The sequence below is a fragment of the Oryctolagus cuniculus genome, chromosome 19 (assembly GCF_051225735.1).
Source record: "Oryctolagus cuniculus isolate XC-2025 breed Fujian yellow rabbit chromosome 19, ASM5122573v1, whole genome shotgun sequence".
Classification (NCBI taxonomy): Eukaryota; Metazoa; Chordata; class Mammalia; order Lagomorpha; family Leporidae; genus Oryctolagus; species Oryctolagus cuniculus.
Genome location: NC_142885.1, coordinates 19814472 through 19882769, shown reverse-complemented (window position 1 = coordinate 19882769; position 68298 = coordinate 19814472). Strand labels below are relative to the sequence as shown.

The window sequence follows — 68298 nt, the reverse complement described above, 5'->3', positions numbered from 1 at the left end:
AAAAAAAAAACTAAATGAAAGATCTCCGCGAGTGAGATCCCAGTGGAAAGAACGGGTCATCAAAGAAGGAGGTACCTTTCTCTGAAGGAGGAGAGAACTTCCACTTTGACCATGGCCTTGTCTAAAAATTATCAGAGTCAGTGAACTCAGGGGGCTTCCATAGCCTTGGCAGCTCATGACAAGAGCCTAGGGTGATTACTGAGGCCATAAACAAGAGTGTCAATTTGTTAAGTCAACAATAGGAGTCACTGTGCACTTACTCCTCATGTAGGATCTTTGTCCTTAGTGTGCTGTACATTGAGATTTAATGCTATAACCAGTACTCAAACAGTATATTTCACTTTGTGTTTCTATGTGGGAGCAAACTGTTGAAATCTTTACTTAATGTATGCTAAACTGATCTTCTGTATATAAAGATAATTGAAAATGAATCTTGATGTGAATGGAAGGAGAGAGGGAGTGGGAAAGGGGAGGGTTGCAGGTGGGAGGGACGTTATGGGTGGGAAGCCATTGTAATCCATAAGCTGTACTTTGGAAATTTATATTCATTAAATAAAAGTTTAAAAAAAAAACATAGATCCTGGGATGCCACTGTGGTAGCTTCAGTCAATGAGTTCTTTACTACACACAAGGGAGACCTGGATTGGATTCTTGGCTCCCAGCTTCAGCCCCCAGCCGAGGATCATTATGTACATTTGGGGTATGAGCAAGCAATAGTTGTATCCCCTCTCTCTCTCACTCTCTGCTCTCAAATAAGTAAATAAATAATAAATTTTTAGAAATTAAAAAACAATAAAACAAATGCCCCCTCTCTTTCTCTCTGCCTCTCAAATAAGTATATAAATTTTTAAGTAAACAATTTTTTAGAAATGAAAACATAGTGAAACTATTGTCTGATGATGTAGATTTTGGAACAGGCTTTCTTGCATGCCAGAAGCTGTACATTTATAGATGGAACTTTGTGAAGTTCAAGGGAAGGAAATGTTATGCTCCATAAGATAGGTACTAGTCATGATTAATAAAACACAAACTGACAATGTATAAAAACACATGAAAGTGTTCCTGTATGCGTTTTCCCCACCCAGAAATAACCTAACAGGGTTGAGATGTAAAATTAACAGAGGAAAGAAGATGATTTAAGAAATTAGATGAACAGTTTGCTCGCCTAAGATATGCATTCATATGTCTGCACTCTGTTGATATTTCCTTGGTTCCAGTGGGATCCCGGAGGAGGTGTATACAGTGAAAGAAGAAATGAGACTCCAGCCCTCACAGTGGCAATCATAACTGCACTGTCCATAAAGATCTTTGCATTTGACTTTCAGGAATGTTTTTCTAAAGCTTAACAACTTGTAACCATCAGTCGGCTAGATTCTCCCAGGGCAAGTCACAGCCCTTACAAAGAGTGTGCTGGGAGCACTATAAGAGGAGACCATTTGTCATCCAAATAAAATTCAAGAAGGGGATCTAAGAAGTAATTAATACAAAATTAATGTAATAGTACTTTTTAGGTCTTACTATTTGAGATCTGCAAATTTTTAATAATTCCAAAGTGTTCTCTGAGTTAGTAGCAGAAATTTGCATTACCAAGACCAGCACAATTTCAAAAATATTTGGAGTAATGGGACAAAAATATTCATGAATGGTCTATGTGCCCTTGTATTCCATCATTTCCTCTACACTGCACCATTTGATGATTTCTGAACCTGAAACACTAATGCAGGACATGGCCCATGCAAACATTCAAGGGCCAATGCATGAACTTGCAATGTCTTCTCACCTTCCGCGGTTCCCAATGACATTGTATGTGGAGATGCCAGAGAGCCACCATGCTGGGAGTGTTTATTTGGAAGCCTGGACTTAGGAGACTCAGTATGGAGAGTGAGCAAATGAGCATTTTTGTATCATGCCATTGAGGCTCGGAAGCTAATGTGTTAGTGCAACATAACATACCCTATTCTGACCAATACAGGAAACTACTCAGGGGTTGTCAACTTTCTAATGTGCCAAATAGGAGATTTTAAAAGGATACAAAATTCCTCACCACATTCCATCATTATGTCAAATAAATATTTTCAAACACATCTCCCCACCACCAACAAATACAGAAAGAACGTTATTGCAGAACACAGAATTCTTCATTAAACTCAATAAATATAGGGTATTTTCCCCATAAAATCACTCACTGATTTTTAATTTTTTCATTTTGCTGGATAAAAATACTTAATCATGAAATAGCACACCTCTCTTCCTTTTGATAATTAAGTACAATGATTCCAGATATTTAAAAAAATGGTACAAGAGGGTTATTGAACCAAAGCAATGAAAACAATCCCTGGTAATGCCCAGCTTTACCTGTCTTGGTGAGATCCAGATTTCTCTGCTATCTTGTATCTCCTCAGTCTAGTCACATAGTTGTGATGGGCAAATTCTGCTTCTAGTCCTCAGATTTGCTCTTGGTAAATGCTCTTCTTTCCTTCCTGGGTTTGCTGTTGACTTCAGACTTGTAATTTCCTTCTTGAGAATCTGAAAAAAAAAATAGTACCAACTCATTCATTCAAATATATGTAATCATGTGATTTACTGTATTCATCATGGCTGAGTTACTGCTTTCCCAAGTGCTGTGCTAGTCTTGGGATGAATGGAGAGCAGAAGCAGTAAAATACTCTCACCTCCATCATGCACAACACATTCCTTGGTTTTCCAATCTGCCTTCAAGCAACTTATGACCTAATTGGAGATGTGTCAAGTTTTCTCCTTACAAAACATGAACTGTATATAACCACTCATCATATGATATTATAATAAGATGGATGAAATCCTCTCTAGAAGACAATTTTAGATATGAAATTTAGTAAGTTCTTAACACACAGGCTTTGGGTCTAAGTATGTACAGAATGATTCTCCATTTTTTAAGCATTATTTATTTATTTGAAAGGCAGAGCAAGTGACAAAGTGAGAGGGAAAGGGAGAGGGAGAGGGAGAGGGAGAGAGAGAGAGATCTTCCATCCACTGGTTCACTCCCTAAATGACCACAAAGGTCTTGGGCTGGCTCAACCAAAGCCAAGAGCCAGGAACTCCATCTGGATTCTTCTGCTACTTTCCCAAGAGCATTAGCAGGGAGCTTGTTGGGAAGCAGAAGAGCCAAGAATTGAGCTGTTTCTCCAAGATGACATGCCTATGATACAAGCTGAGGCTTGACTGGTTGTATAGTAACAACAGCCCCTTGAACAGAATCATTCTAAACAAAAAAAAGACAATTTGGTATATGAACCTTTGCACAACCCAAGTATTTAACAAATGGACCATGGAAGTCCAAGCTCAAACTGAACATAAGTAAATGTTTATGTGGACTTATTTGCTTTTTTATTTCTAATTAGATATGATCTCCTTGAGGGCAATAGCAATGTTTTTATCCATTTTATATCATACTTACTACAATATGGAAACATAAGTAAAAATGTGAATGTATGTCTTAAAATATGAACATAATTTTAAAATATTTTTCATCACATATAAACATAAGATGGACAATGTCCAAAACTAGCTAGCTAACAATACCAAATCTTATAAAATATCATGTAAAAAATAAAAAAAATAGGGGCTGGAGCTATGGTGCAGCAGGTTAGACTGCTGCCTGCAGTGCTGGCATCCCATATAGGCACCAGTTCAAGCCCTGGCTGCTCCACTTCTGATCCAGCTCCCTGTTAATGCTTCTGGGAAGGCAGCAGAAGATGCTTCAAATCCTTTGGACCCTGACCCATGTGGGAGCTCTGGATGAAGTTCCTGGCTCCTGTCTTTGCCCTGACTAAGCCCTGGCCAAAGAGGCCACTTGGAAAGTGAACTCATGGACTGAAGATTCTCTCTATATATGTATAGATATAGATATAGATATAGATATAGATATAGATATAGATATAGGAATTGCTGACTGATGTGTTCAGGTAGACTCAGCAGCCCCCTGGGTGTCCCACCTTGAGCAGTCCAAGACTATGCTAATGGACAGTTTTACTTCCAGTCTATTCTTAGCGGAGTTCATTTATTTGTAAATAATGGGAGTTTAAACATGAATTTTGTTTTAATTTCATTATCTTGCCCTTTGTAAGATTAATTTACTATGTAATTCTTTCAGATAGACAGAGGTGTCCAACCCAATGGTCCTTCATCCATGATATAAATACATGCAAAATTCACAAAAGTTTAAAAAGTTAATGAAATTAATCCCACAATTAATTTAAAGTACATTGAATACAAAAGTGCTTTGTCAAACATTTAAAAACAGGCCAAAGACACATAATGGGAGAATGTAATGAAATTCACTTCACTCAAATTATCATAAATTTAATTCTTCTCACTAGGAGCTGCAGAACATTTAACCTGGAAATGCAAGCAGTGCATATTTTCTGGGTAAATCTAAACTTTGTGGACCTTGCTACACATTTCTAGGTTGGGGAACTGACTACAGATGCCCACAGTGAACTTATGTCTCTTGCTATGTTACAGAAGGAAAGCATTAGTTGCAGATATATCATGGCTGTGCATCCAACTACACAACGCATATGTGCATGGATTGTGCTTGCTAACCAATTACTTCTCCAGGGTATTCTTTTGTAATTCCAGTGGCGCTGGGAATTTCCAGTGAAGGCTTTTTGATATGAAGCATTCTGTTCTATTTCCCTGGATTACAATAGTTTAAGAGCATACCTCTCCCATGGGTTTCCAGCAAATTCTTTCTGTTCCTTCCTTAAGTGCTTACCACATGGCACTACTACATGGAGGTTTCTTCCTCTGTTTTCCCAGGTGCAGTAGCAGGGTGTTGCTGCATTGGAAGTGGAGCAGCCTGGATTCAGTGGGCACCCATATGGGAAGCCAGCTATGCAGATGGAGGCTTTACCACTACACCACAACACCAGCCCTGATTCCATTGTTATAACTTGTTCAGGCATTAGAAGTGGATAAAGATGATACTGACAATCACACCTACATTTAATCCAGGCAGAAGCATCAGGCAAGGTCATGAAATAGATTCTAACCTCCTCACATACTCACCATTCACCCTATATACTGCCCTTAGTTAACAGTTAGATTGGAGTTGTGTGATGCCACTGCCTCTCTGGGGACATGGGGAGGAAAAGAAACTCTTCTCACTAATTAACAAAAATAAGTAACTTGACAGGATCCAGAGAAATTGTGATACTTCTGACTGACTGCTGTCAACAGGGCAAAAAAGGCTCTCACACAACACCGTACAACATACAGAGTTGCAGTGAGGTGCCAGGGAATTCAGTCCCAGTTGTGCCAGCAGCATTGTAAATGCCTAGGTCACAGAACAGGTGAGTTGCCATAGAGTTTTCTTTTTATTGTGGAAAATGAGTCTTTTCAGAGTGCAAGTTTTGAATTTATGCGCTGATTCTGAGCCCAATTTGGGGGTAAGTTATTATACTGATGAACATACTTTTGTAGTAGTAACATATACTACTGAGTTTGTCATTTAACTTCATGTCTGGTGTGCTTCTCTGGACTCAAAAGTCTAGGTAATTGAAGATTCTGAATTTTTCCTTATTCATCTTTGCACTCATTGTGCTAAGCACCTAATTCTGAAACTGTTGGATTTTTGGTCATGATTATGATTTTAAGGATGACCCTAAGACAGCTTGTTCTGTTATAGGAATTTAAGTGAATTTCAACTTGAAAAGGGGGATGAGAGACTTGTTCTTCAATATTGCTTTCTAGAAACTTTTCAATGTGCTTTTGTAGATCTCTCATAAAACCAACAGAAGATGGGACAGGTAAGATTACCTCCACCTTTTACCTACAATGATGTCTCTAAACATGATCAGACTGAAGCATATAAAATTAGAATATGGAAGGAGTGAACAATATTTTAATGTATATTTCCAAATAGCCAGAAGAGAGGATTTTCCATGATCCACTGTGAAGAGAAGGTATGCTTGAAGTGAGATATGCATTATTGCTCATTAAACAATGTATACACAAATTGAAACATCACACTGCACCCAACAAATGTGTACAATTATGTCAAAAATGTTTGAAAAAAATTCAGAACATTCCTTCCCACAACCACTACAAAAAGTAAAATACACCAAACCAGTGTCACTACCGTAACATGTAAAACCCTAGAGATTGGATGTTACACTAACTGAATGAGCAGACTTCACAAAGGTCTTAATTTCTGACCCCAGCGCTTCAGACATTTGGTGTTGGACAATTCTTGCTACATCCATAATCAGTGAAATGTAAACACATTCAAGATAATGGTGGCCTGGCAAATGGCAGGAGGGTTAGCAGCATCCCTGGTTTCTATAAGTAAGATGCCTGTAGCAACCCCCAATCCTTCCTTTTGTTGTCAGATACCATACAGGACTCCCAAATGAACTTGAATTTCATAGAGTAAATAATATTTTAGTGCATTAGAAATATATCATGAAACACACTTTTTTTTTTGACAGGCAGAGTGGACAGTGAAAGAGAGAGACAGAGAGAAAGGTCTTTCTTTGCCGTTGGTTCACCCTCCAATGGCCGCCACGGTTGGCGCGCTGCGGCCGGCGCACCATGCTGATCCGATGGCAGGAGCCAGGTACTTATCCTGGTCTCCCATGGGGTGCACGGACCAAGTACTTGGACCATCTTCCACTGCACTCCCTGGCCACAGCAGAGAGCTGGCCTGGAAGAGGGGCAACCGGGACAGAATCTGGCACCCCGACCGGGACTAGAACCCAGTGTGCCAGCACTGCAAGGTAGAGGATTAGCCTAGTGAGCTGTGGCATCGGCATGAAACACACATTAAAAATATTGAGGGTTGAGGAAAAATCAAATTCAACCAAACATCTATATTTGAACTGGCTAAGTCTAGCAAGTACAATCCTAGATTGTACTCCAGACATTACAGTCTAAGGAGGAAATATCACTCCCAGTTGAAGTCTGCCTCTTACAGATAATGTTGGGTATATGAAAGCAATGACTAAGTTACACAACTATCTCTAGGATGACCAACCTGTATTAGTGTGAATTTCCTATCTGAGTAATATCACCATAAACCTAAAGTCAAGCCTTAGTGATCTCCTCCAAGCCTCTCTCTATTTTATAGGTAAAACTGCTCAAGAAGTGATTTTGTCAATTAAGTACCTTTTATAACTTCACAGAATTATCCACACTGAGCAGCAAATTGGTTCATTTGGCACAGCTGTAGAATTGGTTTTGCCATTTCCTTAAGAAGTCCCTTTAGTGCTTTGATAGATTCAATAGATTTCAGAGGGAAGTATCACATGTCTACAACACATCAAAGCACAGACGAACTAGAAACAAGTCAACCATTTCACTAAACATATTTAATTAGGAAATATGGATTGAATTGAAAAACATTAATTTGATATGCAACAAATTTAAAAACTGAGGAAGTGCTTATAAATTATTTATTTCTACCTGCTCTAGTTATAAATGGAAAAATGATGCATAGTGTGGCAGGATTTTTCAGAAGTCTCAAAAAGTCCACACAATTCTAGGTCTTAAGGCAATTCTAAAGCTTTGTCATTTGGTTACAGAAACTTATATATTACATTTGATTAACTCCTTTAACATCTACTATCTATCCATGATCTTTTTACAGGAACAACATTTCCCTGGACATTGTGGTCATCTGGGTAGTGAACCTGCAGATGGAAGATATGTCTGTCTACTTGTCTGTCTGTATGTTTATCTATCTACCTACTTACCTATCTCCTCTCTCTGTAACTCTGAAGTTCAAATAAATAAATAAATCTTTGGGGAAGGGGAAGGAAAAAGTGGAGCAGATATTGTGGCAAAATGGGTTGAACAGCTGACTGCAACACCAGCATCCCAAATGAGCACTGGTTTGAGTTCCAGTTGCTCCACTTCTGATCCAGCTGCTTGCTAATGTGCCTGAGAGGGCAGCTGAGGATGGCCCAAGGACTTGGGTCCCTGCTGCCATGTGGGAGACCCAGATGGAGATCGGGGTTATTGATTCAGCCTGGCTCAGCCCTGGCCATTGTAGCCACTCGAGGATTGAACCTGTGAATGGAAGATCCTTTTTCTAGTTTCTCTCCCTCTCTATATAGCTCTGTCTTCCACATAAATAAATAAATATTTGAAATTAAAAATAGAAGAATTAGAAAATACCTCTATTTAATTATGATACTAAGTATTGCTATGAAAACTAAGACACACAAGCAGACTATTTGTTACCCAAGAAGCCACATTCATCTGATGTTAAGAGCACAACCTCTGCCACTCACCTGCTTATTCAATCCTACTTCCTTCGTTTCCTGACCTTTAACCCAGAATCCATGTGAAGATGGTTAAATTAAGTAAATAATTTAGATAAATGCCCGCATATTGTAGGGATTCAATGATTAATTGTAAACTATAACCTTTAAGATAGGACTGTAGCCTAAGGCCTTAGTATTTGGAAATAATACATTTGATACAATGAAGAATTAAAAACTTTTAAAAAATGGGAAAAGTTTGTTCTTAAAATGAAACTCAGTCTAAAATATAAGAAATTTAGAATTCACACAATGGATAACTGTGTTCTAATTCACAGTGAAAAATAGATGAGCTCCTACAAGGACCTGTATGTTATTTTCTGCCAGCCCACAATGAAACAGAAGGTGTAGCTATGATTTCCAAGGTCCAGTGGCATCCAGAGATGATTTTTTTCCCTCTGAAAGGTTTTTTTGGAAAGATTGATGAAATATAACTAATCCTAGTCTGCCCAATTAACTGGAATCAGTATAATTGTTTGTGTGTGAGTGACTAAGTATGAGTGAGTGTGTGTATGGGTGAGTGTGTGTATGAATAAATGTGTATGTGTGACTGTGAGAGTATGTGTGTGTGTGTGAGGATGTGTTTGTGACTGTGTAAGTATGGGTGACTGTATATGAGTGTGTATGAGTGTGAGAGTATGTGTGTCAGGATGTGTGTGTGTTTCTTCTCAAAGATTCCCAGTAAACAGATACATGGATTTACTAAGAAGAATCACATCATGCCTAAATGTTAGAACATACAAAATACTATAACTTGTACTCTTAAATGATTTTTAATCAAGACAAATTTACTAAAAACACTCCTTAGCCCATTCTTTAAAATATTATGCCTTTATTATTTACTAGGATGTATAACTTTCTTCATATGGAGGGTTTGAGAAGCAAATAGCTCAGGTATTTCTTTTTTATTTCTGGACGATTAAAAGTCAATAATCTACCTATTTATTTCACTTGCCTTCACAGTAGAAACTGTAAATTATAAAAATAAATAATACATAAAAGTAATGATATAAAAATAATCTTAAAATCTGAGACAACCAGAGTTTCCAGCTCAAGTATTAAACAGCAGTTTGCTTGCATCTGCTGCTGGAAAGAAATGCCTTGTGATCATTCCCTATTGCAGTGGCACTGGCAAGAAAGATCATAGTCTTTGGGTGAGTCTTCTGCAACAGATTTCTGATTGCCTTTCTAAAAGGACTTCCCCAATATAAGAAGTCAAAAATCACAGAAGTTCCATTTGTAGGACACTGCTTAGATACCCTTCACAGATAGAATTCTGTTCACATTGAAAGTAGTACTTGCTTTCCAAAAAAAGTAAAATCAGCCAAAGAAAAAAAAATCAGTGCTCTTCAATAAAGTCAACTTGTGTACAACTTAATGATTTCCTCAAATAACAGGGAAGCTCTGATGTAAACATGTTTGAGCAAAATAACATGCAAATGACAAAGAAAAGCTTCATTTCCCAAACTGTGTAAATCATATCTCCATTGTCTTCTTCATCATTATTACTATTACTTTATATAGGGAGAGGCTGTGTGCAGGATGGAGGAGAGAGAGAGAGAAGAAAACATTAAGTGACATTTACTTAGAAAACATACTGAGGCTGGCGCCACAGTGCACTAGGCTAATCCTCCACCTGTGGCGCCGGCACCCTGGGTTCTAGTCCCAGTTGGGGTGCCAGATTCTGTCCTGGTTGCTCCTCTTCCAGTCCAGCTCTCTGCTGTGGCCTAGGAGTGCAGTGGAGGATGGCCCAAGTCCTTGGGCCCTGTACCCACATGGGAGACTAGGAGGAAGTACCTGGCTCCTGGCTTCAGATCAGTGCAGCGTGCCGTAGCGTCCATTTGGGGGGTGAACCAATGGAAGGAAGACCTTTCTCTTTCTCTCTCTCTCTCTCTCTCTCTCTCTCTGTGTCTAACTCTGCCTATAAAAAAAAATGATACTGAATGTGAGATCCTATGAGAGGAATGAAATGATCATAAAAAAAAATTTCTGAGTGTAAAATGTGAAGAATTGCTGGCCTAGCCTGTGCAGAGTACACAAGCAAAGAAAGTTGGTAACAAGACTGGTGAAGGCAGAATGGATACAGTAGCAATGATTATGAATAACAGCAGAAGAGGCTTGCATGTGGTGCATAAATGCCTTTCTAGAAGAGAAAGAAGAAGGTGAGGTCAGAGGCGCTGATCCTAGTGCATTTCTTGAACAAAGGAGGCTATGACAGGCAGTGAGTGTAGGATTGGCTTATGTGTGTGGAAAAGTGGGAATGGGGGATTGACTATCTTGCTGAAATAGGAAACTCAAAAATAAAGTATCTTTTTTTTTTTGACAGGCAGAGTGGACAGTGAGAGAGAGATACGGAGAGAAAGGTCTTCCTTTGCCGTTGGTTCACCCTCCAATGGCCGCCGCGGCTGGCGCGCTGCGGCCGGCGCACTGCGCTGATCCGATGGCAGGAGCCAGGAGCCAGGTGCTTTTCCTGGTTTCCCATGGGGTGCAGGGCCCAAGCACCTGGGCCATCCTCCACTGCACTCCCTGGCCACAGCAGAAGGCTGGCCTGGAAGAGGGGCAACCGGGACAGAATCCGGCGCCCTGACCGGGACTAGAACCCGGTGTGCCGGCGCCGCTAGGTGGAGGATTAGCCTAGTGAGCCACGGCGCCGGCTAAAAATAAAGTATCTTTTAAATACCATTTGATACTATCGTCCCTTTTAGAAATGTGTACACATAGTATATACCCTATGGAGAAAGTGTGATGTGTGACGTATGTGACATGTGACAATCACAAGTAGTTTGCTTTACAATGTGCTATGAAATACACTAATTAATATGATATACTACCTATCCAGAAGTACCTTACAATCAAGTTTTGGATAGAAGTGACTTAAAATTAACCATAAATAATTATAAATAGTAGTCCTTGGGGTACTATCAAGCTATCATGCGTTAAGGGTTAATACTTTGGGATACATAACCTTTTTCTTTGCTAGACCAATTTATGGGAAATAGCAATGATAATACCATGAAGTGGGTATTTTGTTAAGCAGTTAAGAAGCTGCTTGGGACACCCACATTGCATATTGGAGGGCTTGAGTTCAAGACCTGGCGCTGCCTCCAATTTCAGCTTCTTCTGACTCCTATGCTGGGAGGCAGCCCCATGTGCTTGGGGCCCTGTCTCCTACATGGGAGATGGAGTTTAAATTCCTAGCTTGAGGCTTTGGTTTGATCCAGCCATGCCTACTGTAGGCATTTGTAAGTGTATCAACAAATGGTAAGTCTTTTTCTCTTTACCTTTCAAATAAACAAATAAATAAAAATTTTAAACAGGAATTTTAATTCTGTTATTATGTATGCATTTCAGAGACTAACCTGAATATTATGTTAAACAAATTTTCCTAGGACAGTAGCTTTAACTGAAATCTGATATATTTTTTAAAAGCCAAATTTTAGATTAGATACAAAAAAATTTCTACACCTACTTCTAATTTCTCCCAAATGGCATATGAGTAAGTTTATGTGAATGTAAGTAAGTTTATGTGAATCTGAAGATTTCACCTTGCAGATAATCCAAGGGTACTGATTGTGTATTGGATCAAGGCACTCCATCCAAATCCATACTTTGATATTTTTTCATATGTCATATATCATGGCTCATAACTTTTGAAATATCTAATAAGTTTTTAGAATTCTATACTAGATAGAAGATAGCATTTCATTACACTGAGGGGGGAAATGAACTGGGATTGTACATTTTTCTTGTACTTAACATGTAAGCTGCCACTCTCAAAAAGGGACATGATTTGTTCCTAAATGTTATTTACCAGCATCGCTACCCTTGCATACACACAGCACACAGAAACACGAGTAAAGCACATCATTTGTTTCATATGGCAATAACTGTCAGAGTAGAAAATAAATCTTAGTAGCCGTACATGTTTTTAAAGTTTTGCACTGATTAACCAGAACTCTGGTTAAAATTGGTTTGTAATGGGCATATTTTTGCTTAAAACATTTACAGATTCAGAAAAGAAGAATGACTTGGGGGAAATAGCAGAAGGTTTGACACCTGAAGACTTGAGTTGAAAATCATTGCAATTTACCACTTCCATGGTCTTCTAAGCCAATTCTCTTTTCAAGTTCAGATTCCTAATCTATAGAATCCATGCATGATTGTTGCAAACAGAAAATTGAGAGAATTTAAAGTACAGATGTGGGAGAGAGAAAATAAGTTTAGTAATAACACTTACTATTGACAATATCAAATAAAATGTACCATGAGTGAGATTTAATTAACTGAAAACAATTTTTAAGGATTTACCTTAGTTTTTTTGATAGGTAGAATGACATAGAGAGAGGGAAAGACAAGGAAAAAGACATCTTCCATCTGCTGATTCACTCAGTAAATGGTTCACTCCCCTCAATGGTTGGGCCAGGCCTAAGCTAAGAGCCTGGAACTCCATCCAAGTTTCCCATGTGGGGAGCAGGCAGGACCCAAGGACTTGGACCATCTTCTGCTGTTTTCTAAGGCACATTAGCAGGGAGCTGGACTGGAAGAAGAGCAGCCATGACTCGAACTGGGCTTCAAATGGAATGCAGGCTTTGCAGGTGGCAGCCTAACCGGTCACACCAAAATGCCGGCCCCTCAACTGAAATTTTTACTGACACATTTACTGGTATTTTAATTCCACTTAAATCACTTCACTGTCACTTGACATGTAGCATTTAGTAAAATGCATCTTTCTTTTCTTAAAAAATGAAATTCATTTTATAAAGGAGGTGATGCTCTTTCTACTAATACATATTTTTAAAAATTTGGCTGTGCTCACAATTCCTTTGGCCTGTCAGTTAGGGTTAGGTATGCTTGCTTTTAAGAAATAAAAGTGTTTTAGCAGTTCTGAGTGTTTTTATTTCTCTCATACTATCTTTTTATAGCTCTGTTACTAAAAACTCCTCAAACTGAAGTATAAGTCAGTTTTTAAACATAATTTAATGACATTGTCATCTACTTTCAAAGTAAGTCAAACTAAAAATGTTTATATATATTTTATGTATGTGTGCAAATAATTCAGGGAAAATGAAATTAAAAGATAAGTTTCTGGGTTGTGACACAGTCTCCTTCTGCAGCACCAGCATCCCAAAACACCAGTTCGTGTCCCAGCTGCTCCACTTCTGATCAAGCTCTCTGTGGCCTGGGAAGGCAGCAGAAGATGGCCCAAGTGCTTGGGCCTCTGCACTTGCATGGGAGACCTGGAAGAATCTCCTGGCTTCGGATCTGCCCATCTCCAGCCATTGCAGGCATTTGGGGAGTGAACCAGCAATGGAAGACCTCTCTCTCTGTCTGTAACTCTGCTTCTCAAGTAAATGTATAAATCTTTAAAAAAAGTAAAAGTATAATCTGAAAAAGTACTTTTTCTATGTAATTTATTTTCAATAGCATTTATTTTAAATGCATGATAACTTCCTAATCTGAAGAAAGTAAGCCTACATTTGGAATATCTTTCTGAGCAGCCTTAGCTATAGAGAAATATGAAGAGAAATTTTGTTGTTAATCATTGTATACAAAATAAACTTGAATGTTTATAATTGCTACCTAGTGTAATTTAAATATATTGATATAATCACCTCTACCTCTCAAATAAATGTTTTTAAAAAAGATAAGTTTATGTCAGTGTGAAGAACGTTTAAAACTATATACACTTTTTAAATAATATGCAATTTTCATGAACTTTAAAGATTTCCAACATGCATAGCTCCAAATCTTTTGTACCCCAAAATAAAATTACACTTTAATTCCATTTTCCATGAACCTTTTGAAATCCTCTCAGATTTATAGTTTACATATTTTAAATGTTTTAAATTGAATCATCATTTATCACAGATGAATTTAGTCAAATGTATGCAAGTTTTTTGGTACATATATAAAAACACTTCTAGAATTTTGATCATCACTCACTAAAGAAATTTCAGAATCCTCTTTATTTAAAACTAATTTGTGTGGTGCGGAATGGGGAAATTGCTCTGACTTGTACAATTGGCCACGTTCCATGGGACATGTTCCCTGCACACAGGAAATTTCAAAGCTGAAAGCTAAGATGACGTCAAACAGCTCTTGAACTTCTGGAAAATTTAACAGCTGGCTACCTGAAGCCCCTATTAACCTGTTCCAGCACACTCAAGACTGCCACACTTTACTATTTAAAAAACAAAATCCTGGTGTTCAAAAGCTGTCATACAATAGTTCATAGTGAGAACACGTTAAGAGAGAAGTTTGATGAGTCTAAGAGGATAGGATTACTTCTTTCACAAGTGATGCTAATGATCAGACACTAGTATTTAGAGTGGTATTCTTTTTTTTTTACATTTTAAGCTTTTATTTAGTGTGAAAGATGCATAGGAGAGTGAGGGCTTTATTTATAGGAGAGAGAGAGATCTGCATTCATACCAAGTACCAGGAACCAGCCACGTGGAAGATCATCCAGGCCAGGAAGCATAGTGCAGGTTGGCCCAAAGGCCATGTGCCCTGAAGGCACAGGGCTACAGCCAGCCCCCTACTGGCAAGAGGCCAGGGTGACAAAAAGGAATAAAAGGGGGGATAGACACACTGTGTCACAGATTTTTAATCCATTATCAAAGGGGAGTGGCTAATTAACCTGATTGGCCAGTGGGTGCTCAGATGTGGCCAGGTAGGGGCATGAGGTCACACAGGGGCATGGCAAAGGCATGGTCTTCCAGCTCACAAGCCTAATCAATTTTAACCTGTATGCCTGTCTACTTCATTTCCCCCTCAGAGACTTCATCCTTAATCCTAAGGGAAGTTGATAGGTGTGGAATCATCTCTTCTGTAAATGCTTCCTGCTTATGGGGGCATAGTGCAGGCCCTGCCTATCCAGGGTCTGGAATTCTCTGCATAGCCTATCTAAGAAATTCGCTTTGTGAGCTGGAGCAGTCTTGGTCATTGCCAACGTCTATGTCCTCTGCATGGTCAGTTACTCCCAGAAGTTGAGTTCTGAAACATATATAAGTTTGCTGATTAGCATAAACAAAACTGGAACAAAACCAATTATAAGTGGGGTGCCCCTTAAGATGAAAACAATGTATTTTTCAGATTCCCAGATAGTGGGTAGTGATAGGTTACCCTTATGTAGATTATAACCCATTTAGCTTGAGTATAGAGAATTATAATAGAATAACTCATTAGGTAGCTTTATCATCAATAACAGTTCCTAGAGATAATGAAGAAATCCAGGTACAGCATTTTTGCCTTAAGGTACAGCAGTCTTGATGTGACAAAGGCAAAACTTTACTTATCCTTATTGCTTTGAAGAGGTACTAAGGTCTCTGATTGTCTTACAGGAATAATCAGGCATGTCTTTCGCATTCACCTGTGAATATTTAAGAGGCAGAAGTTTAATCCTAATTTAATGGAGGCAGTCATGCTCAGTATCACCTGGTAAGATCCCTTTCATTTAAGATGAAACTGATCTGAAGAGAATCTTCTTATGAATGGTTTGCTCAGGAATTGTTAATGTTGGAGTTTTTGTTAAAAAACTTCTTGATTCCTTGGAACAGCTTTTGTAGCTCCCATGCCCAGCACATTGTGTCTATGTCAGAGGCTTTTTAAGCAAGCACAAGGCTTAGAATCCAATTCCTGGAATCCATAACAACTTTTGTAGCTACACGTTTCAGTACAGAGTCTGCATCAGGGCCTCTTTAAAGCTGTATACAAAAGCTTAGAATCCAAATCTTGGAATCCAAATTCCATAGAATCCTGTCATCAGCAATTCCCAATACCTGAGCTTTTAGTTAGATGCTCCTTAATTCTCTGGAACAACTTTAGCAGCTACACTTTTCAGTACAGAGTCTGCATCAGGGCCTCTTTAAAGCTATATACAAAAGCTTGGAATTCAAATCTTGGAATCCAAATTTCACAGAATTTTGTCATTCTCAGAAATTTCCTCAGCTGCCTTTAAATAGCTGACCCTATGTTAAAACATATGAGATAGAAATTTCACAGAGAGACATGTATACAAGATTTTCCATTTGAGGTACTTAATAAACTTTAAATAAATACCTAAGAATACAGGCAAAGGAGCTTGACACTTAGCCACAACTAGAACTTATTGATGCATAATATCACACAATAGCACAAAGTAAATCTTTGGAATTTTTTACCATTAATGTTAATACTGTAGCTCTTTTGAGAATAGAGGTAATAGAGGTCCTACATGGGAAGTTAGTACACAGTGACTCCTGTTGTTAATTTAACAATTAACACTCTTATGTGTGACATCAGTGATCACCTGAGGCTCTTGACATAACTTGCCTAGGCCATGGAAGCCTTTTGAGTTCCACAAACTCCATCAGTATTCAGACAAGGCCATAAGCAAAGTGGAAGTCCTCTCCTCCCTCTGGAGAAAAGTACATTCTACTTTGATGAACACTCCTTTCCACTGGGGTCTCACCCAGGGAGGTTCTCCACATAGGGACACTTTTTCCACGAGTGCCCTGGATTTCCTTGCCTGAAATGCTCTTGTGGGCTTTCTAGCCAGACTAGAATGCCTTTAGGGGTGATTTTGAGGTCACTTAAGGAGATTGCCACTCTGTGAGTCTGCTGTAAGGACTCCCTCCCATGTTGGAGCATTCACTCCTTTTTAATTTTATTTACTATTAGCAGTTAACACTTAATCCTATAGACATGATCACTTTAAAACTTAAGATGTTAACATTACCATCTAGCCCAAGGGGATTTGCAATCCCATATCAAGTTTTAAACTGTACACTTAGACATGCTCAAGCTGACTTACCTCAAACGGTAGAGTTAGAAACATACCAGGGGATTCCAATTCAATCCCATCAAGGTGGCATGTACCAATGCCATCTCACTAGTCCAAGTGATCAGTTTCAGTTCACAATTGATCATAATGATAGGACTAAGAGCCAAAGGGAGCACATAAACAAGACTAGTGTCTGCAAATACTAGCTGATAGAATAAAAAAGGGAGAGAACGATCCAACATGGGAAGCAAGATACACAGCAGACCCATAGAATGGCAGATGTCCTAAACAGCACTCTGGCCTCAGAATCAGCCCTTAAGGCACGCGGATCTGGCTGAAAAGCCCATGAAGAGTATTTCAGGCATGGAAAGCCAAAACACTCTGGAAAAAAAAAAAAAAAAACCCTAAATGAAAGATCTCCGCGAGTGAGATCCCAGGGAAAAGAACAGGTCATCAAAGAAGGAGGTACCTTTCTCTGAAGGGAGGAGAGAACTTCCACTTTGACTACAACCTTGTCTAAAAATTATCAGAGTCAGTGAACTCAGGGGGCTTCCATAGCCTTGGCAACTCATGACAAGAGCCTAGGGTGATTACTGAGGCCATAAACAAGAGTGTCAATTTGTTAAGTCAACAACAGGAGTCACTGTGCACTTACTCCTCATGTAGGATCTTTGTCCTTAGTGTGCTGTACATTGTGATTTAATGCTATAACTAGTACTGAAACAGTATATTTCACTTTGTGTTTCTATGTGGGAGCAAACTGTTGAAATCTTTACTTAATGTATGCCGGATGCTTGCCCGCGAGAGTCCAGCATAGTAAAGACACGATCGCTGCTTACTCGGTTCTCATGGAACTTTATTCATCCAGATGCAAGGCAAAAGAAAAGTAGCCAAGCCCCCTCCCACTATACAATCCTATCCCCATTATATACCCTAGGTTCCCCTAGCAGGACGCTCCCAGCCAATGGCAAGTCTGTTCACATGCAGTCCATGCAGGCACAGTCCAATCAAGTCAAAGGGCACATAGTGTCTCAGGTCGAAAGTTCATCTTGCTCCATCGGGGTTGTTTGTGTGTCTTCAGGACATCCTGTGGTTAGCACTTCCTTGACTTGTTTTTCTCAGCAGCCAGCACTTCCTTAACTTGTTTTGCACAAGTTGTTACAACAGGCCATGCAAACAGCAAAGTGAGGAAGTTCCCACAGGTGGCCAGCCTGCGGTTCCCCACAATGTATGCTAAACTGATCTTCTGTATATAAAGAGAGTTGAAAATGAATCTTGATGTGAATGGAAGGGGAGAGGGAGAGGAAAAGGGGAGGGTTGCGGGTGGGGAGGGAAGTTATAGGGGGGGAAACCATTGTAATCCATAACCTGTACTTTGGAAATTTATATTCATTAAATAAAAGTTAAAAAAAAACTGTACCCTTAGAAGTAAGTCTATAGGAATGTATGCAGAGCTATACAGCTTTACAGTCTTTGTAGAACCTGAGAAAATAAAAACAGACACAGGTCTTCATGAGCTTAATTATTCTTAGGCATTTTACATGGATACATTGCATTAGCTATAATTTCTTAATCCCATCTAGTCGAAGGGCTTCCCAATTATTAAGTGTGGATCTGTCATGGAGTCTCCAAAGGAGCAGATGTAGAACTATCCATAGTTAAATCACCTTGTTGGGCCAGTGCCATGGTACACGGAGCCGGCATCCCATGTGGTTGCCGGGTTCTAGTCCTGGTTGCTCGTCTTCCAGTACAGCTCTCTGCTGTGGCCCAGAAAAAGCAGTGGAGGATGGCCCGGGTGCTTGGGCCCTTGCTCCACATGGGAGACCAGGAGGAGGCACCTGACTCCTGGCTTTGGATCAGTGTAGCTCTGGCTGTTGCGGCCATTTGGGAGGTGAACCATCAGATGGAAGACCATTCTATCTGTCTCTCTCTCTCACTGTCTGTAACTCTATCTGTCAAATAAATAAATAAATTCTTTTAAAATCACCTTGTAACCTGGGGAGACAGGAGGTAAATAGGGCTAAGCTTTGGCCCAGTTATATCTCTGATCATCTACCTTAATAGGTAATCTGACATCTCAGAGCTACTATACCTATTATAGAGCTTAATGTATAAAATCACACTCAGAGGGAAAAATAAAGAAATAACGTAGTAAAATCTCATTCAGAGGTGAAAATAACAAACTAACATAATAAAATCCAGCTCAGAGGTGAAAGTAACAAGCTAACATAATAAAACATGATTTAATATACATTGCTCTATTAATCAGGCATGTAGCATGTGGTTGGTCATGGGGGCCACCACCTTGGGGCAGTCTGTTGCCCATCTTACTATGAGGGTGGAAGTTCCCATGGTGGGTCACCATCTTGGGGCATAAGTCCCACCCTCCACATACAGTGGTATTCTAAAGTTCATCTGTAGTACTCAGAACATTTTTCTGAGTCATTATTTATACTTCTTGCTGTGTTGATCTGACAAAGAATCCATTGAAATATATAAATTGCTCTTATGAAGCCATGGTGTACAAAGAAAATCCTCAGCACTGTTGTACATAGTGAAACATATTTATTTTTAATCATATGTAACACAAGTGTACATGCGTTAACAATTGCTACTCATAGATTATTGGGATATCCAGCAATGATCACCACATCCAAATGTTTTGTTCTTCAAATTAAATAATAGATATGTCCATCCCAAAGCACAGAAAAAAATTACAGCACAAAGAACTTCCCTTTGAGATCTCAATATTAGAATGTAAAAGTAGAGAAATGGTTTCACACCAGTGGGAAGAAACTACACATTTCTCCTGATTGTAAGAACATGTTTCTTTCAGGATAGATATTGGAATCATTTATAATAATTCTACACTGGTGTTACTTGAGGGATTGGCAACTCAGCTTTGGAAGTAATAGAGAATCCAAATTGACAAGACTCAACTCAAAAGAAGCCTTGCTCAAATCTCACTTGACCACACTTTGAAGCACTGTACAATGTAGCTGAAGCGTACAAGTACCTGCTCTCTAGAAAAGAGCTGTCTTACAAGGGGTGAACAGAAGGGAAGTTGCCACAGGAATACACAAACACATCTCATCTTCTGGGTAGTGTGCATGGGTATTTTTGAGTAGTCAAGTTTTGTGTGTTTCTACGCATGTACTGTGGCATTCCTAAAGATAAGTTTTCCTGCTTTATACCTAATATTAATTACAATATCAAGGGGAATCTTCCCTACTGCAAAACACTAAACATGAATAAGAATGTTTTTATGATTAAACTCCCTGTTAGTAGCCACACAGCATAATTAATCTGCCCTGCAGCTCTATTGTGTGGTGATAGCTATGGGAATGAAAATGGCAACAGCCTTGTCATTTTGTTTGCTACCTAACAGTTGTAATCCCTCTATTTTCTATATATTGCCAGCTGCATAGATTCCTTAAATGGCCAATGTGATAATATCCAGGGAATCACTTTATAAGTTGTCCCATAAATAAATATGGAACTTCATCTGAGAAGTGTCTATGGCATATTGGAAACATATTTTCACAACACAGTTGTACTTTATTCCAATTCTTATATCAGATTAAGTGACATCCATTCTCTATTTTCATCTCTCTCACATACTTACACAACCAACTCCTTCTACTCTGGAATATACTATCCCTCAATTGAGGGAGAGGCTCCTCTACAACACAGAAGAATTAAGTGTGAGGAGGTATGTCAAACTTGGTAAAGTTCAAGCCACTGAAGGCCTGGAGTGTTAGAGATACTGTTCCTTACTTGATTATATTTTAATGCCTTTATTTTGAAAGAGCTCTGTTATATACTTAGCTATAAAACAATGGCACATGAAAAAAGTACTGCATGGAACATGATAAGGTTTCTAAAATGAAGAGTTGTATTATTCAAAATTGTATCTAATAACAAATTTGGCAAGATTGCTAGGATTTTTCACTGAAAAAATCACACAGACATACAACTACAGTCCAGAGTATGAAAAAATGATGAACGAATTAGCAAATCTGTGTCCATCCTTCCTTTTGAAGGTAGTAATTTATTTCAATGGCATTTTTTCTTTATATTCCATTATTCTCAATTACTATATTCACTGTGTTCAAGTGCTTACTTCAAAATGTATTTGCCACATTAAATGAAATTCTTAGATAGTATACCCGTGTATCCAGTGGGTTTAAATGCATATGCATTGAAAAATAAATATGGCATATGTATTTGTCACAATAAATAAATCATAGGTAAAGCTTACACTTTCATATTCACAAATAAAACTCAACATTTTGGGGGAAAGCTTTAATATAGGTATTTAATTTGTTCTAAGAAAAAAGTTTTTTTCAAATTAGGAGAAACATTGAGATTTCTGTTCAGAAAAATGAATAATCATGCAATTCTCATAAATCTTTAACACTCAATCATACACAGAGTGGGTGTTAGAAGAACATTCTCAATGATAATATTTACTTATAATGTAAGTTTGCCTCATGAGCTCATCAGGACAGTGTCTCAAAGACATCCCGTACTTTCAAGATTAAATGGTAAGGCTGGCACCGTGCCTCAATAGGCTAATCCTCCTGTGGTGCCAGCACCCCAGGTTCTAGTCCCGGTTGGGGCACCGGGTTCTATTCCCAGCTGCTCCTCTTCCAGTCCAGCTCTCTGCTGTGGCCCGGGAACACAGTGGAGGATGGCCCAAGTGCTCGGGCGCTGCACCTGCATGGGAGACCAGGAGGAAGCACCTGGCTCCAGGCTTTGGATCAGTGCAGTGTGCCAGCCGGAGCAGCCATTTGAGGGGGGTGAACCAACGGAAGTTAGACCTTTCTCTCTGTCTCTCTCTCACTTTCTAACTCTGCCTGTCAAAAAATTTTTAAAAAAGATTGAATGGTAAAATTGTCCAGACATGCAGTTCAAGAACAGATTTTAGTAAATTCTACAGCTAAGCTCAAAAGGCAAGGGTCTACTTTGATGGTACTATTTCTTTGTCTTCTCATGTTACACTATTTCCTTTCCTTAGCAATCTTACGTATTCATGGAAATCCTCAAGGATCATATTCTAGGTTCCAAAAGGTAAAGAGAGGAAGCTCAATTTTATGGAACATGAAGCTAAAGCTGCTGTGAACAGTCCCTACATAGTAGCGGAACTTTCTAACTGTAGGAGCCAACAACAACAAGTTATGAAAAATTTCATTACTGCAACTTTCCCAAAATGTCTAGAATGTAAATTTCTCATTTTAAGAGATAACCATTTAATACAACATAAGACTTTGAAATTTTAATCAACTTTAAGAAAATAATCAATTTTCCTAGGATTACCATGAGTGCATTAGCTCGTCTTATAAAGAAATGACTTCAGAATTATTTTATTTTTGATCTTCTCATTTTACAAACTGTTTTGAAGGGCTCATAAGACAAACTCAACTAATGGAAGCAGAATAATATCATAAGAATGTCTTTTACTCACTTGTTGAAGTAAGGGAATCTAGTCTTCAAAATTGTGACTATTAATTTGTTGATTGCATCAGGCTAGAGATACTCCCATGGCATTCAAATCCTTCCTTAATGATGTCTGCTATTTATTTTAAAAATCAATTAATATTAATTATGTCATGATATAATATCATTATATTTATATATCAATATGATTGTAATATTTAAGAAGCCATTAGGACTAGGTGTAATACTTGCTCTGCTGAATTATTAACAGCATAACTAATGAGTATTCATATAAAAAACAGCTACTTTGAAAAAGAAAGCTGTATTAGCATTCTTTAGTTGAATAAAAAGACAAGTTTGAGCCATGCACTCCAGATGTGGGGATCGTTTTGTTTCTTTAAAATGGAGCCAGCTACACATGGACAATAATTGGAGAAAGAAGGAGAAATCACATTACCAGCCTTTGCAGGAGGGACTGTGCCCCCCTTTTTTTGGAAGCTGCATCATCCTTACTGGGACAGAGGCAGACATGTCAGGCCAGAGAACTGATCTGGGTCCTTCATTGTCACTCTTAGTCTTACATAAAATTGTCTCCACATTCCATAGAAATGCCACAGTTTTTCAGGAAAAATACAGACCCGAGACAATAGTTTATTTTGGCTGGAACTACAGTTCCCAAACTGAAGAGTTACTGCCAGAAATAGAAACGAGTTTGGAAAAAAAAAAGTTTCTCTAAACTGAGATGCAGGAAAGTGCTCCTGCATTAATTCCCTGGTGCTCTGGGACCCCAATCAAGGGTCCCTTGTTAAGAACCTCTCAAAGTGATGAGTCACTCAGGGGAAGCGGGAAGCTTTGGGTCTGCAGTCTACTTACCAAGGGAATTCCCTTTTCCTCAGGCACCCCCTTGCCAGCAGAGGTATAAAAAGGCAGCAGCAAGGCCTACCTGGTGATGATGAGGCATTGCCCAAGTGTGGGCAGCCAGGTCATTCACTCACTAAGGCACAACCGCCCTGGGCTCTGGGCAGGGCTCTCACAACTCCTTGAGTCCCCCAGGCACCTGCTACTCCTGGGCTTCCCCATCTTTGTTTCCCTGTACTCTTTCCTTAAGCATGGAACTGCTCCCCAGGCTGATCTCTAGGATTCATCCCCATGTCTTCCACAATTCGCCATTGTCAACATGTTACTTACCATATGACTTCCACTCAACCCATGTTTATTGAATATTTGCAGTGGGAGGTATTCTGTTCCTCACTAGGAAACTGATGAGTAAATAATATACCATGTGACTTAATTAAGTAGCTTATGGAAGTAGTGGGCTTGTGTTGGGTAGAGGGTGGGGTGTTGGGGGTATGGGGAGTGGGGGTGGTACAGGAGGGCAAATCATGAACAAGGATAAAAATAAGTTCATATATATCTAGTAACATCAAAGTACTGATTGAGTGACTGAAGAGAGATGCAAACATCCATTGGTCATCAAAGAAGAAAAAGGCACATACAACTGGGGAATCATGAAAAGCTTTCATGAGCAGATCAGGTGTACCACGGCTCTTAAAGAAAGGACAGAGCCTCTACAGTGGCAGAAAAGGGCTTTCCAGGTGACAAGAAAAATAAAAGCAAAAAAACATGAGCAGGAGGCATAAAACAGTATCTGGAGTACAAAATACAGATGGGAGCTATGAGAAACAGATTCCGGAATGATAGGTTAAGGCCATGCAGGGCCTTGAATGAATGGCAAGCTGAGAGAGGCAGTTGTTTGTGAGCTAAAAAAGTGTTGTCACAACAGAGAGGAAAGGGGATGGCAAAAGTACAGGTGTCCAATCTAGGGAACCATGGGCCCTGAAGACTAGACAGGGAATGGTGATGCTGACAAGCCATCATGAAGTCAGGAATGAGCTGAAGTCCAGCAGAGATTCCAAAATTCCGGAAAGAGCAGGGCAGAATCTCTCCGAAGGGTTTGCATTCTTTCCACTATTCTCCATACCCAGTGGTTGATCAATCACAATAGTCTGTGTAAGTCTCCTTTGAGATGGCAAATACTGAAGTCAGAGTTAGCTTCTTGTGCTGAGATCACTGCAATAGCCTCTTAGCCCAATTCACACTTTTAAAACCTGTCATCTAGGAACTTCCCAATTTGCTTTTAATCTATCATTTTAAAAAGATTACTTGCAAAGCAGAAAGAGAGAGAAAGAAAGAGTGACAGCAAGAGCTCCCAGCTGCCTCCTTAAATGCTTATGATGCCCAGACTGGGCCAGGCCAAACCCAAGCAACTCAATTACCTGAGTCATCATCATTGCCTCCAAGAGTCTATGCATTAGCAGAAAGCTGAAGACAGAAGCCAGGTGTAGAACCCAGGTACCCTGAAATGAGGCCTGGGTCTATTAACCAGTAGGCTAAATGCCCACCCCTACTCTACCTTTTAAAAAATGTCTTATTGTCTCATGGTAAGTGCCATATGTACAAACAATAGTGATCTCATTACTATAATTCAAGTACATTCCAAACCAATTTCATCTCCTGTGAATGTATTATTCCTAAAATTCATAAAGAGCATATCCAATGTTCAGTAATGGGGTGGGGGCCACTGAGGGGCTACAAAGATGAATAAGAAATATTCCTTCCACTATAAGCTCAAGGAATTTTGGGGGAGGACAAGGAGACAGAGAGAGAGAGAGAGAAATAGTGGGAGAAATGTGAATGGAATGAGAGAGGGATTGGGAGATGGGAGGGGTGGGGGTGGGAGGGAAGTTATGGGGGAGGAAAAGCCATTGTAATCCATAAACTGTACTTTGGAAATTTATATTTACTAAATAAAAGTTAAAAAAATAAAGTGAAAAAAGAAATGTGAATACCTATGATTCTCTTGTTTGCATTTTTCCATGCCATGAAAATTTTGAAACTGTAGTTGTTTTGAAAGCAATCGAAGTGGAAAGATAAGTAAACCTGTAGTGGAAGGACTTGCACTGTAGTCTGAGAAGAGGATACAGGCTCCAAGGGAAGGGGCTTGGGAACCAGGACTTGGGACAGAGAAACCAGGATTGAGGGTACATCCAAGTGAACAGAGGGTGGAGATGCAGCAGGTGGAAGGCACTGGGACACTCACTTGCTCAGCTGTGAGAAATAAGGATGAGGAAGAAAGAGCAGAGATGAGGCTGGGCCAGCCTGGGAGGATTCTTTAATTCCCATGCTGGGTGTTTGCTCTTCATAACGGGAAGCCTGAGGTGATTTTAAAATAAGTGGGGCAGAAAATTGGCTTGAATCGCTAATTCTGGTATCTGTAAATGAAACATGATATACTTCCCCTCAAGACTGCTATGAGAATCTTCCTGCTTCTGTGACATTCTGAGAATTGCTTCCTGTTCAGAGCAATTAAAGTCAGCAATGGATTTATATATTGTGACTCTTGTATGGCAGGCATGGAACAAAAATGCTATCAGTTCATTGTGGCACAATCTTGATGGCCAAAAGATAGCAATATATCGTCTCTGATAAAGTGGCAATAAGGGCATCATTTCCATTCCTCACTAAAGTGAATTCTGTAATAGTGTATCATTTCTGCAGTGCTGTTGATGTTGACACAGGAATAATATCTCATCCCTGCACAGTTCTTTTTTATGTACCAGGTTGTGGTTGGTTCTCTCAATCCTTCATATGTGGTGTAAGGGAATTAAGGCCCAGGGGATTCAGTAATACATGCAGGGTTACACAGCCAGCAAGGGCTTGTTTTAATCCTGAGGAATCTTGTACCAGATTCTGTTTTTAATCCACACCAAGACACACTATTGAAAGAGACACAGAAAAAGAATAGAGCCCCGAGCAGCATTCAATAGCTTGTCCCTTCCCAATCTAAAAACATCTAACATTATGTGATTTCAAAATTCTCAATGTTTTTAACTACACAAGTGGCCACATAATTAATAGAGCTACATCATTACCTAGCAATTTTCAGTCCCTTGTAGGATAATTGAATATTGACAAGCATCTCTTGGGAAGTGGAATTGTCTGGAACTCACTCAATGATTCATTCAACTTCTTCCCAGTCTTAGATTCTTTACCAACAAGGGATCTAAACATCTGGCAAAATTCCAAAAGTAACAGAAGGTATCTTTCAATATGACAGGGCATTAGGGCAGAAATGTTTTAAGCCTGTAGGTTTCTCATTAATTACTTTTTTTTGTTTTTACTTTCCTGAAAATGTGTTTTTGAATAAAGGTGTGCCTTCTTATGGTTCAAAAGAAACTGTTTGGTGCCCCAGGTGTGACTGCACTAAGCTACCTTTAGGATGCCCCTTTAGAATTGAGTGTCAAAGTATGAAATTCCAATGTAATTACTCATGCATTCTGAACACTCTCATTAAGTAATTTAGAATATTTTCAATAAACCTATACAACACAAAGCCATGACATATATGGTGCAATATCTTTTGAAAGCACAAGTCATGGGAGCTGATCTCTTCTCAGCCAGAAAAAGTATTTACCATTTTGAAAACATCAGAGACACTCCAGATTGGAAAAGAAAGTATTTACTAAGAGAGTAAAGAGTACCACAGTCCATCTAGTTAAATAAACACATGTGATTTTTATATGTACGAATACTTTTATTTGGAGATAATCATTGATTCACGTGCAAGCTTCATTTTTGCAAGTTCTCGATTTCTGTCATTGTAATCCTTTTAATAATGTTATTTAAAAGGAATCACATGGCATCATCCTTCTGGAGCTGGCTTTTCTCACTCACTGCAGTTCTCTAGAGATTCATCCAACTTGTGTCTGCATCAACAGCCAGCTCCTCTTTAATTGCTGAATTTGTTTAACCAATTGTCTGCTGGAGAACATTTGTACTGTTTAAAGTTTTTGGTTATTATGATTAAAGCCACAACTTCTTAAACAAATGTATTTTAAATATAATTTTCATTTCTGAAGTGAATGTAGGTTTTTGAGTCATAGGATAGTTGTACATTTAGTTTTGAATTTTTTTGTGATTATTTTTTGAAAGGCTGAGAAACAGAAGAAAGAGTTGACTACCCAAATTCCTCCAGTAACCAGAGCATTGAGAGTTGGGAACTCAATCCTGGTTCTCTATGTGGGTGGCTGGAATCCAACAATTTGATCAAACACTGCTGCCTCCACATTCCACCTTAGTAAGTATTTATAAGATACATGCAAATAAATAAACAACAAAAATCTATTACAACAATAACAACAACAAAAAGCTGGATTCATCCTTCTAGCAAGGTATTTTGCAAAGCAAACACTTTTAGATTTGAGAAGTCTGATATCTCCTTCCTTCTTTACTTCCTTCCTTCCTTCCTTCCTACCCTCCCTCCCTCCCTCCTTCCTTCCTTTCTTCCTTTGAAAGAGAGTTACAGAAAGAGGCAGAGATGCAGAGACAGAGAGAGAGAGAGAGAGAGGTCTTCCATCTTCTGGTTTATTCCCCAAATAGCTGCAATGGCCAGAGCTTAGCCAGGCTGAAGCCAGAAGCCTGGAGCTTCTTCCAGGTCTCCCACCTGAGTGCAGGGGCCAAAGCACTTGGCCTCTCTCCCACTGCTTTCCCAGGCACATCAGCAGGACTCAAACTGGCACCTATAGGGGATGCCAGCACTGCAGGCTACAGCTTTAGCTTGCTGAGCCACAGCACTGGCCTTTCCATTGTTTCTTTTACAGATCATGTTTTTGGTGTAAAGTCTGAAAACTCTTTACCTACCTTTATAAATCTAAAATATATTTTCATATTTTATTATACATTTCAAAATTTATGTTCTGACTCATTTTGAGCTATTTTATTTATTTTATTTTTTATTAGAGAGGCAGAAAGGCAGAGACAGGCAGGCAGACAGAGCTTCCACCTAGTCATTCATTCTCCATCATGTCTGCAACAACTGAGGCTGGTCAGGCTGAAGCTTGGAGCTAGCAATTTTTCCAAGTCTTCCAAGTGGCTGGAAGGAATCCAATTAGTAAGAAATCACTGCTATTTCCAGAGTGTGTATTAGCAGGAATCTGAAATTGGGAGAACTGGGACTTGAACCTTTATTATGCTATTCACTCTGATAAGGGATGTTAGTATGCCCAGTGACATTTTAACTACTACAACAAATGTCTACAACTAGAACTAATTTTTGCATGACATGAGAAATGCTTTTTTGTTCATGGTTGTCCACTTGCCCTAGATCACTTGTTGAAAAGATTGTGTTTTTTATTGCTTTTACATCTTTGTGAAAAATCAGATGGGCTGTGGCATAGTAAGTAAAGCCACCACCCACAGTGCTGGCATCCCATATGGGCATCAGTTCAAGTCCCTGCTGCTCCACTTCCAATCCAGCTCTCTGCTACAGCCTGAGAAAGCAGTGGAAGATGGCCCAAGTCCTTGGGCCCCTGCACTCACATGGGAGACCCAAAAGAAGCTCCTGGCTCCTGGCTTTGGATCAGTGCAGCTCCAGCCATTGCGGCCAAATGGGGAGTGAACCAGTGGATGGAAGACCTCTCTCTCTCTCTCTCTTTCTGCCTCTCCTTCTCTCTCTGTGTAACCTGCCACCATTGCAGGAGACCTGGTTGGAGTCCTGAGTCCTGTGTTTTGTTGTGGCCATTTGGGGAAGGAGCCACAGTATGGAAGATTCTCTCTCTCTCTCTGCAACCCTGCCTTTCAAATAAATATATAAACATCTTTTAAAAAGACAAATCTATTTGATGAATTTTAAACTGTTCATTTTCTTTTTTATTTAACAGACAGCAAGATTAGAGAGAGAGAGAGAGAGGGAGACAGACAGACAGACAGACAGACTCTTCCATATACTGTTTCACTCCTAAGATGCTCACTGTGGCTGGGGTGGACCAGGCTGAAGCCAGGAGTCACAGGTGCAAATGAGATCTCTCCCATGAGTGGCACAGACCCAGCTATGTTGAGCCATCATCTGCTGCCCCCTAGAGTGCACATTAGCAGGAAGCTGGAATTAGGAGCAGAGCCAGGACTGGAATGTATTCACTCTGCTATGAAATGTGGGCACCTCAACTGATATAAAAGCCAATAGGCCAAATACTCACCACTTAGTGCAAAAAATGTAAAATGTGTGCGAACACACGATTCTCCAAAACTTACGTACAAATTTCAAAAAGTTTTTACACCCAAATAAACTTATCATTTAATCTGCTTTTCTACAAAGTATTCTCATGCATCTCACCATTTACAATATTTTGGTCTTCTTTAATTTTTATCAGAATTTTGTAATTTCAGCCTTCAATTTTTTTGCGTTTTGTATTTTTTTCAAGCTATAATAAATGGAATTGTGTTTTAGTTTTAGAGTTCATTGCTCTAATTGCTTGCAAATAATAACATAATTTTTGCATGTTTATCTTGTAGTATTTTTTTGGTAAATGGTTTGTCATTCATCTGCAAATAGGGAGAAGTTTTTTTCTTCCCTTTTTTGTTCCAAAAATATTTATTTCCTTTTCTTGCCTTATTGCACAAGCTATAACTTTTATTTTATTTGACAGGTAGAGTTATAGACAGTGAGAGAGAGACAGAAAGGTCTTCCTTCCGTTGGTTCACTCTCAAAATGGCCACTACGGCAGGAGTCAGGTACTTCTTCTTGGTCTCCCATGTGGGTGCAAGGGCCCAAGCACTTGGGCCATTCTCCACTGCCCTCCCGGGCCACAGCAGAGAGCTAGACTGGAAGAGGAGCAACTGGGACTAGAACCCGGTGCCTGTATGGGATGCCGGTGCCACAGGTGGAGGATTAACCAAGTGAGCCACGGTGCCAGCCCCACAGCTATAACTTTTAGTATTATGCCAAGTAAGAGTGATGAAAGACGGCATCTTTGCCTTATGCATGGTTTCCATGGAAAGCATTAAGTATTTCATGATCAAGTGTGTCAGCTCTGAACTTACATTTCTTACCAGGTTGAGGAAGTTCCCCTCCACTCCAGGAATATGCCTTGAAATTTGTCAAGTAATTTTTCAGCATCAGTTGGTGTGATCATGACAAGTTTTGTTTTTGCTTTTACATAGTGAATTTTTAAGTATTGATTCAGTCTTGTGGCCCTAAAATAAACACTGCTTGAGTACAGTGCACAATTGCTTTATATTATGAATTTTATTTGGCAATATTTTGTCAAGAATATTTTTTTTGACAGGCAGAGTGGACAGTGAGAGAGAGAGACAGAGAGAAAGGTCTTCCTTTGCCGTTAGTTCACCTTCCAATGGCTGCCGTGGCCAGCACACTGCGCTGATCCAACGCAGGAGCCAGGTACTTCTCCTGGTCTCCCACGGGGTGCAGGGCCCAAGTACTTGGGCCATCCTCCACTGCACTCCCTGGCCACAGCAGAGAGCTGGCCTGGAAGAGGGGCAACTGGGAAAGAATCCGGCCCCCCGACCAGGACTAGAACCCGGTGTGCCGGCGCCGCAAGGCGGAGGATTAGCCTAGTGAGTTGTGGCGCCGGCCAATATTTTGTCAAGAATATTTTAAGTGTTCTTGGTATATATCTTCTCATATTTTAGCTTTCAGCCTACATTTATCTTCATATTTAAGGGGAGACTCTCATAGAAAACAAAAAGTTGGTTCATGTTTTGTTACCTATTCTGCCAACTTCTTTTTTTTCAATATTGTAACTATTTTTTCTATTTATTTGAAGCACAGTAAAAAAATTGGTACACTTTGGAAATTCAGTGGCACAGGTACACTGTTGTAACTTGAGGGACATTACACAGTTAAAAAAAAAAACATTAAGAAAGGAAATAGAAAGGAAAAAATTTTTTCTCCTGTTTCAAACACTGCATTACATAATTTTACCTGCCCAAACAGACCATTTACAAATATTTGGTCAATAAACTGCTAACATCCATAAAAAAGGTAGCTTTCTTACTAAAATGCTAGAATTTAAAAGATCGGTATCTAAACAAGAAGACAAAAACAAATGGAATAAAAGCCTAAATATCCCATCTAAAATTGGGGCTTTTTGTTGGGGCCTTCATACTCTTCTCTCCCTCTACCATATCCTGCTGGAGTTCCAGGCCCCATTCCTCTAGGACCCTGTCCACCCACAGGCCCTGCACCTCCCTGTCCAAAGCACTCAGTACGCATGTCGCTTCCCATCATGGAACCACTCATGGTTGCTCGTGGAACTCCAGGGTTAGCTTCATAACCTATGCCACCACCACCACCTAGAGGTGAAAATTTCTGGCCTCCTGAACCATAGGGGTCTCCCATCATCATCGCTCCTCCACCTCCCATTCTCATGTCTCTTTCTCTTGGATCCAGGTAGCCCATAGGACTGTAACTTTCCTCCCTTTGGCGTCTCATTTGTTCTTCCATCTCATGTTGATGAATCATCACCTCTTCCTCCTTTCTATATCGTTCTTCCTCATGCCTCAATTACATTTCTTTACATTTCTGCATTTCTTGATTGTGAAGTTCTTCCATGTCTTAATTCTTCCTGATGTCTCATTAGATCTTGGCGCAAAAGATTTGCCTGATGCTCAAGATAGGCATCTTCCATTTCACTTTCCAATTTATCTTTTGCATCCTTCATATTTTTTTCAACTTGTTCCCTCTGCTGTTTCTCCATTTCATCCAAAGACTTCCATCGCTGAGAGTATTCATATTCAAACGTGCCATGCTGAGCAAAGTGTGGAGGAGTTTCTCTCTCCTTCTGATACATCGGATTCTTCTGTGCAAACTTCTCAGGAAGACCATCTTTGTCATCTAACTGTTTGAGTGGTTCCACAATGACTGGAAGAGGAGCTGCTGTCAGTAAGAAAACACCTTCACGAGGTACCTTTCTCTGAAGGGAGGAGAGAACCTCCACTTTGACTATGACCTTGTCTAAATAAGATAAGAGTCGGTGAACTCAAAAGGCTTCCATAGCCTTGGAAACTCATGACTGGAGCACAGGGAGATTACTGATGCCATAAACAGGAGTGTCAATTTGTAAAGTCAACAACAGGAGTCACTGTGCACTTACTCCTCATGTAGGATCTCTGTCCTTAATGTGCTGCGCATTGAGATTTAATGCTATAATGAGTACTCAAACAGTATTTTTCACTTTGTGTTTCTATGTGGGTGCAACTGTTGAAATCTTTACTTAATGTAGGCTAAACTGATCTTCTGTATATAAAGAAAATTGAAAATGAATCTTGATGTGAATGGAAGGGGAGAGAGAGCGGGAAAGGGGAGGGTTGTGGGTGGGAGGGAAGTCATGGGGGGGGGCCAATGTAATCCATAAGCTGTACTTTGGAAATCTATATTCATTAAATAAAAGTTAAAAAAAAAAAACACCTTCACTACATCATTCAAATGCTTTTCTTGCTGTTGGTTTTGAAGCAAATTCAACAATGCCTTTCCCTGTAGATCTTCCTCTATCATCCACAATTACAACGGCCCTTTCAATAGGGCCAAACTGGCTAAAGGCTTCTTCGAACAGTTCATTGGAAACATAAGGTGAAAGATTAGGAACGGACAGGGCGGCAGTGTGGGTGGCAAAGCTAACTCGAAGATGTCTACCCCTCATGGGCGTATCATCAAGTTCAGCTTTGGCGATTTCAGCCAAAGCTCTAGATTCAAGTTTAATAAATCCGAATCCTTTGCCTCTGTTGATAAAAACTTCTCCTGGTTCTCCGTATTTAGCAAATAACCCTTTGAATTCATCTTCTGTGATATCAGCAGGTAGATTTCCCACAAACAACCGACAGCGCTGTGTTTAAGTTTTCTCTCCAGGCCTCCTCAACAGAGACAAGTTGGCTTTAAATCCCTCGGCGACCTAGACCTTCTCCTCGCTGCGGCCGCTGGGTCCCCGGGGCGGGGGCCCTGGTAGTAGGCCGGTGATGCCGGCGGCCCCCGCGAGGTTCCTCGCCGCCTCGGTGGCCACCGGGAGTGCTTAGGCCTGGGCCGCCGCCAGGCTTTGGCCCACCAGGCATTTTGCCGCCTTTGGGCCCCCCGGGGCCTGGACCCTGCTTAGGCCCTGGACCTGGAACTGGGCCCCCTGCCGGTGGAGGCGGCGGGCCCCGGCCTGGCTGGGGGGGGGGGGGGGGTTAGTCGGGACCCCGCTGCTGGGCAGCGCGGGCGGGGGCGCCCCCGGCGGGGCCGGGGTGGGACCTGGCCCCGAGGAGCCCCGGTGGTCGGTGGAGTGGCCGGCGGGGCCGAGCCGGAGGCCCGCGGCGCGCTGTCTACTCTGGGAGCGGGGTCAGGTCCCTAAGGAACGAAACGCTTGCAGGAGTCCGGCTGCGGCTGATGCGGAGGCGGCTGCTGGGGCGGCGGGATCGGGGGCCTAGGGCCGCCCGGGCCGAGGCCCACCGGGGCATGGTTCTGGTGGAGGCCCATGCTATTTCTGCGGTCAGGGGCGGTGGAGGCAGAAGTGAAGATGCACAGGGAATCTGGAGGCCACCTTGCTTCTCACAAAATGGTGAATGACACAGGCCTCTGCCAACTTCTTAATTTCAGCTGGTGTACATTTAAACCATTAATATTAATGTAATCATTAATTAAGCTAGAGCTAATGCCTGCCATGTTGTCTTTTTATTTTCTCTTTTTCCTCTGTTTTTCACTTTCTTCTATTTCTCCCAACCATTGTTTTTGTTAGTTGAACATTTATTTAGAATTCAATTTTGGCTTGTCTACTGTGTTTCTGTGTGTCTATTTGTATAGCTTTCAAAAAGATATATTTTACTTATTTGAAAACCGGAGTTACAGAAAGAGGAGAGACAGAGAAAAATTGTGATCTTTCATCGGCTGATTCACTTCCTAAAAGGCTGCCAATGGCCAAGTTGGGCCAGGCTTCAGCCTGGAGCCTGGAACTCCATCTGGGTCCCACATGAATGGCAGGGGTCTGAGCACTTGGACAATCCTCCTGTTTTCTCATGAGCATTAGCAGAAAGCTGGATCAGAAGTGGAGCATCTAGGACTCAAACCGGTGCTCCATTATGAGCACTAGTGGTGGCTTAACCTGCTGAACCTCAATGCTATCCTTATTTGTATAGCTTTATTAAAATTGCACTTGGTATTGCATTGTATATAAGTAATCATATAATAATGGCATATTCACTTTATCAATTTTGTGTAGCATAGAATTCTTCTTTTTTTATTTGACAGAGTTATAGACAGTGTGAGAGAGAGACAGATAGGTCGTCCTTCCATTGGTTCACTCCCCAAATGGCGCTATGGCCGGCGCTGCACCGATCCGAAGCCAGGAGCCATGTGCTCCTTCCTGGTCTCCCTTGCGGATGCAGGGCCCAAGCACTTGGGCCATCTTCCACTGCCCTCCTGGGCCACAGCAGAGAGCTGGACTGGAAGAGGAGCAACCAGGACTAGAACCTGGCACCCACATGGGATGCAAGCAACACAGCAGAGGATTAACCAACTGAGCCATGGTACTGGCCAGGAGCATAGAATTGTTATCTCCTCTTTTGTCCCTTTATATTTTTCAGCTTATATTATCATTGTCATAAATATTCCCTTTATCTACTCTTTTTTTTTAGTACTCCTTTATCTACTCTTAGAACCACACTAGATAATATTATAAATTTTGTTCATAAATGAGAAAACTCAAAAGAGAAAATGTATTGTATTTACCCATGATTTTACTGTAAATATTTTTTCTTCATTTTGATATTCTGAGGCTGTTTTATCATTTCTTTGCAGTTTAAAAAAACTCATATTTGTCATTCCATTTACACAGTTCCACTCAGAAAATTTTTTTACTTTTCATTCATTTGAGAATTTCTTGACTTCCTTTTCATTTTTGGAGTATATATTTTTTTCTGGACACAAAACTGAGATGACCTTTCTTTTCATTCTTATCTTGAAAAATGCTGAATTGTTTTTTTCTGTCCTCCTGGTTTTTCATGGTAAATCCACTAGCTTTCAAAAATTGTTCCTCCATAGAAAAGGTGTCATTTCTCTTTTAGTACTGTTAAGATTCATTTTTGTTTGTCTTTAGTTTTCAAAAGCTTAATTATGATGAGTTTAGTATCAATTTGTGTTTATCATTTTGGGGTTTCTTTCAACATATTTTATCTTCAAGTTTATGATTTGCTTTGTGAGGAAATTTTCAGCCACTATTTTTTTTAAAGATTTTAATTATTTTATTTGAGAAGTAGAGTTACAGACAGTGAGAGGGAGAGACAGAGAGAAAGGTCTTCCTTCTGTTGGTTCACTCCCCAGATGGTCACAACTGCTGGAGCTGCACCAATCTGAAGCCAGGGCCAGGTGCTTCCTCCCAGTCTCCCACATGGGTGCAGGGGCCCAAGCACTTGGGCCACCCTCTACTGCTTTCCCAGGCCATAGCAGAGAGCTGGATTGGAAGAGGGGCAGCTGGGACTAGAAGTGGTGCCATAGGGGATGCCAGCACCGCAGGCAGAGGATTAACCTACTGTGCCAAGGAGCCGGCACCCAGCCACTATTTTTTGATTACTTTTTCACCCATCTTCCTTCTCTTTTGGGAGAGGAGACACCAAGAACACAATGATAAGAACGTTAGAATTTTTCATTGTCCTGCAAGCTCCTGAGGCACTATGTTTATATATATTTTCTTTCTGTTGTTTAGATTGAATAACTGCTGTGAGTCTATTTTCACACCTATTAATTTTTCCACTGTCCTCTCTATTCTGCTCTTGAGCATATGCATTGAGATCTGTACTTTGGAGCATATTTTTCAGTTCCAAAATTTTCACTTGGTCCTACATTTTATATTCTGGCTTTGCGGAGATTTTTTTTTTCTTTTTTTTACTTTGCTGAGGTATTCGAATTTTTTTCCCTCTTGTTTCAAGCATGTTCATGCTTCACCATGGAAGAGTATGTTTGTGACTGTTTTGAACTTTTATCAGATGATTCTGCCAAAGCATCTTTGCTGTGTGAGGATTAGTATGCTGTTGAAGGTCGTTTTCATTTAAGTGTAGATTTGCCTGGTTCTTGGTATGGGCATTTTGAGCAAGGTTTCAACTGAAGCCTGGATATGTTGGTTCTCTGGATCTTATTTAAACCTCCGACTTCTATTGGCATTCTTCTGACAGAAGGGAGAGCAGCCTCCTCATTGCCTGGGAAGCAACCAAATCAAAGTCCCCCACTCACCTCAGCTGAGAACAAAGGTGAGGAGAGCACCTGATTGCTGGCAGGAGGAGGTAGAGTTTCCAGCTCTCCATTCAACCTTCTCTGGGAAGGAGAGGAGTAATATGTTAGTGACACTACCCGGGGAGGTGGGATTCACCTCATCACCTCTGGGTGGTGATGGGAGTCCTGCCTCTCTACCACCCTTCACTGGATACCTCCCCTGGAGGGCAGAGGATGAGTGGTTCATCACTCTCATGCGGGTGTGGAGGTCCAGATTCCACACATTGGACCAGTGGGAATGGGGTAGAGACTGCAGTGTCTCTTTAAAGCTTGGTGGGAGTAGAAGTCCAGGCTAACCACTCAACATTTGCTAGTTTGGATGGAGAGGTCAGAGTTTTCTTCACTTCCCAACAGAGAGGCTGCTATCTTGAGGTGTTATGATATAGGAGACCACCTATGTCCTGGACTTCTGACTGTGTCTATTGGTGATTGGGAGTTGCTAACTTCTTCAACTCCAAGTCTGAGATAGATGAGACCAGAAGCAAAAAATAAAGAACTCAACAACACATTGTTCCTTGGGTCTCAAATTCCCCGGAGTCTATGGACTGAAAGTATGTGTTCCTCAAGTTCATATGTTGAATTCTCAGGCCTCATACCGATGGTGTTTCTAGACAGAGATTTGGGGAGATACTTAGGTAATGAGGGTGGAGTCTTGATGGATGGAATGTGTGCCCTTACAAGAAAAGACCAGAGATAAGTGATCTTCCTTAGATGTATGAAGACACCATGAAGAGACTGCTGTGTGAACACCAGCAAGAACGGCCTCCTCAGATAGTGGATCCGCCAGCACCTGCACCTTGACTTCCCACCCTCTGGAACTCTCAGCAATAAATGTTGTTTCAGCCTCTCAGTGGACAGTATTCTGTTCTAGTAGCTTGGTGGCTCTATCTTCCTCTCTCTTTCAGAATCTCCTTATGTTTGTTTTATGTATAATGTTGATGGTTTCGAGGTGTACTTAATGGAAATAACTGAGAAAAGCACATTTATGTCATCTTCCTGGAAGCAGATGCCTGAAAACTCACTTTTAATTTATAAGCTATGTAATGTTATTTAAAATATTATTATGAGTTGTAGGAGAATCATAATATTGATATTGTACCTTTTTTTTTACAAACTATTCCATATACTTATTTGTAAAAGCAGAGATTAGTAGTAGGAGAAAAGGAAATGACTTTAAAATCTGTCGTGCATGAATGGAATTCAAATTTCATATCTATATCTCTTACATGTCAAAAGATATAAATTGTCAGAATGCTGAATTTCAAACATGTAGAAGAAGATCAGATTTACTTACCTTTAAAATATCCATGTAACATACACCCTCCAATCTCTTCCCACATTATTCATGTACTTATCTTATCCTCTTATTAAATATTTCTGTGAAAGTTCTGTTCCAATAATTGTACTGAGCACTTATAGCTAAAGAATTGTTCTCAGAGATCAAGTTCAGAATACACATGAATAATATGAGTACAAAATGACTCTTTCCATATTAAAGGATTGTCCAATAGGCTACAAGATCATTGAGAGGAGCGGATGCATACCTTTGACAGCTGGAGTGGGTCTTAAAGAATGAATGAGATTTCTGTAGATGCAGTAAGAAGGAAATAGCAAGGACAAATTCTAGAAACACAAAAGAGCACTGAACATCTTAGAAAAGTTACACTGTTGGCCGGTGCTGTGGCTCACTAGCTAATCCTCTGCCTGTGGCGTCGGCACCCCAGGTTCTAGTCCCGGTCAAGGCACCGGATTCTGTCCCAGTTGCTCCTCTTCCAGTCCAGCTCTCTGCTTTGGCCCGGGAATGCAGTGGAGGATGGCCCAGGTCCTTGAGCCCTGCACCCGCATGGGAGACCAGGAGAAGCACCTGGCTTCTGACTTCGGATCGGTATGGTGCGCCAGCCGCAGCATGCTGGCCGTAGTGGCCATTTGGGGGGTGAACCAACGGTAAAAGGAAGACCTTTCTCTCTGTCTCTCTCTCTCTCACTGTCCACTCTGCCTTTCAAAAAAAAAAAAAGAAAGAAAGAAAGAAAAGTCACACTGTCTTGGAACTGAAGCCTAGCACATGGAGAATGGAAGAGAAATAGCAGTAGAGTGGGCTATGACCAGCACACAGTATAAATACATCACTTGAAGTGTTTAAGTCAAGGTGGACTGAAGAACAGGAATCTGAACTTATTCTTAGATAGCCTCTATCTTCCTTCCACAGTGTTTCTACTTTGACACCATTGGCATTTGGAGCAGATGATTGTTGTGAAGGACTGTCCTACATACTGCAAGCTGTTCAGTAGCACCTTTGATCCTTAACCCTTGGATGCCACTCCCCTGCTGCCTCCAAGTTGTGACCACCTTGTGCCTTTAGACATAGCTACATGTCTCTTGGAGGGCAAAATCATCCTGATTTGAGAAACACCAATCACAGCATAAAGTTGTAGTACTGTGTTTGGCACAGAGTCAGTGCTCAATAAACAACAGTTAAATCCATGGTCACAATTTCATTTTAAAAAGGAAGGAGGCAGCATTTGGATAAACCAGTTAAAGCTACTGTAATGACCCAGGTTTAAAAAAAGAAAAAGTTGCACTTCAAAAAAAGGCAGAGTAAGGGGAAAATTATAGAATATCATCAAAAGTAAAATCAACACACTTGGTCATGAAATACATAAATGTCTTATCTGTTGGTCAGTAAGTATCTTCTTTCCTAATTAGAATTCCTAGGATCTGTAGCTGAGATACTTCACATAATAAATAAAAGCTGATGTTCACCATCATTTCTAATTTTTCTTAGAACTGAGGGTTTTTTTATAGAATAGTATAAATGTTTATTTTTCTGTATGATTTTTCTTCACTATCCTGTTTTTACAATATAGAAAAGTGTACTCCTTGATTAGCTATAGTAAATATAAATTTAATTTTTCTACTTTGGGGTGTAAATAGAGCTAAGAAATTATATACCCAACCCTCACCAAAAAGTCTTTTAAAATTATTGAGTTAATGTGGCTATTAACCTTGTTCAGCAATTTGATGCAAATGCATAAATACAAAAATCATTTAGTAAGTACTACCCAGGAAGGAAAAAAGCTTAATACTTAAGATAGCTTCTTCTCAAAAATCAAAAAACTAGGAGCATTGATTGCATCTTCAAATTTTTAGAAGCAAAACATTCTCAAGCAATGCCATCACACATAATATACAACTGGGATTGAAATTCCACAAATACTTTCTGCACACTATGTATAAATACACATCACAACAGGGCAATTAGAATTAACAGAGTATGTACAAAATAAACAAAGTTTAAGTTTATACCAAAAACTTATTGCAATCTTTTGAAAAATAACTTGATTGGATATTACTTTATTCTCTTACACTAATTCACATTTATATAAATTTTAATTAAACAGATTAGATTGAGGTGCTAAGAATGTTTGCACTATCTACGCTTAATCTTATAAATCCAAATTTCAAAAGAAAGATATTTTAATGAATTAATGGAGTCCTCTATTGGATTCCTTATTTCTACTGCCTATATCTTGCATGTTCATAGGAACATATATACACAATACATCCACCTGTAGAGTCCTTGTAGAAGTGTCATAATCACACAATAATAGTTACTGAGGAGTAAGGTACCAAAGAAAATGCCAGAATTCCACTTGTTTTCTTGTAATAAAATCAAGAGTTCTATTATGGCAGGCTCCTAAATTCATAGAATTTTTGAATTTCTGAAACTGATTTAGGTTATACTGGTAATTCTATGAAAACACACCCTCAGTTTACCAAATCACTGGCTAAAAATGATGCTATAATTAAACTTCCCCTACAATTTTGAAAGCTTTATTAGAAGGCTGCTTCAAGAAGTCAGGAAAGAGTCAGGCAGCGGTTTGAAACCACTGAACTTCAGAAGTCTACAAAGAGGTTTGTGTAGGTGAAAAACTCTTCCCTAAATTAATCTCTTACAGATTCAATATTCTTTATTTCTCTATCTGAGCCAAATTATATACTTGATAATGATGTATCAAGTGTATCAAATATATACATCATTCTTTTAAAAAGAATACATAAAAAGAATCTGTCTACTTACATTAACAAGCACCTTTCATTTTAATAGTACCCAGGATTCACACTGAGAATTTATTATCATTTCAAAAACATACCACCTCTTTGAAAGAAAATGGAGACATCCTGCAGTATTTATCTAGAGACACAATGCCCATTCTCTGAGAATTTTTTACTGTTCCTTCATATTTTATATATTTTTTAAAAACTTTTTTATTTTAAAAGTGTGCCTGGGGACTGCTTCCCCTTCTGAGAGTCTCAAAGTGACAACAGGATATTATTTGAGAATCTGCCCTGAAAAGCTGATTTTTCTTAAAACAATAGTGCATTTCTCAACACAGCATGTCATTAGGATATGTCTCATAAGAATTTACGTAGACAGTCTATCTGTATACATTGTAGATCTAGTACCAAAGAATGAGTAATGCCAATGCTGCTTTGGCTTTTTCTACTGAACAAAGTCATACAATGCCATATATTATAAATTATATTATAGCAATTTATAAATGTTCTTTGTCAATAGAATCAGAAGGACAGAACATCTAATTCTTAGGAAACCCAAGCAAGTTAAAAATCTATAATACTACAAAAAACAAAAATGACTAAGACTTAAAATGTAATTCCCTCGTTTAAAATTTCCTCTCTTTCAATATTATAATTCCAGGTCTCTTAAAACAAGAACTGAATTAAAACACAGTAATTGCTAAACTATCTTCCAGAAAATCAAGTGTCCTTGCACCTTCAATTTTCTGTACAGTTCCGTGTAGCAGTCTTCTATGCAGAAATTAGCAGTTCATGGCACAAGGGTCACTTTTTGCTTTTCCTGCAGAGTTGATGAGGCTCATCAAGCATCATCCGAATGCCTCAAGTATCATCCATTCATCTGCAGCCTTTGATTTTCCTTTCTTGTCTGCCTGCTTCCCTTGTGCAAGAAGGCAATTACACATGGCTTTAGCTACTTCCTTAGTTACAAATGTAAATGGCAACTTTCCTTCTCCACTGTTCAAAGTTGGTGCTGGCCTAGTGAGCAAGTCCGAAATTTGGGGGGACAACTTGGTCTTGGCTGCTGTTTGCTGCTGCACCCGGACTTCAGCCGCATCTACCAAGTGCATCAATTTCTTTCTGGGCTTTCTTCAAAATTCTCACAGCCAATATATTTGCATATTGAGGAACACATTTTTTTTGCCTCATAGCATTCACAGTACTTTTTAAGATATCCCAATCGCTTGCAATTGTATCCTTTGCTATGATGTCGATCTGATTCTCCCTCCTTTCCTTTCCCTATCTTAGGCTTGAAAGCTTCTGGATTTCTGTCCAGGCATGCCTTTATTGCATTTTGCCTTTCATTTTCATGTTCCAAATTATTATAACAATTAGTACAACTGCAGTTGTTGCGAAATTCACCATTTGCAAAGCAATCACAATATAATTTCAAGCACAGGGAGTTTGTATAATTACAGGGTTTTCTGGGCCAACTTGTAGACTCTGATGGGATTATGCCTGGGTCTGGACACCGGATGTGTCAGTGAAGTTTGAGCTGCTTGCTATAAACACATAGGAAGACTGCTGGAGCTGAGTAACGTACTGAGCTGGAAGCACTGCATAGCCCACATTCCCTGTTCCTGGAGCTGGTGCCAGCACAGTGCCTTGTGGCAGGTTGGTGAGGTTGGATTAGATCTGTGGCAGTGGTGTGGCAGGCATGATTAACCACTGCTGTGGCTGGCTGGTAGTCACTATTTGTGAACTTGGATTGATTAGCTTGGGAACGACTTGTTTGACAATCTGAGCTGGAACAATTACAACTGACATCCGCACTGGGGTTGTATTAACAACCACTGGCTTTGCTTGCTGAAGAGGCTGCACATTTGCACTAGGATTCTGACTGACTGGCTGTGTTGAGCTACTGGCTGTTGTGGCAGTAACAAGGTGCACATAATGAAACTTGCTTCCAGGCACGTGAATCTGCTGGACATTGGGAGCAGTTGCCAGAGTAATAATCGTCTTAAACTGTGAGACGCTCACTCCTCCAATAGTGATGGTCTGCACAGCTGACTTCACTGCCTTATTTTGGTGCTTTCAGAGGTTAGGTGGCTATTTTATTTGGTGTCTGTGTTGTAGAATTTAAAGTTGATCTAATAACACCACTTTCAGATATTGTCATGGTCTTTGATGGAGTCCCAGGAGTAGACTGTGAAAGAACTCTACCTGCAATGATGGTGGTGATACTTGAGTTGTCTGTCCTGTAACTACTTTACTATTAATTGGTTTTGAAAAGACCAGCCTGGTGATTACTGGACCAGAGGTTGGTGTTCGAGGTTTCTTAGCCATCAGCTGGCACTATCTACATGATCCTTCTCCTGCTAGAAAGTTGACCAGGTGCAAAGCTGTTGGTGCTGCCTTCTCGCGATCTCGGGGCTCCCAGCTGCGGCGGTGGCACCTTTGAGGCAGAGACCAGGGTTTGTTCAAAATCACAGGCCCAGCGCCATTCCACCTCTGCATCCCATAATATGCCGGGCCCTACCCACCTGCACGCGCCCCTTTCTGCCCACCCCTCCATTCCCATGTTATCATAGTTTGATAGATACTTAAAGTTTCTCAATTTCCCCAAATTGATTAATATGATAGCACCATAACTAAAGTGACATGATTAAGTAGGCACTTACATAAAATATGGGAATTGAGCTTTTAGAACACATTTTGCTGTTAAAAATCAACCACTCTGTTTTTTAGAAGTACATTAGCCTGAGAATGGGAGGCACTTAATCTGCAATTTAGAATGTCTAAATGCCTGCAGGAGTTGGGAGATGAATCAATCATCCTAAAAACGCAGTCATTTCAAAGAGGCATTCTTGAACAGGCTTTCCATTTATGACTAGACCAACACACTCAGTTCCTTCTGTAATGCAAGATGCACTTATTACACAGCTGTTAATGAAGAGGATGGTGCTTCTCTACCCATGAAAGACAGCTAATCTCTGAGAAAAGCTAGCCTCGCCTCACAAAATCCAAGCTTACAGTTTTGGCAGTTAGTTCGACTCTACCTACATGAGCTAATGGTCACATTTTCCAGTGCTCAACTGAGGTAGCAGGTGTTAAGTGTTACCACCATCATAGTTATATAATCATATAATAGCAACTAAAGAGCCAAGTTAAGTAGGGTAAAATAAAATGGTTTTATGGTTATACAGAACTTTGCATTGTTAACCATTTCATTTTCATTTTAGGCAATACCATTTTCACACCCTGAAATAAAAAAGTATTGTATACACTGTGGTTTGTTCTCTCACCCTCTTTTTATATTTATTTATTTATTTATTTTTGTGCTAAGAAGTCTAGACCAGAAAAGCAGCATTATCTCTTCCAGTTAATTTTGGAAAAGAAAAAGAAAAATCAATCAAAACTCTTATTTACAGAAGTCTAAATTTAGCAACTTTGAGGTCTTCAAATAAGAGTCCCACACTAACTTAACATAATATTTTTCAAGAATGTGTATGCCTTTTAGTGGCTTCTGGTCCTCCATTTTCCTAAACTAAAAGCACTTGAGTAGCTATGGAAAGACATCTTGAAACAACTCTACTTATCTTCAACTTAAAATGTACTTATCACACTGCTCCAACAGTGTGAACATCAGCAGAGTAGTTGAATCCTGAGATCTGACCTATCAGCAAAAAGAATTTCTGAGTGATAATAGGCTCAAAATCAAGAAAAAAAGACAGAAAGGCTGGGGATATTAAAGCAATTTTGTAGTTGCCAGGCAATATAATTTTTCAAGGTTAAGTAATGCATTAGTGCTCTATAGGAATAAGCAGACTTTCAGTTTTCATGGTGTTATAAGCCAAATTCTGATATTTTTGGCTTACAAATGGATCAGGCCCCCATTTCTTCTGCATCACTTTAATATCCACACTGTGCAGTAACTGAGAGTACTTTGGTAAATTATTTGTATTTCACCCTGAGATTTATTGAGAATGAAACCACAAGATTTATGATTGAATACAGTGCATATGAAAATCTGAAAGTATAGTTCCATTAATCAACATTTCCCACGGTCAGAATGCAAGAAGTTAACATGCAATGTGCTTTACATGCTCTGGAGGACAAATCTAAAGCACTATCAATACTGTGGGAATCTATGCCTCAGAATTAAAAGACATCTATCACTTCTCATCCAATAATTCAGAGATATAGCTAGCTCAGGCTCCAAGCACACTAACATAATGTTCTGTCCTGTATCTACGGAATAGCCCATCTTGAAGTCTATCCCAGGGTGAAACATAACCTTTCTTAACTCAGCTCCCAGTGACCGAGGCCAGACAGAACACACAGGCAAGACTCTTACATATCCACTAACTCTATTTTGTTTAAAAAATATCAGGGATCCTTGAAAAATAACATTATAAAGTAACTGAAGATAGTTGATGAGTAGAAAGATTCAGTTTTCAAAAATAAGCACTCATCTTGTGACCAAATCTGTGAATATCAACCAGGAGATATTCCTATAGTATCTTAAAATATAAGAATGACATAGCACTAAATTCATTTTTAAAATAAAAATGTGCAAGCATCCAGAAGGCATCGACTATTATAAATAGTGGCAGTCATCCTATGAGAAGGTCAGATAGGCTATGAATAGGAGGAAAGGCCATAGGTTGTGGCAACAGTATCATCATCCCAGGCACTGAGCCACTGGCAAAGACAAAGTGAGTCTCTGTTTTGATCTCCCTACTGACACTCTGGTCATCTGAACACCTCCATTTGAATGTATGCGTGACATGCATGCCTGTCTGACTTCTTCATCTTCAGTTGATGAAAATTCTCAGTTCAAATAGAAAATTTATCTCAGATCAATAATTTCTTTTTCTTTCTGTTTAGTATCATGACTATTAAATATAAACCACAGTTCAATGTGCTAAAACTACATATAAAGGAGATGAGTTGGCCGGCGCCGTGGCTCACTGGGCTAATCCTCCGCCTTGCGGCGCCAGCACACCAGGTTCTAGTCCCGGTCAGGGCGCCGGCTTCTGTCCCGGTTGCCCCTCTTCCAGGCCAGCTCTCTGCTGTGGCCAGGGAGTACAGTGGAGGATGGCCCAAGTGCTTGGGCCCTGCACCCCATGGGAGACCAGGAGAAGCACCTGGCTCCTGCCATCGGATCAGCGCGGTGCGCCGGCCACAGCGCGCCGGCCGCGGCGGCCATTGGAGGGTGAACCAACGGCAAAGGAAGACCTTTCTCTCTGTCTCTCTCTCTCACTGTCCACTCTGCCTGTCAAAAAAATAAAAAATTTAAAAAAAAATTAAAAAAGGAGATGAGTTAAGAGAGACTTGCTCAGTTATTGAGACAAATGCATTCCTTAATCTAAAATTAGGGATTAATGAAAATTTAGGGGAAGTTGCCATGTGTCATGCTTTTAAATTTAGTTTTGGATACACTTTCAGTTGCCTTATTAGTTTCCATTTATTTCCTATGAATTTTTTTTGCATAGTGAATTGCCAATTAGAGTGCATATATATTTGCCTTAGATAAATTCATTTGTTTTGATGGAAATAAATGATAATGAAGCATAAATCCAGAATTGGCCTGGAATCAGGATACTTCAGTTGGAGGGCACAGATCTCCAGATATGATTTCTAGCCTTCTCTCTACAAATTTCCTATGTTCCCACAAATCAAGTCTTCTCCTTCACAAGGGACCAAGGAGCCTATACGTTTTGTTCTTGGCCCTCTCTCTGCACTGTTGGGAGTATCAGGGTTGAGGTTCCTCTGAGCATCTGGGCTCTAGACACCTGCTGACTTTCTAGCCAGAGAGATGACCATGCTGCTCCTTTTTATGCATCTCATTTCACTTACTAAATACTTAACCTTGGAGGATGAAGCAAAAGTGGTTTTTGTGTTTCCTGGCAGTCTCGTGCTTCAAAGGACTTAACAGTGATTTGTTTATTTCAGAGGAAACGGAAACCAGTGAGTGATGACAGATTTATGGGTTAAGTGGACATCAAAAAAAAAAAAAAAAGGAAAACCAACAAAACTTTTCTTACCGTCAGATTTCTTCTAACCACACACTCAATGTTCAAGGCAATGTTATATGTTTTGGCAAATCAAATCCATGTGATAGAGTATAATCAAATTTGTGAATTTAAATTATTTCCCCTGCCTACATTTTCAGAGTAACCTAGCAAAAAGAAAATGAGCAAAGAAAGCTAAGGTTATACCTTAAGTAAAATGGAAAAAAATCTACCCAGATGGGTGGGTAACTTGGAGTATCTTTTGGAAAATACCTAAAATGATATTAAAAATAAAGTGATAAATTGTAAGGATTCCAGTAAAATGTCCAGTATTAAGGAAAGGAATATTGGAAAAACATCAAATTCCAGATCATAAAGCAATTTCAAGTGCAAAACACTATAGATTTAGTTTTTCATATCAGTCACTGATAAAATATCCATTAATGCTAATTTAAGTTGACAGAGTAAATTCAAAGACTACACATCAGTTCCAAAATGATCCAAATTATTCCTCCTCAGTGAATGATCAATTTTATCAGGTAGTAAATATCATGTAGGACAGATACAAGTTTGCATCAACAAAAATTCCATCGTTTCCAGACTGAATGCAAAAAAATATAATAAATGCCATCCAACGAAGGTTAATAAGCAATCTCAACCCATATATTCTAACATAATTGCACCCAGGATATCTTTGTTAATGTTCAGTAGTAATAATGCCTTTTCCACCACACAAGGCTTACAAAGCAATCCTCAATTAATTCCCAACTAATCTTTATTTAAAAAAATTCATAAGTGAATAGTCCTCCTGCTTCCCACATCCTCTTGCCCTGTGTTGGGGCAGCTTCATTGCACAATGTATGGCTGGAAACCCAGCAGGCCCAGATGTTTTCATGGGAGAGACGCTGCACCCCCTCAAAATTCTCTACGTCGACTCTCCGCAAATTCAAGATGAACACTTCATCCCCACTGTCCTGCTAAAAGTGCTTCAAATCTCCTTTAGGAACTCCTTCTGCTTGTCAACTACCTGACTGGCAATTCTGGAATTCAGACTGGAACTTTGAAAAGACTGAATCTTTTGTGAGGCTATGAAGGTTAATGATTCTATGTTGTTAATTGCCACTGTCTGATTCTATTAAGCTTTCTTACTTTTCCCCCTGGAAATTCTAGCCTATTTTCTGGCATGTTCCCCAACCTTTCCCAGAAAAATGGTCTCCTCCCTGTTCCTCTAGGGGCCTGGAACTCTCCCTAGTTGACCTTACATTTTTGAATATGTTTTATTGTTTGCCTTCCGACTTCCAAAATACCATTCTCTGACACTCATATCCATTGTTATGGTGCATTTGGCTGCATTTTAATTGCGTATCTACAACTTACTGATCTAACATCTCAGTATCTCTGAGTCCATTTGTCTTTTGATAATTGCCCAAATTCGATGTTTATACATTGTTCTCAATTAAGAATGAATTTAAGATGCATATTTGTCCTCAAATCCATGCTTGCATTTTCTTCTAAAAACAGCTGGTTGATGCAAGTGTTTATTTTTAAAAAGTTCTTTTGATGAATCTTGATGTGAATGGAAGGGGAGAGGGAGTGGGAAAGGGGAGGGTGGTGGGTGGGAGGGACGGTATGTGGGGGAACCCATTGTAATCCATAAATCGTACTTTGGAAATTTATATTCATTAAATAAAAGTTAAAAAAAAAGTTCTTTTGTAAAATCATGCTCTTTATGTTTCACTTTTAAAGATGCTTCATTTTTTATCATATTTAGTTTCTCTTGGTGTTGGAGTTCTCATAATCTCTTGTTCTGTTGAGAAGGTCCCTCTTTCAGCAGCTGAAGATTAAGAAGGTTGGTCCTTATGTCTAGACCAACAGGACACTTTAGTGGAAGGAAGGGTTCTGCACTTGCAGTATCCCATACATTAGCCACACACAGCTATGGTGTGCATGGAATGAGGTTCATTGAATCAACATATTGCATTTTTAAGTTTACCTAATTAAAATTTAAAAAGCCATAAGTGGCTAGTGGTTCCCTTACTACACAGCATGAAAGAGTATTATAATGAAACAGGTAGGAATGTTTGTGTCCCATGTGTATTGAGCACCTGGTTTGCAGTCCTGGCTTCACTCCCAATTCCAGCTTCCTGCTAATGTATTGGGAGGCAGCAGGTAATGAATGAAAAACTTAAGTCAGGGCCACCCACACAGGAGACCTGGATGGAGTTCCAGGCTTCTGGCTTTGCCCTGGCCCAACCCCAGCTGTGGCAGCCATTTGCAGAATGAATCAGCAAATAAGAGATCGCTTTCTGCCTGTGTCTGTCTCTCTGTTCCTCTGACTTTCAAATAAATAAAATAAAACAAATATTTTTATAAAAGGGAATATTATAATTATTGCTGATAACCACAGATACAAGCCATGCATTGTAGTAAATCTGTAATGCCTTGTTGGGCAGACATGTCTGAAAAGAATGACATCCAGAGGACAAGTGCTTGTGTCTTAGGACTTCTCATTGAGAAAAGAGACTCTTCTTGTCTTGGAATTCTCAACCCTGATGGTGTGTAAGAATCACCTGGGGACGTTTTGTAGGCTGACAGTGTCCCGATGAAATGATGAGACACTTGGGACTTGCATCAAATTACTGGGAAAAATGAGAACAGAGACTAGGATGGCAGAAATGAGCTGTCATTTGTCACATGCTGAGGAACACTGAACAGGACGTGCACATGTCCCATACTCCATTCTCCCATCTCATGCTATGATTTCCATGTATTGTCAAATTTAACACATGGCAGCTCCACTCTAGATGAACTTAATTGTAATCCAAGAGGCTTCTGTATCTTTCGAAAGGACTTGTATTACTCCAGTGCTCACAAAATTTGAGAATCACTGGTTTATGAAGAAGTCCTGCTGCACAGAGAATATGAACTATCTTTCCTTAAGATCCAAAGAGATCAGGAAAAAGGAATCAATAGCAAAGTCATGGAAAACAATATTTATTAAAAAAAAATACTCATCAAGGAGCAGGCTTTGTGGCATGGCTGACTAAGCCACTGCTGGTGACATTGGCATCCCATATCAGAGTGCAGGTTTGAGTCCCAACTGCTCTGCTTCTAATCCAGCTTCCTGTTAATGCACCTGATGGTCCAAGTACCGGGGTTCCTGCTACCCATGTGGCAGACTAGAAAGGAATTCCTGGCTCCTGGTTGCTGGCTTCTGTCTGGCCCAGCCCTGGCTGCTTTGGGTACTTGGGAAGTGAAGCAGTACATGGAAAACCTTTCTGTCTTTCTTTCCCTCTCTGTCACTCTGCCTTTCAAATTAGTAGATACATAATCTTTTTATAAAAAGAAATAAAAAGACTGACCAAAATGCATTGCCATGTGCATTATGTTAACTCCCTTACAGAAAATAATGGTAACTATGTTGCACAAGTAGATTTACCACCAACTTTCCTTTCTAGGTGGTTTATGGAACCTATCTCAGAAGATTCCATGGGAAGATTACTGATGGTCTGCCCGCCCTCCCCTTCCTTGTACTTTATTCACTGGCCAGGCCACCCATGTGGTCATCAGTGTCTCAGATCCATGGTTCTAATCCTGTTGCACTGTTTGACAAGGGTTAACAATAATCCTCTGCAAAGTGGATCATACAGACACAGACATCCTGAACTGAAGCAGCATCATTCTATCAAGGTCCTCATAAAAGGGATTTTTAATCTATTTTTTAAAGCCAGTGAATTTAAAAAATTTGAAAGCAGTTTATTTTTCTTTAACTCACCAATGTTTGTGCCACTATCAAATAGTACAATGCAGCTTGCTTAATAGTCCTTATTTTACCCAAATGTCCAATAATTTCAAGTTTTATTAGTACTTGGCATTTTAAAAAAGATGAGCTGACTATATATAATGTTCAACAATGTATAAATGTATAAAATGTATAAAGCTCAACAATGCATAATGTGGGGAGCAATTCGGACTAGACTAAGTTACTGGAATTAAGACTTATTCTATGCATCTGCTCTCCCACAATATGGCGCTGGGAGAGAAGAAAACAGCTTCTGCACAGCTGCCTCCAGTTCAACCAATAAACTGTAGGACTTGCTCCTGATTGGAGGAGAGCAGCGTGTTCGGCGTGTGGGCAGCCGAGTTAGGATTGGCGGAGGAGGACTATAAAGGAGGAGAGAGACGGCATGCACCAGGAACATCTAAGGGGAACACCTGTGCAGCCCCCGAGAGAGCCGGCCGGCGGTGTGCCGCTCCCCTGCGGAAGTGGGGAATGTGGCCAGGGGGAACTGCCCTTCCACGGAGGTGGAAGGGATAGTAGCCAACCCGGGAAGAACCAGCAGCAAACCCGGGGAGGGCCGAGCAGATGAAAGAACAGCGCAGGGTCCTGTGTCGTTCCTCCACGAAGAGGGGGAGCGACAGCATAACTCTGCAGAGATGGCTATAGCATCTCATGTCTCATCTAAAAGTAATGCCACAGGATATTCATACATATTGGTTAACAGGAAATTGGATTTCATAGTTACCAGATTATTAAAAGTATAGACACCATATATATTTTAAAATACACATTTTTAGCTTGGTATGATAAACTTTTTAATAAATGTGCACTTATTTTTTCCATACTTAATAAAAAATGGTAAATATATAACATATAACCAAAGGTATTAGATGTTAGAAAGCATCCATTGATATCAACCATACACAAACACAAACAATGAGACTTTAGTGACTGTTCATCTACTTTTCCTGTGGGTTGAGCAAACATTTTCCAGGTTCACCCTACTACTGAAAACATGGGTCTGGGAGCCTCAGAAAATCTCAACCATGAAGGATTCATTCATCTTCAGAGCAGCAGTTTCTATACGAGAAGTAAGATTTGCCAAACAAATAGGATTTACCTGACTCTATGCAAGTAATAGTCTTTACTACCAGCGGAAAATGTGATGAGTAATTAGGGGGTATGCATCTGACAAGGTGTCATGCAGATTTTAATAAAAACAATGCATGCAGATTGGCAAAAAGATACTGCAGTCTGTGGGTTAAAAATAAATGAATCTGGTGGGTTAAAAATAAATGAATCTGATAGGCAACAAGAGCTAAACACACACACAGAGCATGTAAAACTAGTGAAATCTGGGTAATGTTGATGGATTTTATCAAAATGAATTTTCTGGTTGTGCTATTATATTGCAATTATTCAAGTTACTGCTGTTGGGGGAAGCTAGGTAAAGGATTTATAGGATACCTCTACATTATTTCTTTAAATACTGCACATGAATTTACACTTGTTCAAAATAGAGTTTTTGTAGTGAAGTGCTAAGCAGAAACAAGTCTATTGGACAAATATTTGTTAAAACCAAACAAAATCAATTATCAGTGCAAAAGTAATCAACTATTCAATAAAGGCTTTAATGATTGGGTTAAGAAATTCTAGATGAAAGCCTATGAATAGATACTCCAAAATTCTTATCAAAGGAAATCAGATAGTGAATACAGTATTGCAATTCACTAGGGGTTCTTGGCTAAATGATGGATGCAGAACACCTTCTGGAAAATTTCCTGAATGAATCCTTCACAGTGAGTTCTAGGTACTCACATCATGAAGTAAAAGAACACTGTCTTGAATGCTAATGATGTATAATCGTGCTCTAAAGAATAATTTTGCCAGAAAAACACTGCACTCAATAAAACAAGATTACACTCAAGAGCCAGTCCAAGCAAAGTTACATAGTGTGTCAGCGATAGATATCAGGCACTTTGTGTGTCATATGCATCAAACTTTATGATTAAACATTTGTATAACAAGTGTGGAATAGCTTCAGGTTAATGCAGAATTCTAAGAAGATAAATGATCGAGTCAATATTTTACTGTGTGGTATAGTAAAGAAATCCTACAAGATCCCACTAGGGAAGAATAAAAACAGATAAAAATGCTCAGAGGACAGTTAACTTAGGAGTTCTGTGGGGAGGGGAATACATTAAATTCCAGAGACACAAAGTGCCAGTAGGAATAAAATAAAGGATGATGTCAAATAGGATGAATTTGGTCCATGCTGAGTAGAATAAAGCCATGGCACTGAGAATCAAATGTAAGTGTAGATGAGAAGGAGAAGTCATCAATGGAGATCATTAATGTGAAGACATTTGGAAAGCAAATTAAAATTAGTTATGTAAAGCAGGGAATTTTATGTGTGTGTTTGGGATTAGAGTCATGATTGACCAAAAAAAAAAAAAATGTGGAAAAATCAACCCTATTTTCCACACTTGATTTTGTTTTGAGAGTCTTGAAAACAGAAGGATCTGGGATAACTATGAGAGGTCAGAGTTAGGGTCTTTGCAGAGTTCAGTGATTATTGGAGGAGGAAGGAACAGGTGCATCTGGTGTGCACAGGTGATGGGAAGATGATGTGGACCAGAGAGGGGGAGAAAGAAGGAAAGCATGTCTGCTTAGTGCAAACAAAATGGTCAGTCATGGATATTTTTGAGCAGCTGCTGGAAAAGATGACCATTCAATTTAAGAAACCAGCAGTTATCTAAGAATGAAGAGAGAAAGTTAAGCACTTGAGACAAGGAAGGGTTGCTTGGTATAATTGGAGCTATTTTATTTTATTACTTTATCTGGACAAAAAGACAAGTAAAACTATAGGTAAAATTCAATTTCACAAAATTGCTTTAAAATAAAAAAAAAATTTGAAGAGGAAATAGATTCTTCAATTCATCAATGGTTATCCAAAATATTATTCTATTTATGGAAAGTATCTCTAATTTATAATAGATCTCATGTGTACATGACCAGATATGACACATTAAAAGGCTACGAGGTGTCAAAAATATTCAGGCACTTTGTTAGCAGGAGCTACATCACTGGAATGTTCAAAATCTGAAGCTAAGAAAATGTATTGGTGTTTACATTCATAAAACAAGGATGAAAAATGACTTAGGTAATCATAAAACCTGATTCAGAGAATGGTATCTTATACCCAAGTAAAGCGTTTTGTCAAATTTCATTGTGTTCACTCAATGGCAGTAGCCAACATTTTAAATGATGCTGAGATTTATTTTTATTGGGAAGGATAAAACTTAAGGTTTCAATAGGGGCACCGGTTTGAGTCCTGGCTGCTCCACTCCATTATATTAGATTTTTGTAGAATGGCAAATATTTTATTTATAGCTACCAACTCATAAAACATTTGTTGTGGAACAGTGTTTGTCTATATGCTTGGCATTGTAGAATGACAGGTACACAGTGCACTTAATAAATTGAAAGTTAAACCCAAAGTTACATCTTGCTCAAACTGATTGTGCATCATATTGTAATTTTTCCTAGATATTCCATCATTGTGTTTTACTCTTCATTTCTGTTACTGAGTTGTGTATTTTAGTATTTGCTTTAGAGTAGAAAAAAAATACTCTGTTGGATCTCAAAGATTAAGGACAATGTTGAACAATTTAAAAGTCTCAAAACTATAGAATCTTTTTCTTGGAGTAGTAGATTAATTTTGGGGTAAGAACTCTTCGAAATGAAGATGCTTTATTGTTGAAAGTCATCAGTGAATGAAAGGAAGAATGTAAATAAAAATGGGAATATTTTCCAGTTCTGTGTACGTCTCTAAAATATTTGAAAAGGAAAACCATTAAGTGCAAGATATGACAATATATAAGTTTTCCCTCAGATTAGAAATTTGATGCTAAATATTTAACATTTAATCTTTATTTCATAGTAACTATGAATGGAGGCCATTATGTTGACACCCTGTAAGCTGATTTCTACTCTTAAACTTAAAAAGCCAGGGAGTGCAGTGGAGGATGGCCCAAGTGCTTGGGCCCTGCACCCCATGGGAGGCCAGGAGAAGCACCTGGCTCCTGGCTTTGGATCAGCGCGGTGCGCCGGGCGCAGCACGCTGGACGCGGCGGCCATTGGGGGGTGAACCAACAGCAAAGGAAGACCTTTCTCTCTCTCTCTCTCACTGTCCATTCTGCCTGTCAAAAAAAAAAAAAAAAGAGCATCTTGGACTCAAACTGGTGCCCATGTGGGATGCTGCTGCTGCACACTGGGACTTTAACCTGCTGCGCCACAGCTCCAACCCCAGTACATCAGTATTTTTTTTAAAAGTTGATAATTGCAGCCAGGGTCAAGAGGTGTTGTCATGTTTTTAGCTTTCGTTGGCTGGTAGGAATCTGCTCTAGAACCTCCCCCAGGGAACGCCACCGACACAGGTTCACAGAGAAGATGACTTTTCTCCATCGAGGTCACTGCCACACACAAGGCCTTGCTGTGCTGTCCTTCTACCCGGGGTCAGTCCTCTCGAGGGTGTAGTCTGCTCTTTAAGCTCTCGGGCTCCTGAAGGACTTCCCACTTGAGACAGGGCAGTAGTCACGGATCCTGGGATGTGCAAATCCATGTCGGCTGGTTTCCCAGAGCCCACCTCAGCCCACCTGTGCTGCAGGGCAGCCCTGCATCAGCTTCGCAGCTGAGCTCACGAGGCTTCGCCTTCTCGTTGTTTCTGTGTCCTCTGGATTACCCTTCCCAGGCTTTTTTTTTTATATATATATATATACAGAAGATCAGTTTAGTATACATTAAGATTTCAACAGTTTGCACCCACATAGAAACACAAAGTGAAAAATACTGTTATACTCGTTATAGCATTAAATCTTAATGTACAGCACATTAAGGACAGAGATCCTACATGAGGAGTAAGTGCACAGTGACTCCTGTTGATGACTTTACAAATTGACACTCCTGTTTATGGCATCAGTAATCTCCCTAGCCTCCAGTCATGAGTTTCCAAGGCTATGGAAGCCTTTTGAGTTCACCGACTCTTATTTTATTTAGACAAGGTCATAGTCAAAGTGGAAGTTCTCTCCTCCCTTCAGAGAAAGGTACCTCCTTCTTTGAAGACCTGTTCTTTCCACTGGGATCTCACTCACAGAGATCTTTTCATTTAGGTTTTTTTTTTTTTTTTACCAGAGTGTCTTGGCGGAAATACATACTTATATTCACTAATTTGAAAGAACATACTTAAAATATATATTGTATATCCCCCACAAAAAAAAATAGCATTACACCAATTAATCAATTTTAGTTATTTTAACTGAAAGTGGGCAGTTTATACCCTGTTCCCACACTGCTTGGAGAACAATCAAATGTAATGGAAGCCAAGCAATTGACACTATTTATAGACATTCTCAGAACCACCTACTTTGTATTGATTGTTTTAAGCACCATTGTAAACTTTCGATTTTTAAGAGTCCCTTTGAAGATGTAGCAGATGTTGGCTTGCTAATCATGCTGGAAAGCATAGTGGGTTCAAAGTTACAAAAATGTCAACACATATAAATTAGTATTAAACTTGGTTATTTTCAATTGTTAATAAAATAAACTATAATGAAGGCCTAAAGTCCATAAATATTTGTTTCTGAACCCTTAAGCTTCTATGATTTGTATGTGTGTGCATTCATGTGTGTTTGTGAAAGGGAAATGCATATAAACGCGTACTGGGAAATGTTACACATTGTACTTTTAGCATCATTACTATGGATACAGATGTGAGATTTATAAATATTTGTGGTGCTTTTCAATATTTCTAGTGATTCAAATGCTGTTAGAATTTAGCATGGTCATTAACACTACATGTACAGTTCGGTGTTAGATTTAGGCGTTCAGACTTTACCATAGTTGTATGCATCATGTTCACTCTCCACTATAACTAGACAGTGATTATAAACTTTATGACCAAATGCACATGTTCTCCCGATGCATGATCTGCATTTTACTTAACACAATTTCAATTTTCCAGAGTTCAGAAATCAACTTTATTGTAGGTTTTAGAAATGTTAGAGGGAGCAGGGTCAGGCCCTGGAGGGTATGGAGGGAAGTGGGGTCCTGCACTGGAGAGAGGCTAGGGGAGCAGGGTCGGGCCCTGGAGGGCGAGAATGGGAGAAGGGCCCAGGCCCTGGAGGGCGAGTGTGGGAGTGGGGCCGGATCCTGGAGGGCGAGGAGGGAAGTGGGGTCCCGCACTGGAAGGCAACAAGGGGAGCAGGGTCCAGCCTGACAGGGCGAGGAGGGGAGCTGGGCCCAGGCCCTGGAGGGCAAGGAAGCCAGAGGGTCAGGCCCTGAGGGCGGGGAAGGGCGGGGAATGGAGGGGAGACTGGTCCAGGATGGTGAGGAGGGGAGCAGGGCCTGGCCCTGGATGGCGAGGAGGGCACCGGGGCCTGGCCCTGGAGGGCATGGAAGGGAGCTGGGCCCAGGCCATGGAGGGCGAGGAGGGGATCAGGGTCAATCCCTGGAGGGCGAGGAAGGGAGCAGGGTAGGCCCTGGAAGGTGGCAGGGGGAGCAGGGCCTGCCCTTGGAGGGTAGTGAGAAGTGGGGGGCCTGGACCTGGAGGTCGAGGAGGGGAGTGGGGTCAAGCCCTGGAGGGCAACAGGAACAGGGCCAGACCCTAGAAGGTAGTGAGGAGATCAGGGCCCAGGCCATGGAGAGCATGGAGGTGAGCAGGGCCAGGCCTTGGAGGGTGAGGAGGGGAGCAGGGTCAGGCCCTGGTTGGTGGCAAGGGGATCCAGGCAAGGAAATGGAAGGCAGTGAGTGGAGCAGTGTAAGGCCCTGGAGGGCATGGAGGAAAGCAGGGTCAGGCCCAGTAGGGCAGCGAGCGGAGCGGGGCAAGGCCATGCAGGGCGAGTAGGTGAGCAAAGCCCAGCCCTGGAGGCAAGGAGGTGAGCTGGGCCTGGACCTGGATGGCGAGGAGGGCACTGGGGCCTGACCCTGGAGGGCATGGAAGGGAGCTGGGCCCAGACCATGGAGGGCAAGGAGGGAATGGGGCCAGGCCCCGGAGGGTGAGGAGGGGAGAAGGGCCCAGGCTTTGGAGGCGAGGAGGTGAGCAGGGCCTGTCCCTGGAGGGCAAAGAGGGGAGCAGGGCCCGACCCTGGAGGGTGGCAGGGGGAGCAGGGCCTGGCCCTGGATGACAGCAAGAGGTACAGGGCTTGGACCTGGAAGGCATATAGGGGAGGAGGGTCCATGCCCTGGAAGGCGAGGAGGGGAGCAGGGCCTGGCACTGGAGGGTGAGGAGAAGAGCAGGGTCTAATCTCAAGAGGGTGAGGAGGGGAATGGGGCCTGGCCCTGGAGGGCAAGGAGTTGAGGAGGGCCCAGCCCTGGAGGGCAAGGAGGGGAGAGGGGTCAGGCCCTAGAGTGTGGCAAGGGGAATGGGGCCAGGTCCTGGAAGGCAGTGAGGGGAGCAGGGTAAGGCCCTGGAGGACGTGGAGTGGAGCGGGGTCAGGCTCTGTAGGGCAGCGAGTGGAGCGGGGCAGGGCCATGGAGGGCAAGGAGGGGAGCGGGGCCAGGCTCTGGAGGGTGAGGAGGGGAGCAGGGCCTGGCCCTGGAGGGTGAGGAGGGGAGCAGGGCCTGGCCCTGGAGGGTGAGGAGGGAATGGGGCACAGGCCCTGATGGACTAAGAGGGAGGCAGGGCCCATGCCCTGGAGGGCAGTGATGGCAGTGCCCAAGGGGAGTGGGGCCTGACCCTGAAGGGCAAGGAATGGAGTGGGGCCTAGCCCAGGATGGTAAGGAGGGCTGCAGGGCCTGGCCCTGGAAGGCGAAGAGGGGAGCAGGGCTGGGCCCTGAAGCGTGAGTAGGGGATCAAGGCGCAACCCTGCTGGGCATCAAGGTGAGCGGGCCCACGCCCTGGAGGGCAAGGAGGGGAGCAGGGCCTGGCCCTGGAGGGTGGCAGGTTGAGCAGGGGCCAGCACTGGAGGATGGCAAAAGGAGCAAGGCCTGGCCCTTAGAGGGCAACATGGGGAGTGGGGTCCATGTCCTGATGGGCAGCGATGCCTGTTTATGAGGGCTGGGCCCTGCTCCCCTCCTCACCTCCAAAGCCTGACCCCACTCCCCTCCTCTTTCTCCAGGGCCGGACCTTCCTTTCCTCCTCGCCCTCCAGGGCCTGGGGCCTTGTGCCCTCCTCACCCTCTAGGGCCAGGCCCTGTTCCCCTCAGGCGTGGCCATTGGGCCCTCCAGAGCATGGGCCCACTCCCCACTTCACCTTCCAGGTCCAGGCTCGCTCTTCATGCTGCCCTCCAAGGCTGGACCCTGCTCCCATTCTCACCCTCAGGGCCAGGCCCTGCCCCTTTCAGACATGGCCATCACTGCCCTCCAAGGCTTGGGCCCCACTCCCCTCCTCACCCTCCAGGGCCAGGCCCGCTCATCTTGCTGCCCTCCAGGGCAGGGCCCTGCTGCCCCATTGCCCTCAAGTGCAGGACCCCACTCCCCTCCTTGCCCAAGAAGGCCGGGCCCCACTTCCCTGCTTGCCCTCCAGGGCCAGGCCCTGCTCCACTCTCCTCCCTCCATGGCTGGCTGGGCCCTGCTCCCTTTGCCACCCACCAGGGCCAGGTCCTGCTCCCCTCCTAGCCCTCCATGGCCCTGCCCTGCATACCTCCATGCCCTCTAGGGCAAGGCCACACTCCCCTCTCATGGCCCTCACTTCCATCCTGGGCATGGGCCATGCTCCCCTCACTGCCTTCCAGTGTCTGACCCTGCTTTCCTCGTTGCACGCCAGGGCCAATCCGGCTGCCTTCCTCACCCTCCAGGGCTAGGCCCCGCTCACATGTACGCCCTCCAGGACCTGGACCCACTCCCCATGATGTCCACCAGGGTCAGGCCTCGCTCTGCTACTCAGGCGCCAGGGCCCAGCCCTGCTCCTCTCCTCGCCCTCCAGGGCCAGCCCTGCATCCCTTCTGCCATCCTAGGCTAGGCCCCCCTCCCCTCCTCGCCCTCCAGGGTCAGGCCCCACTCCCCTCTGGCATGGCCATCACTGCCCTCCAGGGCATGGGCTCTGCTCCCCTCCTTGCCCTCCAGGGCCTGGCCCCGCTTCCCTGCTTGCCATCCATGGTGCTGTCCCCTCCATTCGTTGCCCATCAGGGCTTGACCCCACTCCCGTCCACACTCTCCAGGGCCTGACCCCGCTCCCCTCACTGCCTCCCAGGGCCTCACCCAGAAATCCTCGCCACCAACCAGGGTCTGACCCTGCTCCCCTATTCGCCCTCCAAGGCCTGGCCCTACTCACCTCCATGCCCTCCATGGACTAGGACCCACTCACCTCACTGCCTTCCAGGGACTGGCCCCATTCCCCTTACCACCCTCTAGGGCCTGACCCCGCTCCCTCCCTCGTTCCCCAGGGCTGGACCATGCTTCTCTCCTTGCCCTCCAAGGCCTGGGGTCTGGTGCCCTCCTCACCCTCCAGGGCCAGGCCATGTTACCCTCAGGCATGGCCATCACTGCCATCCAGGACATGGGCCCTGCTCCCCCCTTTGCCCTCCAAGGCCGGGCCCGCTCCTCTTGCCTGCCTCCAGGGCAGAGCCCTGCTCCCCCACCACCCTACAGTGCAGGACCCCAGTCCCTTCCTTGCCCTCCAGGGCTGCGCCTTGCTCCCCAACTCACCCTCTAGGGCCTAGACCCGGCTCCCCTCCTCGCCCTCCAGGGCCAGGCCCTGCTCTCCTCATCGCCCTCAAGGGCCTTAGCCCTGCTCCCCTCCTTGCCTTCCATGGCCCTACCCCACTCCCCTCGCCACCCTCCAGGGCCAGATCCTGCTCCCCTCCTCACCCACCAGGGCCAGGCCCACTCATCTTGCTGCCCTCCAGGGCAGAACCCCACTCCCCTCCTTGCCCAGGAGGGTCAGGCCCCACTTCCCTCCTCAACCTCCAGGGCCAGGCCCTGCTCCACTCTCTGCACTCCACAGCTGGCTGGACCCAGCTCCCCTTGCCACCCACTGGGCCCTGCTCCCCCAGCCTCCCTCCAGTGCAGGACTCTGCACCCTTCCTTGCCCTCCAGGGCAAGCCCTGCTCACCTCCTGGCCCTCTAGGGCCTGGACCCTGCTCCCCTCTTAACCCTCCATAGCCCTGCCCTGCATTACTCCATGCCCTCTAGGGTAAGGCCCCATTCCCCTCAGTCTTGGCCATCACTACCCTCCTGGACATGGGCCCTGCTCACCTCACTGCCTTCCAGGGCCTGACCCTGCTTCCCTCCTCGCCCTCCTGGGCCTTTCCTGCTGCCTTCCTTGCCCTCCAGGGCCAGGCACAGCACCCCTCCTTACCATCCGGGCTAGGCCACCCTACCCTCCTCACCCTCCAGGGTCAGGCCCCACTCCCCTCAGGCACGGCCATCACTGCCCTCTAGAGCATAGGTCCTAGTCCCGTCCTCGCCCTCCAGGGCCTGTGCCCCATTCCCTCCTCACCCTCCAGGGCCTGACCCTGCTCACCTCTATGCCCTGCAGGGCCTGGGCCCCATTCCCTCCTTACTCTCCAGGGCCTGAGCCCCACTGCCCTCCTCGCCCTCCAGGGCCAGGCCCCACTCCGGCCAAAAAGGGCCAGGCCCTTCTCCCCTGCCACCCTCCAGTGCAAGACCCTGGTCCCCACCTTGCCCTCCAGAGCCAGGGCCTCTCCCCTCCTCACCCTAAAGGGCCAGTCCCTGCTCCCCTCCTCACCCTCCAGGGCCAGGCCCGACTCCCTCCTTGCCCTCCTGGGCTTGGCCACACTCACCTCAGGAAGGGTGACACTGCCCTTCAGGGCATAGGCCGTTCCCCACCTCACCCTCCAGGGCCAGGCCCCACTCCCCTTGCAGCCCACCAGGGCTGGTCCCTGCTCCCCTCCTAGTCGTCCAGTGCCTGGCCCTGCTCATTTTGCCCCCGACCAGGGCCAGACCCTGCTTCCCTCCTCACCCTCCAGGGCCTGGGACCGCTCCCCTTGATGCCCACCATGGTCAGGCGTCGCTCTGCTACCCAGGCTCCAGGGCCCAGCCCTGCTCCCCTCTTCGCCCCCCAGGACCAGGCCCTGCAGCCCTCCTTACCACCCTGGGCTAGGCCCCCCTCCATTCCTTGCCTTCCAGGGTCAGGCCCCACTCCCCTCAGGCACTGCCATCACTGCCCTCCAGGGCATGGGCCCCGCCCCCCTCCTCATCCTCCAGGGCCTGTGCCCCATTTCCCTCCTCGCCCTCCAGGGCCTGGCTCTGCTCAACTCCATTCCCTCCAGGTCCTGACCCGTTCCAGCTCCACTCGCTGCCCTGCATGGCCTGACCCAGTTCCCCTCCATGCCCTCCAGGGCCTGACCCCGCTCCCCTCCACTCCCTCCAGGGCCTGGCCTGGATCCCCTCGCCATCAACCAGGGCCTGACCCTGCTCCCCTATTCGCCCTCCAAGGCCTGACCCTGATGCCTTCCTTGCTCTCCAGGGCCAGCGCCCACTCACCTGCACGTCCTCCAGGGTCCATTACAGGACCCTGCTCCCTTCCTTGCCCATGAGGGCCGGGCCCCACTTCCCTCCTCGCCCTCCAGGACCAGGCCCTGCTCCACTCTCTGTACTCCACAGCTGGCTGGGCCCAGCTCCCCTTGCCACCCACTGGGCCCTGCAACCCCTGCCTCCCTCCAGTGAAGGACCCCACTACCCTCCTTGCCCTCCAGGGCCACGCCCTGCTACCCTCCTGGCCCTCTAGGACCTGGACCCTGCTGCCCTCCTAGCCCTCCATGGCCTTGCCCTGCATACCTCTACGCCCTCTAGGGCAAGGCCCCACTCCCCTCAGTCATGACAATCACTTCCCTCCTGGACATGGGTCCCACTCCCCTCACTGCTTTCCAGGGTCTGACCCTGCTGCCTTCCTTGCCCTCCAGGGCCTGGGCCCTCTCCCCTTGATGCCCATCAGGGTCAGGCCTTGCTACACTACTCAGGCTCCAGGGCCCAGCCCTGCTCCCCTCCTCACCCTCCAGGGTCAGGCCCCACTCCCCTCAGGCATGGCTATCACTGCCCTCCAGGGCCTGGGCCCCACTCCCCTCCTTGCCCTGCAGGGCCTGTGCCCCATTCCCTCCTCACCCTCCAGGGCCTGGCACTGCTCACCTCCATGCACTCCAGGGCCTGGGCCTCATTCCCTCCGCACGCTCCAGGTCCTGACCCCGCTTCCCTCCTTGCACTGCATGGCCCTGCCCCGATCCACTCACTGCCCTCCAGGGCCTGATCCCTTTCCCCTCCATGCCCTCCAGGGCCTGACCCTGCTGCCCTCCCTGCCTTCCAGGGCCTGGCCCAGATCCCCTCGCCACCAACCAGGGCCGGCCCTGCTCCCCTGCTCGCGCTCCAAGGCCTGGCACTGCTCACATCCATGCCCTCCATGGCCTGGGCCCCAATCCCCTCACTTCCTTCCAGGGCCTGGCCCTGTTCCCCTCGACACCCTCCAAGGACTGACCCCGCTGCCCTGCTAGCCCTCTAGGACCTAACCCGCTCCCCTCCTCGTTCCAGCCCCTGGCCCTGTTCACATCCATGCCCTCCGTGGCCTGGCCCTGTTCCTTCCTAGCCCTCCAAAGCCTAGGCCCAGTGCCCTCCTCACCCTCCTGGAACAGACCCTGCTCCCCTCCTCACCTCTAGGGCCTAGACCCTGATGCCCTCCTCACCTCCAGGGCCAGTCCCCTCTCTCCTCAGGAACAGCCATCACTGCCCTCCAGGCATGGGCCCCACTCCCCTCCTCTCCTCCAGGGGCAGACCCGCTCCTCTTGCCAACCTCCAGGGCAGGACCCTACACCACCCCAGCCTCTCTCCTGTGCAGGACGCCACTCCTCTCCTTTCCCCAGAGGGCCGGGCACTGTTCCCCTCCTCGCCCTCTAGGGCCTGGACCCTGCTACCCTCCTTGCTTTCCAGGGAAGGGCCTTGCTCCCCTCCTAGCCCTCCAGTGCTGGGCCCTGCTCCCTTCCACGCCTTCAGGGCCTGGGCCCCACTCCCCTTACTGCCCACCAGGGCCTGACCCCGCTCCCCTCCTTGACCCCCAAGGCCTGGCCATGCTCACCTACATACCCTCCATGGACTGAGCCCCGATCCCCTCACTGCCTTCCAGGGCCTGACCCCGCTCCTCTCCTTGAACCCCAAGGCCTGGCCATGCTCACCTACATACCCTCCATGGACTGAGCCCCGCTCCCCTCACTACCTTCCAGGGTCTGACCCTGCTCGCCTCTTTGCTCTCCAGGAAGTGGCCCTTCTCACATCCATGCCCTCCATGTCCTGGGCCCTGTTCCTTCCTAGCTCTCCAGAGCCTGGTCTCAGTTCCCTCCTCGCCCTCCAGGACTGGACCCTACTCCTCTCCTCACCTCCAGGGCCTGGGTCCCGCTCCCCTCCCTTACCTTCCAGGGCCTGGCCCGGATCCCCTCGCCACCAACCAGGGCCTGACCCTGCTCCCCTCCTCACCCTCAAGGACCTGGCAATGACACATCCATGCCCTCTATGGCCTGGCCCTGTTCCCTACTCACCCTCCAGGGCCTGGGCCCTGATCCTCTCGCCACCCTCCAGGGCCAGGCCCTGCCCCCTCCTTGCACTCCAGGGCTGGGCCCCCTCCGCTAATCACACCCAAGGACCAGGCACTGCTCCCCTCCTCACCATCCTAGGCAAGACCCCACTCCACTTCTTGCCCTCATGGCTCAGGCAATTTCCCCTCCTTGCCCTCCAGGGCTTGGCCCCCATCCCCTCTCACCCTAAAGGGCAGGGCCACACACCCCTCATCACCCTCCAGGGCCTGACCCCAGCTCCCTTCTATGCCCTCCAGGACCAGGCCTCACTCCCCTCCTCGCCCTCAACAGCCTGTATCTAGCTCCCCTCCTCGCCCTTCAGGGCTGGGCTCTGCTCCCCTCCTCACAGTCCAGGGCCGGGCCCCACTCACCTCAGGAACATCACTGCCCTCTAGGGCATTGGTTCCGCTCCTCTCCTCGCCCTCCATGGCCAGTCCCCGCACCTACTGCCACCCTCCAGGGCCAGGCCCAGCTGCCCTTGCTGCCCACCAGGGTCAGGCCCTGCTCCCCTCCTAGGCCTCCAGGGCCAGGCCCTGCTCCCCTCCTCACCCTCCAGGGCCTGGCCACGCTCACCTTGATGCCCACAAGAGTCAGACCTGGCTCCCCTACTTATGCTCCAGGGCCCAGCCCTGCTCCCCTACTTATGCTCCAGGGCCCGGCCCTGCTCCCCTCTTCACCCTCCAGGGCCAGGCCCTGCACCCCTCCCCTACTCTCCTCGCCCTCCAGGGTCAGGACCCACTGCCCTCAGGAATGGCCATCACTGGCCTCCAGGGTATGGGTCATGTTCCCCTTGCCCTCCAGGGCCTGGGCCCCATTCCCTCCTCACCCTCCATGGCCCTGCCCTACTCCACTCGCTGCCCCCCAAGGCCTGACCACACTCCCCTCTTTGCCCTTCAGGGCCTGAACCCGCCCCCCTACTGCCTTTCAGGGCCTGGCCTGGCTCCCCTCCTTGCCCTCCATGGCCTCACCCCTCTCTCCTGCCTAGACCTGCTCACCTCCATGCCCTTCATCGCCTGGGCCCCAATCCCCTCACTGCCTTCCAGGGCCTGGCTCCATTCCCCTCACCATCCTCCAGTGCTGGATACCACTCCCCTCCTAGCCTTCCAGGACCAGGCCCTGCTCCCCACCTCACCCCCCAGGGCCTTGGCTATGATCCCCGTTGTTGCCCTCCAGAGCAAGGCCCAGTTCCCCTCCTCACCCTCCAGGGTCTGGGACCTGCTCCCCTCCTTTCCTCCAGGGCTGGACCCCGCTCCCCTTGTTGCCCTCCAGGGCGGGACCCCACTTCCCTCTATGCCTTCCATGGCCCTGCCCTGCTCCCCTCGCCGAGCTCCAGGGGCTTACCCTGCTCACTTCCTTGCCCACCAGGTCCTGGGCTGTGCTCCCCTTGCTGCCCACCTGGGCCACGCCCCGCTCCCCTCCTCACCCTCCAGGGCCAGGCCCTACTCCCCTCCTCACCATCCTGGGCCAGGCCCCACTCCCCCCTCCTCCTCCAGGGCCTAGGACCTGATCCCCTCACCGCCCTCTAGGGCCAGGCCCTGCCCTCTCGTTGTCCTCCAGGACCGGCCCCCCTCCCCTAATCACCCTCATGGACCAGGCCCAGCTCCCCTCCTCACCATCCTGAGCCAGGCCCCCCTCTTCTCCTTGCCCTCATGTGCCAGGCCAAATTCCCCTCCTTGCCCTCCATGGCCCTACCCTGCTCCCTCACTGCCCTCCAGGGCCTCACCGTGATCCCCTCCTCGCCATCCAGGGCCAGGCCCTACTCCCATCCTCACCCTCTAGGACCTGGGGCCTGAACCCTCCTCGCCCTCCAGGGCCTGGCCCTGCCCCCTCCAAGGCAAGGAGGGTGAGGAGGGAATGGGACCCATGCCCTGGAGGATGAGGAGGGGGGTGGGGCCCATGCCCTGGAGGGCGAGGAGAGTAGGGGGACCTAGCTTAGGATTTTAAGGAGGGGTGCGGGGCCTGGCCCTGCAGGGCAAAGAGGGGAGCAGGGCTGGGCCATGGAATATGAGAGGGGAGCGAGGCCAGACTCTGTGGGCATCAAGGGGAGCAGACATAGACCCTGAAGAGAGAGCAGGGGAGCATGACCTGGCCATGGAGGGTGAGGAGGGTGCTGGGCCCAATCCTAGAGGGAGTTGAGGGGAGTGTGGCCCAGCCCCTTAGGGCAAGGAGGGGATGGGGCCCAGGCCCTGGAGGGTGAGGAGGGGAGCAGGGTCAGGTCCTGGAGGTTGGTGAGGGGAACAGGGACAGGCCCTGGGAGGCAGTGAGAGGAACTGGACCCAGGCCCTGGAGGGCAAGGAGGGGAACAGGGTCAGTCCCAGGAGGGCAAGGAGGGGCGGAAGTCCCAGGGCCTAGAGGGTGAGGATGGGAGGAAGGGCTGACCCTGTAGAAGTCAAGGAGGAGAGCAGGGCCAGACCCTGGAGGGCAAGGAGGGGAGCAGGGCCTGGCCCTGGAGGGCAGTGATGGACATACCTGAGGGAGTGGGGCCAAGCCCTGGACTGTGAGGAGGGGAGCAGGGCTCAGCCCTGAAGGGCTAGGAGTTGTGCCCAGGCCATGGAGGGTGAGGAGGGGAGCAGGTCCTAGTTTGGAGGGCGTGGAGGGGAGATGGGTTAGGCCCTGTAGGGTGAGGAGGGCAGCTGGGCCTTGCCCTGGAGGGTGAGGACTGGAGCAACGCCTGGCCCTGGAGGGCGATGAGGCATCGTGCCCAGGCCCTGGAGGGCAAGGATGGGAGCAGGGCCTGACCCTGTAGGGTGAGGAGGGGTGCTGGGCCCAATCCTAGAGGGCATTGAGGGGAGTGTGGCCCAGACCCTTAGGGCAAGGAGGGGATGGGGCCCAGGCCTTGGAGGGTGAGGAGGGGAGCGAGGCCCATACCCTGGAGGGCAGTGTTGGCTGTTCCTGAGGGGAGAAGGTTCCGGTCCTGGAGGACGAGGAGGGAACTGGGCCCAGGCTCTGGAGGGCTAGGAAGAAACGGGGCCAGGCCATGGAGGGCGTGGATGTGAGCAGGGCCAGGCTCTGGAAGGCGAGGAAGGGAACGGGGTCAGGTCGTCTAGGGCAAGGATGGGAGTGGGGGCAGGTCCTGGAGGCTACAGAGGGGAACAGGGCCAGGTCCTGGAAAGCAATGAGGGGATTGGGGCCCAGGCCGATGATGGCATGGATGTGCACAGGGCCAGGTCCTGGAAGGCGAGGTGGGAAGTGGGGCCTATGCTCTGGAGGGCAGTGATGCCCTTCCTGAGGGGAGTGGGCCCTAGCCTGGAAGGCAGTGAGGGGTGGGACACAGGCCCTGGAGGGTGAGGAGGGGAGCAGGGCCCCGGCCCAAGAGGGCAAGGAGGGGAGCGGGTCCCAGGCCCTGGAGGGCAAGGATGGGAGCAAGGCCTGACCCTGTGGGGTGATGAGGGGAGCTGGCCCGGCCCAGGAGGTCAAGGAAGGGAGCTGGGCCTGGAGCTGAAGGGCGAGTTGGGGAGAAGGACCCAGGTCCTGGAGGGCGAGGAGGGGAGCGGGGTCAGGCCCAGGAGGGTGGCGAGGGGAACAGGGCCAGGCCCTGGAAGGCAGTGAGGGGAGTGGAACCCAGGTCCTGGAGGGCGAGGAGGGGAGCGGGGTCAGGTCCTGGAGGGTGGCGAGGGGAAGAGGGCCAGGCCCTGGAAGGCAGTGAGGGGAGTGGGACCCAGGTCCTGGAGGGCGAGGAGGGTAGAGGGTCCCAGGCCCTGGAGGGTGAGGATGGGAGAAAGGCCTGACCCTGTAGGGTGATGAGAGGAGCTGGCCTGGCCCAGGAAGTCAAGGAAGGGAGCTGGGCCTGGACCTGAAGGGCAAGTTGGGGAGTGGGACCCAGGTCCTGGAGGGCGTGGAGGGGAGCGGGGTCAGGTCCTGGAGGGTGATGAGGGGAATGGGGCCAGGCCCTGGAAGGCAGTGAGAGGAGTGGGACCCAGGTCCAGGAAGGCGAGGAGGGGTGAGGGGGCAGGCCCTGGAGGCTGGCAAGAGGAACTGGGCCAGGCCCTGGAAGGCAGTGAGGGGAGTGGAACCCAGGCCCGATGGGTCAGAAGGGGAGTGGATGCTGCACTGGAGGGCAGCGGGGTCCGAAGTGTCCAGCCCTGGAAAGCTGCTAGAGGAGCAGAGCCAGGCCCTGGAGGGTGAGGTGGGGAGCAGGGCCCATGCCCTGAAGGGCAGTGATGTCATTCCTGAGGGGAGTGGTGCCTAGCCCTGGAAGGCAGTCTGGGGAGCAGGACCCAGGTCCTGCAGGGTGAGGAGGGGAGCGGGTCAGGCCCTGGAGGGTGGAGAGGGGAACGGAGCCAGGCCCTGGAAGGCAGTGAGGGGATCAGGGCCCAGTCCAATGAGGGCATGGAGGTGAGCAGGGCCAGGCCC

General features: G+C 44.4%; 2 pseudogenes across 1 annotated transcript; both read right to left on the bottom strand.

Annotated features, from left to right (window-relative positions):
- Nucleotides 1-31257: 31257 nt before the first annotated feature.
- LOC149120386 (splicing factor, proline- and glutamine-rich-like) lies at nucleotides 31258-33811 on the bottom strand (annotated as a pseudogene). The gene is made up of 2 exons (XR_016226303.1): nucleotides 32771-33811; nucleotides 31258-32257 (listed from the first exon to the last, which is right to left on the bottom strand). The product of XR_016226303.1 is annotated as a splicing factor, proline- and glutamine-rich-like (transcript).
- A 7622-nt stretch (nucleotides 33812-41433) lies between these two features.
- Nucleotides 41434-42976, bottom strand: LOC149120385 (protein lin-54 homolog pseudogene; annotated as a pseudogene).
- Between the last annotated feature and the right edge of the window lie 25322 nt (nucleotides 42977-68298).